Raw genomic sequence first — 72,089 nt, 5'->3', positions numbered from 1 at the left:
TTATAAAATGAATTTTGGACCTTGCAATGCTACTACTTTGCGTTGTTTAGGCTGTCAGTTTGATGGTTTTGGGAGGCTGTTGATGCAGGCAGAATTGGATTCTGCATTTGTAGAAGAACCCAGGTTCGGCCGTCAAACCACCCTATCCTGCTTTCAAAAGTTAGGACTTTCCAATCTGTAAGGGACTTTAGGCCACTGAACCTACCGCCGAAAGTCCTCTGTACATCTATTTCTAGTCTGTTTTCTACGTATTTTCTTATTTGCTTTTAGGAGTTTCTTAGAGTAGTTTTGAGAGTTATAAAGTATATTTTGTCCTTTATTTAAGTTTGTCTGTGTAGGATCGAACTTGAAAAACCGTAGAGGCCAGCAGTGAGGTAACTGCTTCAGAAAGAGGCTGATGTCCACCAAAGGTGAGTAGAACTAAACTAACCTATTATTTTAATCAAACTAAATGCTTTTAAGAATACTCATGCATCACAATGCTATGTATATATGAATAGGTTGTTTTGCATAAAAATACACGAATATGATGCATTGTATAGTTAATTATCATTGTGAATTGATGTTGGATGATCCACTAGCCCTTAAGCATGATATGATGTGTATGTATGACGCATATGAAACTCCAGGTCGAGACCGATTTTATGCCCTTGGCATTATATAAGAGAAAGACTAGGGTACTCATTCTATGCCTCTGACACTATAGATATGTTACGTTATATTATGTTTAAGTGAAAGTCTTAAGGAGCACCTGTTGTGGGTCAAGAACTATTGGAATTATAGAGGGTTACTAATGACAAATCCATCTTAATGTAAATTGTTTGTGTTATGACAAATTCATATAACCATATATTCTATTAAACTGTTTTATGTTATGTTTCTACTCACTAGGCTTTAGTAGCTTATCTCTGATCCCTAACCCCAGGTTTGCAGGTCTAGAGTTAGATCGGGAGATCAACAATGTTCTTTGGTATAACCCTTTATGTAATAGTTTAATTATGGACATGTAATGTTTTATGGTTTGGAATTGTGTTTTGCCCGGATTTTCTTTTATGATCCCCTTATTGATGATCTTATTATATAAAAGTTTTAAGTTTAAGCTATATTTGAACCAAGCTGTAGTATATTTGATGACCATACTGGAGCATTTGTTGAATCTCTAGTATGGATTTATGTTTTCAGTTATGTATGTATGCACATGTCGAGTCTTGATTCATATTATAAAAAAAATTTATGTATGTTTTTAATATCATGTGGGGGTTATATCAAATGTAACAGGATGTATAGTAGGCTTGGTACAAGTTTCGGCGACCTTAAGTTGATCTAAATCCTATTGCTGGTAGTGGTATAGTTTTTAGGTCGTTACATATTGATTCTGTTGAAAATTTAGTATTTTGATACCAAAATTTAGTCAGGTATTACATATTATCGCAAAAAAATTTCATCAATAAAATTTAAACCTTGAAAATTGATAGGAAAAAATTGCTACTAAGACAATTAGTAATAAAATTTACAATTCATCATAAAAAGAATATGTATAATGACGAATGAAATTTTTTGTCACTAATAATGTTTATTTTATCACATTTTATATTGTCACACAATAAAAATAAATTTTCACTTAAACATTTTAACCATCAAAAGTAGGTAAAAAATTTTATCTTCAAATTATTTGATGATTATTGTAACTCATCATTTAAATTTTTTTTGGTAATAATATCACAAAAGTTAATAAATTTTCATTTTTTATAATTTTTTTTGTAATAAAATAAATACTCATAAAAAGTATTTAGCAATAAAATTTTGTGAAAAATCTATTCTCAAATATATTTTATGACAAATGTTTATAATTTGTCATTAAATATATGTATTAGGTGATAAATTAAATATGTTACGATGGTGTCACTAAAAATTTTTTCTTATGACAATTTATTATTTTCATTATAATATATGATTTTTTTAATGATGAAGTTTGTATCGTTATACGATAATACATTACAAAATATCAAAAATTTTTAGTAGTATTTCTAGAGCACTTATGGACTACAAAATGCACATGGTCTATTAGTGCAAAATAGCATTGACAACAAGAATTGAGGTGTAATAAAATTAATAGGATTCAATATATAAAGTTTTTAGTTCATGATACGAGTACAGAAATGACACGATTCTTCAATAACAAGTTGTGAATTGAAGTATTTACACTATTTAAAGATTTAATATAGAAAGTTTCAAATCATGACAAATGAACTTACCATCACTTAATTTAAAACATACAAGATGAGAATTATATCTGAAAAGCATGAGAATAAGGAAATAAGCAACACATTCTTCAATACATCGCGCATCACAATTTCAGACTGCATAATGCATGTATGGCCGAATTGCACTTAGACCGATTTTGTAATTTCGGTATTTTAATATTCTGTAGAATTTATTTTAAATTAATTTGGTCTAAATTAGAAGTCAAATTCATGCAGTCCATTTAGGGAGGAGATTTCTCTAAGACAATTTAGGAAAATGATATTTAATATAATTTAGATTTGATTAGATATACCTTCCCACACTAGAATTAGGGTTTGAAAACTATAAAAACATCCTTAAGGTGGCAGCCACACGGACAAAAAAAAAAAGATAATGTTATCAATAATAATTTAGTTCTTCTTCATTATTTAGTAACTTATTAATGTTCAACCTTATGGCTTTATAATATGGATCTCTTCCATGCTTAGTTAACTTATCAAGAATTTCTTGTAGTGTTCTCTAGCTGGAATCTCTTGATTATCTATGTTTCTAATTATATTGGTTGGTTAGGAGTTTAGTACAGCAATATTCACTCCATAATCTTCGTTTCTAATCATATTGATTGGTTAGGGGTATAGTAGAGTAATCTTTTGAAAGATATCTTTAGCCTCGTTCTTTATTGAGTTGTGTGATGGGGTTCTTGATTACAAGTTGATCCTGAATTCCATATATGGTATCAGAGTCAAAGTGAGGTAAATTGTAATTTATCTTAAGTTCTAGGGTTTTTGAGTTTTCCATTCTTCTTCCTTGTTGATTTCGGTAAAGTTTTTTGTTTCTGTGGCTGCATCTTCTTGATTGTTGAATCGTTACCTAATCTCTTTTGGAAGACAAATTCAAAATCTATAATAAAAAAAAAGGAAATTTCAAGTATTACTCTTGTTGGCTGAAATCTCCATTGCCTTATTTGTCTTGGTGTTTGGCCAAAATTGGTGAGATCTTCTTCCTAAATTTCTCTTGGTCGAACACTTGAGATTTGCTTCTTGATTTGTGTTTTGTTTCTTGATTTGGTTGGAAATTGTGATATGCTTACTATTTCATCTATATTGTCTTATCTTTCTCAATTGATGGCTGAAATTTATGGGAATCAATTTGAATTTTGAATTGTCTTGAATTCAGATCGGGAGACAAAAGGAATTCTGCATATTTTCTAAAGTGCACATTTAAGACAATTGCATCTAAATTGATATGGTATCAAATTCTTCTTTTAAAACTAGAAATTTGGCCATAATATTGTTATTGAGTGAAATTTTAATTTTCTGATTCTATTAGTGAGATTTTGATACTTGCCTTTTTTTAGTAGATTTTAAATAGATCTATATTTAATTGGCTTTGTAGTGAATTAAATTCTTGTTTTGATCATATTCTTTTCCATTGATTTGTAAGTTTTCGTTTTTTGGCTTAAGCTTGTTTTTGCTTCCTTATCATTGCTAAAGTATTGTTTGTTTGTTTTATACTCTAGGTGATAATTTTCAAGTAGCACAAAACCTTATTTGTGTGATACTTTTCAAATTGTCAGTGTTTTCTTTCTAGTTTTTGCGTGCTTTTTTCTTTCTTTTGGTTTCTTTATTTTTTTTAAACGCACCTTGTGGGTGGTTAGTTGATCTTAGATTCTGAAGTGCAATTGAAGAATGAGCAAAAGAGTGGTAAGAGTGCAAACACTTGAGTGCTTTTATTTCTAACGCCATATTTGCGAGTTCTCTTTATCTTTTGTTGATTTAAGGCAGGAAGAGTAAAGATAAGAATGTGGTAGATAGTGATGATGAAAGTGAACTGGATATGGCTAGCGACTATAAGCTCTTCAAAAAGTCAGTTGGTGGTGAGTTTAGAAGGCTCTATAGGACTCTTGAGAGGATGACCGAAGTTATGGAGAGTTTGAAAGTCTCACAAGCTTTCACTTTTACAAGAATGCCTTAAATAATTCTTAATTCCAATAGGCCTCAAGTCCGAGACGAAGAGTTGATGTACTAGAGATTCATTCTTTTACACTATTTTAGGGATTTAATGTAATACCCGGCTAGACTTCGGTATCGGAATTTCTACCGTCCGGTGGAATCTCGGATGTCGGAAGCCTCTAGTAGGGTAGAAATATGTTTTCATAAAATGTTTTAAAGCATTTCATGGTTTTAAGTATGAAAATTAAATGAGTTTTTGCATGAAAAGTCTTTGGAGGAAAACCCAGGTTCGGCCGCCGAAAGTCAAGTTCGGCCGCCGAACATACATGCGTTTTGGAGGCACGTTAGGCCCCCGAAAGCATGAGCAAGGGAAGCCCAGGTTCGGCCGCCGAAAGTCAAGTTCGGCCGCCGAACATGGCATGTATGCGGAGGCAAGTTCGGCCCCCGAACGTGGTCTGGCCAGCCACTATAAAAGGGTCACTTGGCCGAAATGGGCGAGCTTTCTCCCATTTTCGGCCACAGCTAGCTTCCGACCTCCCTCTTCCCAATCTAGTGTTTTTCCTTCAAATCCCCACTATTTTCTTGAGTTTTAAGCTTGCATTGGAGGTTTTGAACTTTTGAAACAAGTTTTGGAGCTTTGGGAACTCAGGAGCTCATTTTCGTGGATCTCCAAGTTTAGGTCGTCTCCCTCTCGATCTTCAAGAGGTAAGAGCCGATCTTAAGTTCCTTATGTGTTTTAAGTAAGTTTTAAGTTGTTTTATGGGGTAGAATGGCATGTATAGGGTTGTATGAGTTTTTAAGCAAATGTTAGGTTTTATGTGATTTGTGAACAATGTGGCTTGCTTGTGTGTTGTAGTTGGGGTTTAAGTTAGTTTGAGGCCCCTAGGAGCTTGTATGCTTGAGTATGCATGTTGTAGAATAGGGTTATGCATGATTGGTTGTGTAGGGGGTTGTCATGGGCATGAAGAACCAAGTTTCTGCCCTTTGGCAGAAACCAGGTTCGGCAGCCGAAGGCACTTTCGGCCGCCGAACCAGCTTGGGAGGCAGCTTTAGGCTGCCGAAGCCTGCCCCCGAAAGTGGGAGTTTCGGCTCTGTCCGAGACTTTCGGCCGCCGAAGGTGCCGCCGAACATGCATGAGTTTCGTCTCTGTCTGGGAGTTTCGGTCGCCGAAGGTGCCGCCGAACCTGCCTGACTTTCGGCTCTGGAGGGACTTTCGGCCGCCGAAGGTGCCGCCGAAAGTGCCCTTCCCAGCCTTTTCTTGCATGTTTTCTAGGGATGTTTTGAGGTGTTTTAGGAGGTTTTTGGGGGTATGTTTAGAGTTATGTTCTTGTTGTTTGGTGCCTCATTTGAGTCCACCTGTGTAGGTTCGGACCCGAGGAACCGAGACCCCCGGTTGTGAGATAGTCGTTCAGAGTCCGTTGTTAAAGCTTCAGTCACCAGGTGAGTGGGATAATTCCCTAAGTTTCTAAGTAAAGTAATTGAATAAATGAACAAATGAATGAATCTGAAAGCATACTTATGCATCATTAATGCCATGAAATATTCCAGGATGTTTGCATTAGAAATTCACGAATATGTTGCATTGCATAATTTGATGTTGATGTGGATGGTTGTTGGGTGATCCATAGTCCTCTGATGTTATGTTATGATGATATGTTATGAAAGACCAGCGAGGCCCATTCTACGCCCCTGGCACTATGTAAGAGAAAGACCAGCGAGGCCCATTCTACGCCTCTGGCACTTTAGGATGTTATGTTATGTTATGTTATGTAAGAGAAAGACCAGCGAGGCCCATTCTACGCCCCTGGCATTTGGAGATGTTGAGGACTAATGGTGACAATACCATCCTTTATGTGATTAGCTGTGATGTGTTGCATTTCATGAAAGCATGAAAAGAAAAAGAAAAAGTTAAATAATATGATGAAATAAAACAATGAAATAATAATAATGATAATAAGAAAAAGAATAATAAAATAAATAATAATAAACCTAAAAATGGAGGAATTAAATCAAATGTTTTTACTTTCTGCTCACTGGGCTTTTTAGCTCACCCCCTCTCCCCTAACCCCAGTCTTGCAGGTGCTGAGTAGATAGAGAAGTCAAGAAGAGTAAGAGAAGTCTATGTAATAGCCTAGTGGTGGACATGGTTTATTTGTAATGTAAAAGTATGTTATGTAATGTAATGAAAGTTTAGAATGTGCTTGACTGGAGGTTGTTTTAATCCCTTGTGTATATGATCCAAAAATGCTTTTATGATGTTTATGTTATCTAAGCCTATCATGTTATGATATGTTACCCATTGGGGTATTTGATGAGGACTCCAATGAGGGGTTTATGATATGATATGTATGCACAGATTAGGCTTGGAAAGAAAAGTTTTAATTTTTATGTATGTTGTTGATCATGTATGGGATTAAACAGGTTCACAGGATGTATGTTTGGCTTGCTACGGGTTCTGGCGGCCTTATGCCGACCTGAATCCTAGCGCCGGTAGCGGTCCGATTTTCGGGTCGTTACATTTAAACAACAAGTTGACAAGACTAGTGCAAGAAAGGAAGATGGAGAAAAAAGAGGAGAAAGAAGAGGCTAAAGTTTTAATCTCAACTTCCATAGAGATTGAAATTGAAGAGAAAGTTATAATGTATGAAGTTAATGTAGTTGTTGCTGAAAATTCCATCAATGAACTTATAGAAGAGGTTGTGAATGATGTGGACATGGGGAGAACATGATTGATGAGGTGGAGGAGGCGAATGGGGCTGTTTTGAAAGTTGTAGAGGAGAATGGGTTACATCCACAGGATCTTTCTATGACTAACATTGTTATGCCTAGTTTATTTGTTCTTGATGTATAGGTTGTTGATGAAAATATCTATGATAAAAGTTTTATACTATTTCCACCTATTCAAGAGGAGGTCTTTGAAGATGCATTGGTTCCTAAAACTTCCATTTCTGACGTGAAGATGAGCAAGATTTGAGGATGAATCTTTTCTAAAGAAGATGGAAATGATATGGATTTAATAGCGCAAATTTCCAACAATGCTATGGAGCAACCTTATATCATTCAAATGAGAGTTCAAAATCATATTCATATGATTCAAATACACTTGTAGTGTACTTCAATTCATATGGGGCAGATTACAACATTTGCAATTATGGGTTTAAGGAGTCTAATTAAGCCTATGGGCCAAAGCTACACAAAGGGAAGTCTAAAGTGAAGATCCAGAAAGGCTTTTATGAAGATTTAGCTTTATTATGATGGGCTTGCTATGTATTATTATTTAAACACTTACTTTATCTTTGTAATACCCGGCTAAATTCCGGCATCGGAATCCCTACCTTCCGGCGGAATCCCCGTTGGAATATGGAATTTTGATGATGCCAGAGTCTTCTAGAGGGGTAAAATGTGATTTCTAAAATGATTTTTACTGATTTCATGGTTTTAAATGAAAAAGAAGTGAGTTTTGAAAAGAAAAGACTAAGGAGGTTTTTGCCAGGTTCGGCCGCCGAAAGTGAAGTTCGGCCGCCGAACATGAGTTGGTTTTGGGAGTGCTTTTGGCCTCCGAAAGCCTTGTTTGAACAAACCAGGTTCGGCCGCCGAACCTCAAGTTCGGCCGCCGAACATGGGGGTGTTTTGCTTGCACGTTAGGCCGCCGAAGGAGGTTTGGCTGGCCACCTATAAAAGCCCCTCAGATCGAAAATGGGCGAGTTTTCTCCCCATTCTCGAGCTCAGGTGTGTTCATGTCCTCCTCTAGTCGTTTTCTTGCTTTCTCTTCAAATCCTTCACGTTTTATAAGCTATATGGTTGTTTTTGAAGAGTTTAAAAGCTTGGATCAAGATTTGGAGAGCTTGGAGACTTTAAGAGTTTGGGTTCTCCACATCTCAAGCTTTGGGTCGCACCAACCCTCGATCTTCAAGAGGTAAGTGTGGATCTATGCTTTCTTTTACGTTTCATGAAGTTTTAAGTGAGTTTTAAGAGGTTTTGATGGTTGAGTATGGGTAGATATGCATGTTAGGGTTTATGTGGGTTTTATGCCCAATGTATGTTCATGTGATGTTTGTGTTGGGGTTTAGGTCAGTTTTCAAGCCCCTTGAGCATTTGGGAGAGAGTATGTGAAGTTTGGTTTGTTTTGATGGTTTTGGCCTATGTGGGTCATAAACTATCTATGTATGTCTTGATGTTGTTTTTGGAGTTTAATCAAGCTATTAAGCTCCTTTGTGCATGGTTGAGGATGTATGCATGTGTTTGAGAAGTTGGACGTTTGTTTTGGGGTGTTTGGAAGGTTTGGGAGGCTTGAAATGCACAAAGGCTGAGTTCTGGATGAACTCAGGTTCGGCCGCCGAAGGTGGTTTCGGCCGCCGAACCTGCCTGAGGATGCATGGTTTGGCCGCCTAACCTTGCCCCCGAAAGTTGGGTTTTGGCTTGAGAGCAGACTTTCGGCCGCCGAAGGAAATGTTCGGCCGCCGAAAGTGCCTGACTTCCGTCTCTGGAAAGAGAGTTCGGCCGCCGAAGGTGCCGCCGAACTTGCCTGACTTTCGTCTCTGGAAGGGACCTTCGGCCGCCGAAAGTGCCGCCGAAAGTGCCCTGTCCAGCCTTTTCATGAGTGTTTTCTATGCATGTTTAAGTGATGTTTTAGGGGGTTTTTGGGGAGTTGTTTATGTATTGTTTAGAGTATGTTTGGCACCTCACTGGAGTCCACCTGTGTAGGATCGGACCCGAGGAACCGAGGTGTCTAGCAGTGTTAGCTGCTTCAGAGTTTGTCCAGAGCTAGCCAGAGGTGAGTGGAACTAACCCTTATGTTTTAAATCAAATGTTTTCAGCATATTCAAGCATGTTCATGCATCATGAATACCATGTTATGCAATAGGTTGTTTGCATTAGAATTCACGAATATGATGCATTGCATAATACGATGATAATGATGTGGATGGATACTGGATGATCCTCTAGCCCTCAGTATGTTATGACATGATATGGAATGATATGATATGGCATGTACGATATGATATGAGATGAGAAGTCCAGGTGTGGCCGTATCGCCCCTGGCATAGAGCATGAGAAGTCCAGGTGTGGCCGTATCGCCCCTGGCATAGAGTATGTGAAGTCCAGGCGTGGCCGTATCGCCCCTGGCATAGAGTATTGTTGACTTGTTATGGTACGAGATTGATATGTAGAGGGCTATTGGTGACAGATTCATCCTTGAGGTGATATATTTGTGATGTGACGCATTCCATGATAGCATACTTTAAAATGAACTGTTTTCTTTTATGGTTTCTGCTCACTGGGCTTTTTAGCTCACCCCTCTCCCCTAACCCCAGGTTTGCAGGGTCAGAGGTAGTTCAGGAAGACGACAAGATATGGTTATGGTCATGTTATGTAATAGAATAGCAGTGGACATGATGTAACGTAAAGTTGTGTAAGGATGTAAAAGAGTTATGTTGTAATATGACATTATGTTATATGTTCAGAGTTATAGTATTGTGTTTGGCCCGAGTTGGATAATCCCTTTGTACATGAGTTTTATTTTATGTTGTTTCATGTGATGGACCGAGTTTGACATAGGGTATGCTGACCCTAGGGGTTCTATGAGTTCAGTCATAGTGCATACACAGGTCAAACGGGTTAAAGAAAAAGTTTACAGTTTTATGTTTTAAAGTTTATGCTTATGTTTGATCATGTATGGGATTATACCAGATGTACAGGATGTATGTTAGGCTTGCTACGGGTCCCGACGACCTTAAGTCGATCTGGATCCTAGCGCCGGTAGCGGTCCGATTTTCGGGTCGTTACAGAATGGTATCAGAGCCGTAGGTTCACATGGTCGGACCTATAGTGTGTCGGGCTCATAAAGGTTTTAGTAGGGCAAGCACAATAGGAAGATCATGTCCACTAGGATAGGATATGGAGTCCTGTCTTGTATGATGATGTGAAATGCCATGACGATGAGCATGTGCATTAATGCTATGATATGTATGTTATGTATGTGAAGCAGGTTCATGTGTTTCCACATGAACCATAAGATGCTAATGTTTATGTGCTATGTTATGCTTTCAGAAGTCAAGATGAGAGGAACTCGTCGATCTGCGAGATTGACTGGAGCTCCGCCAGAGAATGAGGGCATGGATGCCCATTCCCCTGCTCTGCAGAGGGCAAGATCTTGTAGGACGATCAGGGAGAGTACATCAAGGGACCCTAGAAGGTCTTTTGATGCAGGTCGGAGGAGATCAGTTCATGAAGGTATGTCAGCGGATGTGATGGAAACAGAGGAGGATAACCAGAGGAGAGGTAGTAGTTTGGGCATGAGTATGTCAGTAGAGGATATGGGAGAGTCCCAAGGAGGCACTCAGGCCTCGGGCTTTGTTCCACCACAGTGTCCACCCTACCCGCAAGGGCCAGGGTATCCGATGGGAGGTACATCGGATTTCTTTAGCCATGACCCATATCCCACCTTTATGCCCTATCCTCCCTTTTACCCACCGTACCCACAGTACCCCATGTTTCCATCCTCACCCTTTTTCCCAGGTCCAGCAAACCCTAACCCAAGGGATGCTGCACCTCCTCCTCCACCGGCAGAACCAATAGTCCCTGATGTCCGGATACTCAAACCTGGTTCATCAATTGGGGGTAAGGTAAAGATGACAGATTACCTCAAGTTGGATGCCCCCAAGTTCGAAGCAGGCGATGACCCTTTTGAGTATCTCAGAACGGTAAAGATGATAACAGATGAGCTAGGAGCAAGTGACAGTAGAGCCATTCAGATGGCGGGGTTCACATTGAAATGCAAGAAGGCAAGGGAGTGGTTCAAAAACTATGTGGACCCAAGGTTGGAGAGCTTATCCTGGGAGCAGTTTGCCAATGAGTTTGCAGGATGGGCTTTTCCAGATAGTTCCAGAGAACTGAAGATGATTGAGTTTGAGCAGCTAAGGCAGACAGAAGAGATGAGTGTAGATGAGTTTACAGACAGGTTCCTGGAGCTGTTGCCGTTTGCAGGACAAGGTCTTGATACAGACCTAAAGAAGTCTAGGAGATATGTTATGAAGCTTCACTCCAGGTATTCCTCGTTGGTTAAATCAGCAGAAAGGGAGAGCTTCCATGCTATAGTGGATATGGCACGGAGAGTGGAGGCTAGTGCCATTGTCCAAGGGACAGTTAAACAGTACGTGGCACAGTCTTCGGGTTCCAAACTCCCGAGGACAAGTGATGTTAATCTCTCCCCTCTGAGCGAAGCTGTCACAAAAAGTAAGAAGGGAGACAGAGGTCTCAGAAGATCAAAGAAGAATAAGTTCTGGAATCGGATAAAGTCTGGTCTGGGATTAGGAGGTGGCTCGAGCTCAGGCACAGAGGTTGCAGAGTGTACGAGGTGCGGTAGGCCGCACAAGGGAGTCTGTCGGTTTGGGACTACAGCATGTTACAGATGCGGCCAGGAGGGGCACATAGCTCGAGAGTGCCCTAAGGCAGCTTTTATGACACCGTCCCATCAGACAACTCCAGGCAGTATGGTACAGCCATCAGCTCCAGTCATGCTTCAGGGCAGTGGTAGAGGCGGAGACAGGGGGACAGCCCCTTCTTCAGCAGGTTCCCGTGGGGAAGGTCCATCAGCCCCAGCGCGGATCTTCGCCATGACCCAACAGGAGGCTAACACATCGAACCCGATGGGATCAGGTAATCTCACTCTGGTATGTTCTGGTGTGTCTGTTTCATGAACCCTGATGTTTCCCTTTTCTTTGTTTGCTTGTGAGCCCTTGTGAGGTTGGGTTGATAGCTTATGGGTTAGAGTATTCCCCTTGGGGTCAGTGCACCCAAGTGTGATCCATCTGTGGCAGAGTCAGTCTGCCGGTATAGTCAGAGTATGTGTTGTGAGTAGATGCCTTCCAGCTGGCCTAGCGGTTCTAGATTTGACTGTTTGACGTCATTCTAGGGTTGGATTGGTTCTTCTACTAGTGGTACTACCTAGTCTGCAGAGACAAGGTAGTCAGGTTCAGAGGTAAGGATGGATCAGAGGTAGTCCTTAGAGGGGATAGAATAGGGATACCTAGGGTTCAGTATCAACCCTATAGGCTCGTAGGTGGTACAGGAAAAAGTTGTCAGGGGTTCTAGCTCTTCAGAGAGAGTATAGCAGTCAGGTCAGGGAGCCCGCCTCAGTGCCCATTGTTAGAGAGTTTTAGATGTTTCCCCAGACGAGTTCCCAGGACTATCACCTGTCAGGGAGATAGAGTTCAAAATAGAAGTAATGCATGGAATTGGACCAATCTCTATTCCTCCCCACAGGATGGTATCAACAAAGTTTAAAGAGATGTAAGAGCAATGGTATAAGTTGGTAGTTAAGGGTTCCCATCTGACTGAGCACTTCGCCTTGGGGTGTTCCAGTATCGTTATGAGGATGAAGGATGGATCCCTAGGACTTTGTATCGACTACAAGTCGTTGAACAAAGTCACTACCCAGAACAAGTATTTGTTACCTCGGATCGACGGTCTATTTTAAGCCAGCTAGCAGGAGCTAGTTGCCTTTCCAAGATAGATCTGAAGTCTAGGTACCATCAGTTAAGATCAAGGAAGGAGATGTACAGAGAGCAGTGTTTAAAACCAGATATGGGCACTATGAGTTCCTAGGAATGTCGTTCGGGTTAATGAACGCCCCTACATCATTCATGGACCTCATAAGCAGAGTTTTAGTCGGTTTCTGGATCACTCCGTTATTGTCTTCATTGACGGTACCTCGGTGAGTCCCAGAAATGCGGAAGAGTATGCCCAATATCTGAAATCAGGATTGCAAATCCTGAGAGAACATGGCTTGGATGCCTAGTTCTCCAATGTGAGTTCTGGTCGAGGAGCATATCCCTCTTGGGTCATGTGTGACGGAGAAAGGAAAGTGAAGTAGACCTGAGAAAGTTGAAGTTGTAGCCGACTAGCCCAGGCCCATGGTAATGACAAAGATTAAGAACTTTTGGGTTGGGCAGGTTACCTAATGGAGGTTCATCTAGAACTTCTCTAGAGTTGCCGCTCCTATGGCCAGATGAATCAAGAAGAACCAGAGGGTTGTGTGGTCTACTCAGATTGAAGAGGGCTTTGAAAAGCCAAAGGAAATGTTGATGTCAGCACCAGTGGTAGCTCTGTCCGCCAGTGATGGAGATTTCACAGTGTCCTGTGATGCGTCCCGTGAGGGACTAGGTTGTGTGTTAATGTAAAGTGGTAGAATGATTGCTTATGCTTCTAGGTAGCTGAAGAAGCATGAGTTGAATCATCTTACACACGATCCAGAGATGGCAATGGGAATACTTGCACTCAAGATGTGGAGGCGATACCTGTATAAGGTATGAGGACAGATCCTTACAGATCGAAAGAGTTCGCAATACATCTTGAGTCAAGAGAGGAGAATCAGAGGCAGAGAAAAGGAGTAAGAGCTGCATAGTCAGAAGATGAGAAGAATCAGAACTGCTATGAGTCAGCAGAAGAGTTATGAAGTCGTCCGCAAGAGGCATGTGGAGTTTCAGAAGAGAAGAAGAGTTTTGTCAGAGTGCACGGCGGAAGCGTGTTGAGGTTCTCGAGGAAGTCGAGGTTTGCTGGAGGTGTCTCCTAAAGAGAGGGTGATTCGCTATGGGCGGAAAGGTAAATTAGCTCTAAGATACATTAGACCCTTTGAAATCCTGCAAAGGATTTGGGAATGCATCCCACGAGTTAGATTTACCCACTTCAATGGAAGAGATCCATTCGTTTTTCCATGTTTCCACGATATATGAGTTCGTGTCGGGTCCGAGTGAGGTTCTTAAAGGAACCAGAGGTGGAGACCGTAGAGGATCTCACCTATGTTGAGCAGCTAGTACGGACCGCCGACACACAAGTCAGAAAGTGTGGAAACAAGGAAATCCCGATGGTGAAAGTCCCTTAGAATCACCTTAAGATGAAAAGTACACCGGGGAGACCGAGAGTTTATACTCCAGCAATGACCGTGTCTCTCTTTTAGAAGAGAGGTTTTTAGGTTTTGCTTGCTTGTTGCTTGCTTGCTTATGTATGTTAGATGCTATGTTTGACTTGCCTGTTTGTTTGTTTGAACATTCGAGGACGAATGTTCTTGAAGGGGGGAAGAATGTAATACCCGGCTAGATTTCGGCATCGGAATCCCTACCTTCCGGCGGAATCCCCGTTGGAATATGGAATTTTGATGATGCCAGAGTCTTCTAGAGGGGTAAAATGTGATTTCTAAAATGATTTTTACTGATTTCATGGTTTTAAATGAAAAAGAAGTGAGTTTTGAAAAGAAAAGACTAAGGAGGTTTTTGCCAGGTTCGGCCGCCGAAAGTGAAGTTCGGCCGCCGAAAGTGAAGTTCGGCCGCCGAACATGAGTTGGTTTTGGGAGTGCTTTTTGGCCTCCGAAAGCCTTGTTTGAACAAACCAGGTTCGGCCGCCGAACCTCAAGTTCGGCCGCCGAACATGGGGGTGTTTTGCTTGCACGTTAGGCCGCCGAAGGAGGTTTGGCTGGCCACCTATAAAAGCCCCTCAGACCGAAAATGGGCGAGTTTTCTCCCCATTCTCGAGCTCAGGTGTGTTCATGTCCTCCTCTAGTCGTTTTCTTGCTTTCTCTTCAAATCCTTCACGTTTTATAAGCTATATGGTTGTTTTTGAAGAGTTTTAAAGCTTGGATCAAGATTTGGAGAGCTTGGAGACTTTAAGAGTTTGGGTTCTCCACATCTCAAGCTTTGGGTCGCACCAACCCTCGATCTTCAAGAGGTAAGTGTGGATCTATGCTTTCTTTTACGTTTCATGAAGTTTTAAGTGAGTTTTAAGAGGTTTTGATGGTTGAGTATGGGTAGATATGCATGTTAGGGTTTATGTGGGTTTTATGCCCAATGTATGTTCATGTGATGTTTGTGTTGGGGTTTAGGTCAGTTTTCAAGCCCCTTGAGCATTTGGGAGAGAGTATGTGAAGTTTGGTTTGTTTTGATGGTTTTGGCCTATGTGGGTCATAAACTATCTATGTATGTCTTGATGTTGTTTTTGGAGTTTAATCAAGCTATTAAGCTCCTTTGTGCATGGTTGAGGATGTATGCATGTGTTTGAGAAGTTGGACGCTTGTTTTGGGGTGTTTGGAAGGTTTGGGAGGCTTGAAATGCACAAAGGCTGAGTTCTGGATGAACTCAGGTTCGGCCGCCGAAGGTGGTTTCGGCCGCCGAACCTGCCTGAGGATGCATGGTTTGGCCGCCTAACCTTGCCCCCGAAAGTTGGGTTTTGGCTTGAGAGCAGACTTTCGGCCGCCGAAGGAAATGTTCGGCCGCCGAAAGTGCCTGACTTCCGTCTCTGGAAAGAGAGTTCGGCCGCCGAAGGTGCCGCCGAACTTGCCTGACTTTCGTCTCTGGAAGGGACCTTCGGCCGCCGAAAGTGCCGCCGAAAGTGCCCTGTCCAGCCTTTTCATGAGTGTTTTCTATGCATGTTTAAGTGATGTTTTAGGGGGTTTTTGGGGAGTTGTTTATGTATTGTTTAGAGTATGTTTGGCACCTCACTGGAGTCCACCTGTGTAGGATCGGACCCGAGGAACCGAGGTGTCTAGCAGTGTTAGCTGCTTCAGAGTTTGTCCAGAGCTAGCCAGAGGTGAGTGGAACTAACCCTTATGTTTTAAATCAAATGTTTTCAGCATATTCAAGCATGTTCATGCATCATGAATACCATGTTATGCAATAGGTTGTTTGCATTAGAATTCACGAATATGATGCATTGCATAATACGATGATAATGATGTGGATGGATACTGGATGATCCTCTAGCCCTCAGTATGTTATGACATGATATGGAATGATATGATATGGCATGTACGATATGATATGAGATGAGAAGTCCAGGTGTGGCCGTATCGCCCCTGGCATAGAGCATGAGAAGTCCAGGTGTGGCCGTATCGCCCCTGGCATAGAGTATGTGAAGTCCAGGCGTGGCCGTATCGCCCCTGGCATAGAGTATTGTTGACTTGTTATGGTACGAGATTGATATGTAGAGGGCTATTGGTGACAGATTCATCCTTGAGGTGATATATTTGTGATGTGACGCATTCCATGATAGCATACTTTAAAATGAACTGTTTTCTTTTATGGTTTCTGCTCACTGGGCTTTTTAGCTCACCCCTCTCCCCTAACCCCAGGTTTGCAGGGTCAGAGGTAGTTCAGGAAGACGACAAGATATGGTTATGGTCATGTTATGTAATAGAATAGCAGTGGACATGATGTAACGTAAAGTTGTGTAAGGATGTAAAAGAGTTATGTTGTAATATGACATTATGTTATATGTTCAGAGTTATAGTATTGTGTTTGGCCCGAGTTGGATAATCCCTTTGTACATGAGTTTTATTTTATGTTGTTTCATGTGATGGACCGAGTTTGACATAGGGTATGCTGACCCTAGGGGTTCTATGAGTTCAGTCATAGTGCATACACAGGTCAAACGGGTTAAAGAAAAAGTTTACAGTTTTATGTTTTAAAGTTTATGCTTATGTTTGATCATGTATGGGATTATACCAGATGTACAGGATGTATGTTAGGCTTGCTACGGGTCCCGACGACCTTAAGTCGATCTGGATCCTAGCGCCGGTAGCGGTCCGATTTTCGGGTCGTTACAGAATGGTATCAGAGCCGTAGGTTCACATGGTCGGACCTATAGTGTGTCGGGCTCATAAAGGTTTTAGTAGGGCAAGCACAATAGGAAGATCATGTCCACTAGGATAGGATATGGAGTCCTGTCTTGTATGATGATGTGAAATGCCATGACGATGAGCATGTGCATTAATGCTATGATATGTATGTTATGTATGTGAAGCAGGTTCATGTGTTTCCACATGAACCATAAGATGCTAATGTTTATGTGCTATGTTATGCTTTCAGAAGTCAAGATGAGAGGAACTCGTCGATCTGCGAGATTGACTGGAGCTCCGCCAGAGAATGAGGGCATGGATGCCCATTCCCCTGCTCTGCAGAGGGCAAGATCTTGTAGGACGATCAGGGAGAGTACATCAAGGGACCCTAGAAGGTCTTTTGATGCAGGTCGGAGGAGATCAGTTCATGAAGGTATGTCAGCGGATGTGATGGAAACAGAGGAGGATAACCAGAGGAGAGGTAGTAGTTTGGGCATGAGTATGTCAGTAGAGGATATGGGAGAGTCCCAAGGAGGCACTCAGGCCTCGGGCTTTGTTCCACCACAGTGTCCACCCTACCCGCAAGGGCCAGGGTATCCGATGGGAGGTACATCAGATTTCTTTAGCCATGACCCATATCCCACCTTTATGCCCTATCCTCCCTTTTACCCACCGTACCCACAGTACCCCATGTTTCCATCCTCACCCTTTTTCCCAGGTCCAGCAAACCCTAACCCAAGGGATGCTGCACCTCCTCCTCCACCGGCAGAACCAATAGTCCCTGATGTCCGGATACTCAAACCTGGTTCATCAATTGGGGGTAAGGTAAAGATGACAGATTACCTCAAGTTGGATGCCCCCAAGTTCGAAGCAGGCGATGACCCTTTTGAGTATCTCAGAACGGTAAAGATGATAACAGATGAGCTAGGAGCAAGTGACAGTAGAGCCATTCAGATGGCGGGGTTCACATTGAAATGCAAGAAGGCAAGGGAGTGGTTCAAAAACTATGTGGACCCAAGGTTGGAGAGCTTATCCTGGGAGCAGTTTGCCAATGAGTTTGCAGGATGGGCTTTTCCAGATAGTTCCAGAGAACTGAAGATGATTGAGTTTGAGCAGCTAAGGCAGACAGAAGAGATGAGTGTAGATGAGTTTACAGACAGGTTCCTGGAGCTGTTGCCGTTTGCAGGACAAGGTCTTGATACAGACCTAAAGAAGTCTAGGAGATATGTTATGAAGCTTCACTCCAGGTATTCCTCGTTGGTTAAATCAGCAGAAAGGGAGAGCTTCCATGCTATAGTGGATATGGCACGGAGAGTGGAGGCTAGTGCCATTGTCCAAGGGACAGTTAAACAGTACGTGGCACAGTCTTCGGGTTCCAAACTCCCGAGGACAAGTGATGTTAATCTCTCCCCTCTGAGCGAAGCTGTCACAAAAAGTAAGAAGGGAGACAGAGGTCTCAGAAGATCAAAGAAGAATAAGTTCTGGAATCGGATAAAGTCTGGTCTGGGATTAGGAGGTGGCTCGAGCTCAGGCACAGAGGTTGCAGAGTGTACGAGGTGCGGTAGGCCGCACAAGGGAGTCTGTCGGTTTGGGACTACAGCATGTTACAGATGCGGCCAGGAGGGGCACATAGCTCGAGAGTGCCCTAAGGCAGCTTTTATGACACCGTCCCATCAGACAACTCCAGGCAGTATGGTACAGCCATCAGCTCCAGTCATGCTTCAGGGCAGTGGTAGAGGCGGAGACAGGGGGACAGCCCCTTCTTCAGCAGGTTCCCGTGGGGAAGGTCCATCAGCCCCAGCGCGGATCTTCGCCATGACCCAACAGGAGGCTAACACATCGAACCCGATGGGATCAGGTAATCTCACTCTGGTATGTTCTGGTGTGTCTGTTTCATGAACCCTGATGTTTCCCTTTTCTTTGTTTGCTTGTGAGCCCTTGTGAGGTTGGGTTGATAGCTTATGGGTTAGAGTATTCCCCTTGGGGTCAGTGCACCCAAGTGTGATCCATCTGTGGCAGAGTCAATCTGCCGGTATAGTCAGAGTATGTGTTGTGAGTAGATGCCTTCCAGCTGGCCTAGCGGTTCTAGATTTGACTGTTTGACGTCATTCTAGGGTTGGATTGGTTCTTCTACTAGTGGTACTACCTAGTCTGCAGAGACAAGGTAGTCAGGTTCAGAGGTAAGGATGGATCAGAGGTAGTCCTTAGAGGGGATAGAATAGGGATACCTAGGGTTCAGTATCAACCCTATAGGCTCGTAGGTGGTACAGGAAAAAGTTGTCAGGGGTTCTAGCTCTTCAGAGAGAGTATAGCAGTCAGGTCAGGGAGCCCGCCTCAGTGCCCATTGTTAGAGAGTTTTAGATGTTTCCCCAGACGAGTTCCCAGGACTATCACCTGTCAGGGAGATAGAGTTCAAAATAGAAGTAATGCATGGAATTGGACCAATCTCTATTCCTCCCCACAGGATGGTATCAACAAAGTTTAAAGAGATGTAAGAGCAATGGTATAAGTTGGTAGTTAAGGGTTCCCATCTGACTGAGCACTTCGCCTTGGGGTGTTCCAGTATCGTTATGAGGATGAAGGATGGATCCCTAGGACTTTGTATCGACTACAAGTCGTTGAACAAAGTCACTACCCAGAACAAGTATTTGTTACCTCGGATCGACGGTCTATTTTAAGCCAGCTAGCAGGAGCTAGTTGCCTTTCCAAGATAGATCTGAAGTCTAGGTACCATCAGTTAAGATCAAGGAAGGAGATGTACAGAGAGCAGTGTTTAAAACCAGATATGGGCACTATGAGTTCCTAGGAATGTCGTTCGGGTTAATGAACGCCCCTACATCATTCATGGACCTCATAAGCAGAGTTTTAGTCGGTTTCTGGATCACTCCGTTATTGTCTTCATTGACGGTACCTCGGTGAGTCCCAGAAATGCGGAAGAGTATGCCCAATATCTGAAATCAGGATTGCAAATCCTGAGAGAACATGGCTTGGATGCCTAGTTCTCCAATGTGAGTTCTGGTCGAGGAGCATATCCCTCTTGGGTCATGTGTGACGGAGAAAGGAAAGTGAAGTAGACCTGAGAAAGTTGAAGTTGTAGCCGACTAGCCCAGGCCCATGGTAATGACAAAGATTAAGAACTTTTGGGTTGGGCAGGTTACCTAATGGAGGTTCATCTAGAACTTCTCTAGAGTTGCCGCTCCTATGGCCAGATGAATCAAGAAGAACCAGAGGGTTGTGTGGTCTACTCAGATTGAAGAGGGCTTTGAAAAGCCAAAGGAAATGTTGATGTCAGCACCAGTGGTAGCTCTGTCCGCCAGTGATGGAGATTTCACAGTGTCCTGTGATGCGTCCCGTGAGGGACTAGGTTGTGTGTTAATGTAAAGTGGTAGAATGATTGCTTATGCTTCTAGGTAGCTGAAGAAGCATGAGTTGAATCATCTTACACACGATCCAGAGATGGCAATGGGAATACTTGCACTCAAGATGTGGAGGCGATACCTGTATAAGGTATGAGGACAGATCCTTACAGATCGAAAGAGTTCGCAATACATCTTGAGTCAAGAGAGGAGAATCAGAGGCAGAGAAAAGGAGTAAGAGCTGCATAGTCAGAAGATGAGAAGAATCAGAACTGCTATGAGTCAGCAGAAGAGTTATGAAGTCGTCCGCAAGAGGCATGTGGAGTTTCAGAAGAGAAGAAGAGTTTTGTCAGAGTGCACGGCGGAAGCGTGTTGAGGTTCTCGAGGAAGTCGAGGTTTGCTGGAGGTGTCTCCTAAAGAGAGGGTGATTCGCTATGGGCGGAAAGGTAAATTAGCTCTAAGATACATTAGACCCTTTGAAATCCTGCAAAGGATTTGGGAATGCATCCCACGAGTTAGATTTACCCACTTCAATGGAAGAGATCCATTCGTTTTTCCATGTTTCCACGATATATGAGTTCGTGTCGGGTCCGAGTGAGGTTCTTAAAGGAACCAGAGGTGGAGACCGTAGAGGATCTCACCTATGTTGAGCAGCTAGTACGGACCGCCGACACACAAGTCAGAAAGTGTGGAAACAAGGAAATCCCGATGGTGAAAGTCCCTTAGAATCACCTTAAGATGAAAAGTACACCGGGGAGACCGAGAGTTTATACTCCAGCAATGACCGTGTCTCTCTTTTAGAAGAGAGGTTTTTAGGTTTTGCTTGCTTGTTGCTTGCTTGCTTATGTATGTTAGATGCTATGTTTGACTTGCCTGTTTGTTTGTTTGAACATTCGAGGACGAATGTTCTTGAAGGGGGGAAGAATGTAATACCCGGCTAGATTTCGGCATCGGAATCCCTACCTTCCGGCGGAATCCCCGTTGGAATATGGAATTTTGATGATGCCAGAGTCTTCTAGAGGGGTAAAATGTGATTTCTAAAATGATTTTTACTGATTTCATGGTTTTAAATGAAAAAGAAGTGAGTTTTGAAAAGAAAAGACTAAGGAGGTTTTTGCCAGGTTCGGCCGCCGAAAGTGAAGTTCGGCCGCCGAAAGTGAAGTTCGGCCGCCGAACATGAGTTGGTTTTGGGAGTGCTTTTTGGCCTCCGAAAGCCTTGTTTGAACAAACCAGGTTCGGCCGCCGAACCTCAAGTTCGGCCGCCGAACATGGGGGTGTTTTGCTTGCACGTTAGGCCGCCGAAGGAGGTTTGGCTGGCCACCTATAAAAGCCCCTCAGACCGAAAATGGGCGAGTTTTCTCCCCATTCTCGAGCTCAGGTGTGTTCATGTCCTCCTCTAGTCGTTTTCTTGCTTTCTCTTCAAATCCTTCACGTTTTATAAGCTATATGGTTGTTTTTGAAGAGTTTTAAAGCTTGGATCAAGATTTGGAGAGCTTGGAGACTTTAAGAGTTTGGGTTCTCCACATCTCAAGCTTTGGGTCGCACCAACCCTCGATCTTCAAGAGGTAAGTGTGGATCTATGCTTTCTTTTACGTTTCATGAAGTTTTAAGTGAGTTTTAAGAGGTTTTGATGGTTGAGTATGGGTAGATATGCATGTTAGGGTTTATGTGGGTTTTATGCCCAATGTATGTTCATGTGATGTTTGTGTTGGGGTTTAGGTCAGTTTTCAAGCCCCTTGAGCATTTGGGAGAGAGTATGTGAAGTTTGGTTTGTTTTGATGGTTTTGGCCTATGTGGGTCATAAACTATCTATGTATGTCTTGATGTTGTTTTTGGAGTTTAATCAAGCTATTAAGCTCCTTTGTGCATGGTTGAGGATGTATGCATGTGTTTGAGAAGTTGGACGCTTGTTTTGGGGTGTTTGGAAGGTTTGGGAGGCTTGAAATGCACAAAGGCTGAGTTCTGGATGAACTCAGGTTCGGCCGCCGAAGGTGGTTTCGGCCGCCGAACCTGCCTGAGGATGCATGGTTTGGCCGCCTAACCTTGCCCCCGAAAGTTGGGTTTTGGCTTGAGAGCAGACTTTCGGCCGCCGAAGGAAATGTTCGGCCGCCGAAAGTGCCTGACTTCCGTCTCTGGAAAGAGAGTTCGGCCGCCGAAGGTGCCGCCGAACTTGCCTGACTTTCGTCTCTGGAAGGGACCTTCGGCCGCCGAAAGTGCCGCCGAAAGTGCCCTGTCCAGCCTTTTCATGAGTGTTTTCTATGCATGTTTAAGTGATGTTTTAGGGGGTTTTTGGGGAGTTGTTTATGTATTGTTTAGAGTATGTTTGGCACCTCACTGGAGTCCACCTGTGTAGGATCGGACCCGAGGAACCGAGGTGTCTAGCAGTGTTAGCTGCTTCAGAGTTTGTCCAGAGCTAGCCAGAGGTGAGTGGAACTAACCCTTATGTTTTAAATCAAATGTTTTCAGCATATTCAAGCATGTTCATGCATCATGAATACCATGTTATGCAATAGGTTGTTTGCATTAGAATTCACGAATATGATGCATTGCATAATACGATGATAATGATGTGGATGGATACTGGATGATCCTCTAGCCCTCAGTATGTTATGACATGATATGGAATGATATGATATGGCATGTACGATATGATATGAGATGAGAAGTCCAGGTGTGGCCGTATCGCCCCTGGCATAGAGCATGAGAAGTCCAGGTGTGGCCGTATCGCCCCTGGCATAGAGTATGTGAAGTCCAGGCGTGGCCGTATCGCCCCTGGCATAGAGTATTGTTGACTTGTTATGGTACGAGATTGATATGTAGAGGGCTATTGGTGACAGATTCATCCTTGAGGTGATATATTTGTGATGTGACGCATTCCATGATAGCATACTTTAAAATGAACTGTTTTCTTTTATGGTTTCTGCTCACTGGGCTTTTTAGCTCACCCCTCTCCCCTAACCCCAGGTTTGCAGGGTCAGAGGTAGTTCAGGAAGACGACAAGATATGGTTATGGTCATGTTATGTAATAGAATAGCAGTGGACATGATGTAACGTAAAGTTGTGTAAGGATGTAAAAGAGTTATGTTGTAATATGACATTATGTTATATGTTCAGAGTTATAGTATTGTGTTTGGCCCGAGTTGGATAATCCCTTTGTACATGAGTTTTATTTTATGTTGTTTCATGTGATGGACCGAGTTTGACATAGGGTATGCTGACCCTAGGGGTTCTATGAGTTCAGTCATAGTGCATACACAGGTCAAACGGGTTAAAGAAAAAGTTTACAGTTTTATGTTTTAAAGTTTATGCTTATGTTTGATCATGTATGGGATTATACCAGATGTACAGGATGTATGTTAGGCTTGCTACGGGTCCCGACTGTAACGACCCGGAAATCCGACCCGTTACCGGCGCTAGGATCCAGATCGGCTTAAGACCGCCGGGACCCGTAGCAAGCCAAACATACCTCCTGTAACCTGTAATATCCCATACATGATCAACAATATACATGAAACTGTAAACTTTTTCTTTCTTTTTCCAAGCTTAACCTGAACATGTGCACATCTAATATCATAACCACCACTGGAGTCCTCATCAAATGCTCCAATGGGGTATTTCATCATTCGATAAGCTTGGACTATCAAATACATCATAAGAACATTTCTATAGATCATGTGTCAAGGGGATAACCATAACATAGGGTCAAGCACATACTAGTCCTCAGTCATCCTCATCATTACATAACTATACATTACTCTTTCATTACATTAACATAGTCATAAATACTCATTACATCATATTCATGTCCACTACTATCTATTACATCATACATGACTTTACTTCACTCTAGCCGACTTCCCGATCTATCCTGTACCTGCAACTCTGGGGATAAAGGGAGTGGGGTGAGCTACTAGAGCCCAGTGAGCAGAATAATAAAACATCAATTTAAATCATGCTTTCATGTATGCGCCATAACACAAACATTTCACATCAAGGATGAACTTGTCACCATTTAGCCCCTATCTTTCTTACTTATACATGCCGGGGGCGTAGAGCCGTAGCAGGCACACCCGGACTACCATAATCAGTCATAGTGCCAGGGGCGTAGAGCCGTAGCAGGCACACCTGGACTCACATAGGCTATCATAACATAAAAGGGCTAATGGATCATTCAACATTCATCCACATCAACAACAAGGTATGCAATGCAACATATTCGTGAATTCTAATGCAATCATCCTGATATATCTCATGGCATTCATGATGCGTGAATCATGCTAAAATATTTCATTAATTTGCTTTAAAACTTAAAGTTCATTCCACTCACCTCTGGCTAGCTCTGAAGAGACTCTGAAGCAGCTGGCTCACTGCTGGGGGTCTCGGTTCCTCAGGTCCGAACCTACACAGGTGGACTCAAATGAGGGACCAAACATACATGAACATGACTCTAAAATACTCCCCAAAAACCCCCTAAAACATCCTGAAAACATCACATGAAAACATGCAAGAAATGGCTGAACAGGGCACTTTCGGCGGCAGGTTCGGCGGCCGAAAGTCCCTGTGCAGCCGAAAGTCATGCAGGTTCGGCGGCACTTTCGGCGGCCGAACCTCCCAGACAGAGACGAACCTTGAGTTTCGGGGGCAGGCTTCGGCAGCCGAAACTGCCTCCACAAGGGGGTTCGGCGGCCGAAAGTCACTTCGGCGGCCGAACCTGAGTTTCTGCCGAAGGGCAGAAACTCGGCTCCCTTGTGTCCACAGCCTCCAAAACGCCTCAAAACATGCATAAACTTGTTTCTAAACATGCATACACATCATACAACACACCTAGGGGTCTCAAACTATGATATACCCCAACTACAACACTTCAAACACACAAACATCAACATACATTGTTCATCAAAGCATCAAAACCCATAAACCTAACAACAAGCCTAAACATGCATTCTACCCCATCAACTTGCATAAAACTTTCATAAAGCATAAGAGAAGCATAGATCGAAGCTTACCTCTTGAAGAAACGAGAGGAAAGGCGATCCTAGCTTGGAGATGGAGAGATTGAGCTCTTTGAACCTCCAAGCACCCAAAACTTGCTCTTAGCTCACAAATCTTCAAAATGGAAGTTAAAACTCGTGAAAACCATGAAAGATCTAGGGAAAACATTCAAGATTGAGGGAGGAGCGGCGGAGACTCACCTTGGCCGACAATGGGAGAGAAAAAACTCACCCGTGCGGACCAAAGGGACCCTTTTATATGTGGCTGGCCAGGCCACGTTCGGGGGCCGAATGTGCCTCCGTATCCATGCGATGTTCGGCGGCCGAACATAAGGTTCGGCGGCCGAACCTGCACTTCCCTCACTCATGCTTTCGGGGGCCTAACGTGCCTCCTAATCACATGCATGTTCGGCGGCCGAATGTCAAGTTCGGCGGCCGAACCTGGGTTTTTCCTTCAAGCTACATTCATGTAAAAACTCATTCAAAATCATACTTAAAAACATGAAATACATGAAAACATTTCATAAAATCATAGTTTTACCCTTCTAGAGGTTTCCGACATCCATGGTCCCACCGGACGGTAGGGATTCCGATACCGGAGTCTAGCCGGGTATTACATTCTCCCCCCCTTAAGAACATTCGTCCCCGAATGTTCCTCAACTAACATACAAAGCATGGCATCAATCATAACATAGAATATATCATACATGCAACACATAGCACAACTGACACTCACCTCAAAACAGATGGGGGTATTGCTGGAGCATAGACTCCCGTGTCTCCCAGGTGCATTCTTCAATATTGTGGTGGTTCCAAAGGACTTTCACCATCGGGATTTCCTTGTTCCTCAGCTTTCTGATCTGAGTGTCGAGGATCCGTACTGGCTGCTCTACATAGGTGAGATCCTCTTGGATCTCTACATCAGGCTCACTAAGAACCCTTCCAGGATCCGACACGTACTTCCGTAACAGAGAAACATGGAAAACCGGATGGATTCTCTCCATCGAAGCAGGCAAGTCTAGCTTGTACGACACATTACCGACCCTCTGAAGCACCTCAAAAGGACCGATGTACCGTGGAGCTAACTTACCCTTCTTCCCGAACCGAACCACTCCTTTCATAGGAGACACCTTGAGCAAAACCAAATCCCCCTCCTGAAACTCTAGCTGTCTTCTACGGATATCTGCATAACTCTTCTGCCGACTAGCAGCAGTCTTGATCCTCTCTCTGATTATGGGTACTACCCTGCTGGTAAGCTCTACTAACTCCGGACCCGCAAGAGTCCTCTCTCCTACTTCCTCCCAGCAGATAGGTGATCTGCACTTCCTCCCATACAAAGCTTCATATGGAGCCATCCCTATGCTAGCATGATAGCTGTTATTGTAGGCAAACTCCACCAAAGGTAGATGCTGCCTCCAAGAACCGCCAAAATCTAGCACACACATTCTGAGCATATCCTCTATTGTCTGGATGGTCCTCTCTGACTGTCCGTCTGTCTGTGGGTGGAAGGCAGTACTGAAGTCTAATCTGGTACCCATAGCGTTCTGCAGACTCCGCCAAAACCTGGAGGTGAACTGGGGCCCTCTATCTGACACTATAGATACCGGGACCCCATGCAGTCTGACAATCTCATCTACATATACCTGCGCCAACTTGTCCACAGAGTAACCACTCCTGACAGGGATGAAGTGAGCAGATTTGGTGAGTCTGTCCACAATCACCCATATGGAGTCTAATCTGTTGGACGTCGCCGGTAACCCCACTACAAAGTCCATAGCTATGTTCTCCCATTTCCATTCTGGAATCGGTAGTGGATTCAACATTCCAGCCGGCTTCTGATGCTCTAGTTTCACCCTCTGACACACATCGCAGGCTGACACGAACAGTGCCACGTCCTTCTTCATAGCTGGCCACCAATACACTCTCTTCAGATCCTGATACATCTTGGTGGCTCCAGGGTGAACACTATACCTGGTATTATGGGCCTCCCCCATAATATCTCCCTTCAGACCAATGTCATCTGGCACACATAATCTGTTCCCGTAGCGGAGGATCCCCTTATCATCGAATCTGAACTCATTACTCTGGCCTGACTGAACCGTTCTGGCTATCCTGACCAACTCTGGGTCCTCATGCTGTTTCTGAGCTACCTGCTCCAGAAACACGGGTGTCACTCTCATCTGAGCCACTAAGGCACCTGTGCCAGACAACTCCAACTGTAATCCCTCACTCATAAGTCTGTGAAACTCCTTCACCACCGGCCTCCTCTCTGCTGAAATGTGGGATAGACTGCCGAGTGATTTCCGGCTTAAGGCGTCTGCCACAACATTCGCCTTACCCGGATGGTACTGAATCTTGCAATCATAGTCACTCAACAGCTCTACCCATCTCCTCTGCCTCATGTTCAGTTCTCTCTGACTCAGGATGTACTGCAGGCTCTTATGATCTGTGAAGATCTCACATTTTACCCCATAGAGGTAGTGCCTCCACATCTTGAGTGCAAAGATTACTGCTGCCATCTCTAGGTCATGTGTGGGGTAATTCAGCTCATGCTTCTTTAGTTGCCTAGAAGCATAGGCGATCACCCTCTCATTTTGCATTAGCACACAACCCAGTCCCACACGGGACGCATCACAATATACTGAGAAGTCATCATCACTTTTTGGCAGAGCTAACACCGGTGCTGAAGTCAACCTCCTCTTAAGCTCCTCAAAGCTTTCCTCACACTGATCGGTCCATATGAACTTCTGATTCTTCTTTGTCAATTTGGTCATAGGAGCCGCAATCTTTGAGAAGTCCTGAACGAACCTCCTGTAGTAACCTGCTAAACCCAGAAAACTCTTGATCTCGGTCACTGAGGTGGGTCTAGGCCAGTTAGCTACAGCCTCTACCTTCTTGGGGTCTACTTCAATACCCTGTTCTGACACAATGTGCCCCAAGAATGATATGCTCCTAAGCCAAAACTCACACTTGGAGAACTTGGCATACAAGCCATGCTCTCTCAAGGTCTGCAAAACTGTCCTCAGGTGATGGGCATGCTCCTCTGCATTTCTGGAATACACTAAGATATCATCTATGAAGACAATAACGAAGTGATCCAGATACTGACTGAATACTCTGTTCATGAGGTCCATGAATGCTGCAGGGGCGTTGGTCAACCCAAACGGCATCACAAGGAACTCATAGTGCCCATACCTGGTCCTGAAAGCTGTCTTCGATACATCTTCATTCCTTATCCTCAACTGATGGTACCCTGATCTCAGATCTATTTTGGAGAAACAACCTGCTCCTGATAGCTGGTCGAATAGATCGTCGATCCTCGGCAAAGGGTACTTGTTCTTGGTAGTGACCTTGTTCAACTGTCTGTAGTCGATACAAAGTCTGAGGGATCCATCCTTCTTCCTCACAAACAAAACCGGAGCACCCCAAGGTGAAGTACTCGGTCGGATGAAACCCTTATCTACCAGTTCTTGCAACTGTTCCTTCAGTTCCTTCAATTCAGCTGGTGCCATCCTGTAGGGAGGGATAGAGATCGGTCTGGTACCAGGCATTAACTCAATCTCGAACTCTATCTCCCTAGCAGGTGGTAACCCTGGCAGCTCGTCTGGGAAAACATCTAAGAACTCACTCACCACAGGCACTGAGGCGGGCTCTCTGACATGACTATCTAACTCTCTCACATGAGCTAGAAACCCCTGACATCCCCTCCTAAGCAACCTACGAGCCTGAAGAGCTGAGATCAGACCTCTAGGTGTACCCCTCTTGTCTCCTCTGAAGACGACCTCTGACCCATCCTGATCTCTGAATCTGACTACCTTGTCTCTACAGTCCAAGGTAGCACCATGGGTCGATAACCAATCCATCCCTAGAATGACGTCAAAATCTGTCAAATCTAGAACCACAAGGTCGGCGGAAAGGCATCTTCCCTCTATGAAAACTGGACTACATTGGCAGACTGCCTCTGCCACTGACGGGTCACACTTGGGTCCACTGACCCATAGGGGACACTCTAACCCAGAGACCATCAATCCTACCCTCTCCACGACTCTCGGAGCAACAAAAGAATGAGATGCACCCGGGTCCATTAAGGCATACACATCAGAACAACCAATGATGAGATTACCTGCCACCACGGTGTTGGATGTGTTGGCCTCCTGCTGAGTCATAGTGAAGATCCGTGCCGGAGCTGATGGACCTTCACCTCTGTATCCTGCTGATGAAGAGGCTGACCCTCTCCCTCTGCCTCTGCCACTGGCCTGTGTTGCGGCTGGAGCTACTGGCTGCACCACACTGCCGGAGGCTGTCTGCTGAGACGGCGCTGCAAAAGCTGCTCTAGGACAGTCTCGAGCCAAATGACCCGCCTGTCCACATCTGAAACATGTGTTTGTCCCTGCCAGACATACTCCTTTGTGTGGTCTCCCACATCTCATACATGCTGTAACCTCTGCGCCAGAGCTTGAGCCACTGCCTAAACCCAGACCTGACTTGATCTTGTTCCAGAACTTATTCTTCTTAGATTTTCTGTGGCCTCTGTCCCACTTCTTACTGCTTGCAACTGCTGCACTCAGAGAAGAAGAGTCTAATCTTTCCCCACCTGGGGTCTTGGAACCAGAAGACTGTGCCACTGACTGTTTTACCTTCCCCTGAACGATGGCACAAGCCTCCATTCTCCTAGCCATATCCACTATGGCATGGAAACTCTCCCTCTCTGCTGACTGTATCAAAGAGGAATACCTGGAGTGCAGCCTCATGATATATCTACTTGACTTCTTTTGATCCGTGTCCAAATTCTGCCCAGCATATGGCAACAACTCCAGGAACCTGTCTGTGTACTCCTCCACACTCATCTGATCAGTCTGCCTCAACTGCTCGAATTCTATTATCTTCTGCTCTCTGGAGCTCTCAGGGAAAGCCCATCCTGCAAACTCATTTGCGAACTCCTCCCAGGACATACTGTCCGCTCTCGGGTTCACATAGTTCTTAAACCAACCACGTGCCTTCTTGCACTCCAGTGTGAACCCAGCCATCTGAATGGCTCTACTGTCATCAGCCCCTATCTCATCTGTAATAGTCTTGACCCTGCTCAGATACTCGAATGGGTCATCGCCTGTTCTGTACTGAGGAGCACCCAGCTTCATGTAATCGGTCATCTTGACCTTGCTCCCTCCAGATGAGGTAGGTTTGGGTACTTGTGTTTCCGGGACAGTAGGTACTGGTGGTGGTGGAGGTGCAACATCCCCTGGGGTAGGGTTTGCTGTACCGGTATAGGGAGGTGGAGGTGGGTACATGGGGTACTGAGAGTATGGTGGGTAGTAAGGTGGGTATGGCATATGTGGAGGATAAGGGCTAAAACTGGGGTTATCCGATGTACCTCCCATCGAATACCCTGGATGGTGTGAATAGGGTGGGTAGTGATGTGGCTGGACATAACTCGAGGCCTGAGCGCCTCCTTCTGATTCTCCCATGCCCTCTTCCGGCATGCTCACACCAAGGTTGCCATCCCTCCTCTGATCTACCTCCATATCCTCAGACATTCCTCCTTGCACTGTTCCCCTTACTGATCTGCTTCTACCCAGATCCAAAGACCTTCTAGGGTCTCTAGCGACTCTGTCTCTGTTGGACCTACTGGACATTGCCCTAGGCAAAGCTGAAGGACGGGCATCAGCGCCCTCGTCCTGAGGTGGCACTCCAGTCAATCGTGCAGATCGACGAGTTCCTCTCATTCTATTTTCTGAAAAAACAGCACATAGCATAACAATCATTAGCATCATATGGTTCATGTGGAAACACATGAACCCTCATCATATACATAGCATCACATCATAGCATTTATGCACATGCATATCATCATGGCATATCATATCATCATATAGACAGGACTCTACATCCTATCCTAGTGGACATGATCTTTCCTATTGTGCTTGACCTTCTATAACATCTATGAGCCCGACACTCTAGGTCCGACCATATGAACCTAGGGCTCTGATACCACTCTGTAACGACCCGGAAATCCGACCCGTTACCGGCGCTAGGATCCAGATCGGCTTAAGACCGCCGGGACCCGTAGCAAGCCAAACATACCTCCTGTAACCTGTAATATCCCATACATGATCAACAATATACATGAAACTGTAAACTTTTTCTTTCTTTTTCCAAGCTTAACCTGAACATGTGCACATCTAATATCATAACCACCACTGGAGTCCTCATCAAATGCTCCAATGGGGTATTTCATCATTCGATAAGCTTGGACTATCAAATACATCATAAGAACATTTCTATAGATCATGTGTCAAGGGGATAACCATAACATAGGGTCAAGCACATACTAGTCCTCAGTCATCCTCATCATTACATAACTATACATTACTCTTTCATTACATTAACATAGTCATAAATACTCATTACATCATATTCATGTCCACTACTATCTATTACATCATACATGACTTTACTTCACTCTAGCCGACTTCCCGATCTATCCTGTACCTGCAACTCTGGGGATAAAGGGAGTGGGGTGAGCTACTAGAGCCCAGTGAGCAGAATAATAAAACATCAATTTAAATCATGCTTTCATGTATGCGCCATAACACAAACATTTCACATCAAGGATGAACTTGTCACCATTTAGCCCCTATCTTTCTTACTTATACATGCCGGGGGCGTAGAGCCGTAGCAGGCACACCCGGACTACCATAATCAGTCATAGTGCCAGGGGCGTAGAGCCGTAGCAGGCACACCTGGACTCACATAGGCTATCATAACATAAAAGGGCTAATGGATCATTCAACATTCATCCACATCAACAACAAGGTATGCAATGCAACATATTCGTGAATTCTAATGCAATCATCCTGATATATCTCATGGCATTCATGATGCGTGAATCATGCTAAAATATTTCATTAATTTGCTTTAAAACTTAAAGTTCATTCCACTCACCTCTGGCTAGCTCTGAAGAGACTCTGAAGCAGCTGGCTCACTGCTGGGGGTCTCGGTTCCTCAGGTCCGAACCTACACAGGTGGACTCAAATGAGGGACCAAACATACATGAACATGACTCTAAAATACTCCCCAAAAACCCCCTAAAACATCCTGAAAACATCACATGAAAACATGCAAGAAATGGCTGAACAGGGCACTTTCGGCGGCAGGTTCGGCGGCCGAAAGTCCCTGTGCAGCCGAAAGTCATGCAGGTTCGGCGGCACTTTCGGCGGCCGAACCTCCCAGACAGAGACGAACCTTGAGTTTCGGGGGCAGGCTTCGGCAGCCGAAACTGCCTCCACAAGGGGGTTCGGCGGCCGAAAGTCACTTCGGCGGCCGAACCTGAGTTTCTGCCGAAGGGCAGAAACTCGGCTCCCTTGTGTCCACAGCCTCCAAAACGCCTCAAAACATGCATAAACTTGTTTCTAAACATGCATACACATCATACAACACACCTAGGGGTCTCAAACTATGATATACCCCAACTACAACACTTCAAACACACAAACATCAACATACATTGTTCATCAAAGCATCAAAACCCATAAACCTAACAACAAGCCTAAACATGCATTCTACCCCATCAACTTGCATAAAACTTTCATAAAGCATAAGAGAAGCATAGATCGAAGCTTACCTCTTGAAGAAACGAGAGGAAAGGCGATCCTAGCTTGGAGATGGAGAGATTGAGCTCTTTGAACCTCCAAGCACCCAAAACTTGCTCTTAGCTCACAAATCTTCAAAATGGAAGTTAAAACTCGTGAAAACCATGAAAGATCTAGGGAAAACATTCAAGATTGAGGGAGGAGCGGCGGAGACTCACCTTGGCCGACAATGGGAGAGAAAAAACTCACCCGTGCGGACCAAAGGGACCCTTTTATATGTGGCTGGCCAGGCCACGTTCGGGGGCCGAATGTGCCTCCGTATCCATGCGATGTTCGGCGGCCGAACATAAGGTTCGGCGGCCGAACCTGCACTTCCCTCACTCATGCTTTCGGGGGCCTAACGTGCCTCCTAATCACATGCATGTTCGGCGGCCGAATGTCAAGTTCGGCGGCCGAACCTGGGTTTTTCCTTCAAGCTACATTCATGTAAAAACTCATTCAAAATCATACTTAAAAACATGAAATACATGAAAACATTTCATAAAATCATAGTTTTACCCTTCTAGAGGTTTCCGACATCCGTGGTCCCACCGGACGGTAGGGATTCCGATACCGGAGTCTAGCCGGGTATTACACCGACGACCTTAAGTCGATCTGGATCCTAGCGCCGGTAGCGGTCCGATTTTCGGGTCGTTACAATCTTGGCTTTGTTTGGACTTGTATAATGTCCATAATTTTATCTTCTAAGTTTTAGAGTATTAGGTCGTGTTTTTAGCTTATGTTTTATTACTTATGAGTTGAGGTATTATTTTAGTGTGTGAATGGGCTTGGGCCTTGTGTATGGTTCTATCAAGCCTAAATAAGAGTATCCTAAAGTTTTATTTTTCTCCTTATTATATATGGATAAGGAACACTTGTAGGCAGCAACTTTTAATCAAAATTTTCAGGATTCTTCTTCATGTCTTTGGCGTGTATTGCTTTGAGTGAGAGTGAGGCTTTTCTTTCATCAATTGCATCAAAAATCTTGGCTAACTTATCAATTATTCATTGTGGCATTTGTTAGGTTCTCATCTAAATCTTTTTATCATTGGTGTTTCAATTTCTCTAAGTGTGGGATGCCATAGAATGTAAGTTTATCAAATCTTTGGATTCTATATCTACTTATACGTGTGGTTTTAAGGCTTGTGCCATAGAGTTACATGTCAGTTATAGAAGCAAAAGCTTCGTTAATTATTTTGTACATTAAATCTTATCAGTCTAAGTCAGTTTTATAATCCAAAAGGCACTATATTCAAAGCATATACACTCAAATATTAAATTCAACAATGAAAAATTTTTTAGAATATATGGAGATTGTTGTAAAAATAATTTTATATCTCAAAAGATTTTTTCTTATCTGTAAATATTTATTTTTGGCCCATTCAAATATTTTTTAATCTCAAATATAATTATTTGATCTTGAGAGATTTATGATTGTTGCATATTTTATTTATGATAATTTTTTTTGTTGCAGATTTGATATTCAAATATGATTTTTGTAAGAATTATAAAATCTTAGAACTGATTTTTATGAGATTATGCAGATTTGATTAGATTATCTAAAAATTTTCCTAACAGGTCATAAAGGTTACTTTTTTTTTTTACTGTAAATAGCTTGCACCTCTACAAAGTAAACATCACTTCCATTTCTATTTTATTTACTCCCTTCTCTATGCTCTTTGCTGAATTACAAATTAAAAATAAATTCTTACTGTTCTGATCTTAAAAATTAAAATTCTAGAAGAATATATTTTTATCTTTGAAGATTACAAAATAAATCCTTAAGGACAATATTTAACATGACTCTGGTTTTAAAAACAGTGTCTAACACAACTCAGGTTTTATCCTTCTATTTCTCTAACAAAATGGCATGGAAAGCTACATGATGAAAAAGTAGCAAAATCCCATACTGTCTAGGCTCTAATGTTAAGAGTAATGTGAGACGAAATAGCTAAAGGATATAAAGGGACAAATTTGAATACTCCTTAGTATTATGCCTTTCATATATTACATATAATAAGAGAAATAACCTACATGATAGCACTGCATGAAATTAATTCCTGGAGGTCTTCCACCACATAGGAAAAATTCAAAATTTGACACATTAGGTTTATAAATGCAAGGGGCTTAAAAACCATATGGCTCTAGCATAGAGTAAAGAAAAAGAGTATGTCCTGGCATTCCTACTCATATAGAATAGAGTGGACACACATGAGAACTTTGTATAGCATGTAGAACTAAATTATGCATTACAAAAATTGTATATTGGAGTAAATGTCAGAGAAAAATCTTATGTTTAAGCTGCACTTGAAGAGTCCAAATCTTCTGATTTTTCTAACAAAATGGCATTAAAAACTACATGATGAAAAAGTAGCAAAATTTCATACTGTCTAAGCTCCAATGCTAAGAGTAATGTGAGACGAAATAGCTAAAGAATTTAGAAGGACAAATTTGAATACTCCTTAGTTTTGTGTTTTCCATATATTATAGTAAGAGAAATAAACTACATGATAGTATCATAGTCACTACATGAAAATAATTCCTGGAGTTCTTCCATCACATAGGAAAAATTTTAAAAATGAGAAAATTACTTTTTAGTCCCTGAGGTTTAACGTAATTAACACTTCTATCTCTCTATTTTGGCGACCCAACACTTAAGTCCCTCACTTTCTCTTCCGTCCGAATTCGTAGTCCTTCCGTCTAAAATGGTCGTTTGGTCAAAGAGTCTAAGGTGAGAGGTGAAATTTTTTACCAAAAATACCCTTAATGAACTTGATAAAACCCCTCTCAACGTAAAATCCCTCCATCCTTCTTCTCCCTCATATCTTCTCTCTTCTTTTCGGTCATTGTTGGTTCTCCATTTTTTTCTCTTTTCCATCTTTATTTTCACTCATATCTTTCTACTCTCTCATATATTTCTTCTCCCTCGTATCTTCTCTATTTCCTTTCAGCCATTGTTGATTTTCTTTTTTTTTTCTCATTTTCATCTTTCTTCTCCCTCACATCTTCTCTTTTCTTTCGGCGATTGTTGTGAATCATCACCGGGGAAGAATAATGTCTGTATCAAGTGGGTCTGCCAGGTACTTGAATGGAAGATTGAAGAATGTGAACTGGAGATGTGGCAAAAGGGCTGGGATAAGGATTTCTTAGTCAGCCGAAAACCCTAATAAGCCATATTATTTTTGCAGAGATAATGTGTGTGGAAGTTTTCGTGGGTGGAGTGAACCTGTGAATCAAAGTTCAACTCCATCAAGTGGCAGCATTAACGTGGATGAGGGATGGAAAATCGAAAAAAGAACATCTATAGAAAAAATGCTAGAGAAGGTAATAGAAGATATTGCAAAGATGAAGAATGATATGAAGAAGATGAAGGAAGAACAAAGAGCTACTAGAGATGAGATTGCAAATATTGGGGGAATTATATGCCAATTGAGAATAATTTATATTGTTTTGATTTTTATTGTAGTTGGAGTAATAATGAAAGTGATTTGAAATAATATGTACCAGGAATTTAGATAATAGAAACTACCTTTTTTTTGCTGTGAATATATATTTTGAATTTACAGTAGTACGATGGACTAAAATGTTTGAATATTTAATTTTATGAGGACGTAAGTGTTTGAAAAACTGAATATATGAGGACTAAAGTGTTTGAAAATTTAAAAATATGAGGATTATAGTGTTTGAATATTTAAATGTATGTGGACTACAGTGTTGTGAACTTTTAGTTAATTAAGTGACAGTATCATTCACAGATGTATTATTTTGTTATAAAGTACTTTATCTCTATTCACATATAAAAATGTTATAAAAAAGTAGCCAACAAGAAATGTAAACGCATACACAGGATGTGAAAAAAATTGAATATTCATTCATATAAAAGCTTGATCATTTAAATGATAACATGATCAAGTCCATTATATTGCAAATGAAATTTTTTCCATTACATTACAAAATATATGCAAAAAACCTATTTAATTTCTTCAAAGTTGTCCAAAATAGTTTTACAATATCTGCATATTTGAAATGACCAGTACATATCCAAAATAACTGCACATCAAAAGATCTCAAAACCTGCAAATGAAATCTGTAAAAAAAAATAAACATCAAAAGCTGCACACTAATTATATCCAAAAAAATCACAATTTTATCCAATTTAGACTAAATTAAAACTTATCAAATCTGTCCAAAAAAATATGTTGCATATCTAATATATCCAACAGAAAACTCACAATCTGCACACCTGTCCACAAATTGTTCATTCTCTCCTCATGCCCTTCATATTTGATTAACAAATTGTACCTTTCATATTTATCTATTGCTATCTACAAAAATAAAAAGGAAATTACAAAATTAATTCTCAAATCATTAAATCCCCTAATCTTAACTGTAAACCCTAGAAAAATCAATAAATAAAAAATTAATTATTGTAACTCAAAAAATCTAAATAGTAAAGCAACAAATTTTTCTTCACTGTAAAATAAAAGGGATTTTCGTACCTTCGAAGCGGACAATGGGACCACTGAGAGAGAAGTTTTGATAGAGAGAGAGACAAAGAGAGCACGAGAGAGAGAGACAATGGGACCACAGAGAGAGAAGTTTCGATAGAGAGAGAGACAGAGAGAGCATGAGAGAGAGGGACAAGGCTTCGACAGAGAGAGCGCGAGAGAGAGAGACAAGTTTCGATTGAGATAGAGGGATTTAGTTTTGACAGAGACAGAGAGAAAGATAGAGAGAGCGCAAGAGAAAGGGACAAAGCTGAGAGAGAGAGAAGTTTAGACAAAGACAAAGAGAGCGCGAGAGAGAGGGAGAAGAAAGAGGGAGAAGAAAGAGAATAGGGTTTCGTGATTTTGAAATAGATGAACTTTTTATGAGGGTTAATTTTATCAATTCATGTATTTCAAACGGCCATTTTGGATGAAAAGACTACGAATTCGGACGGAAGAGAAAGTGAAGGACTTAAGTGTTGGGTCGCCAAAATAGAGGGACAGAAGTATTAATTACGTTAAACCTCAGGGACTAAAAAGTAATTTTCTCTAAAAAAATCAATAAAATTGGATTTATAATGCAAGGGGTTTAAAAACTACATGGCTCTATGCTAGAGTAGAGAAAAATAGTATGTTCTGGCATTTCTAATAGCAAGAAATTATGAAGAAGTGAATAATATAATATTGAATGTAGCTCCAATAATCCAATGAGCTATAATACATTGCTTTAAATAAAAAAAATAATAACAACTGCTGTAGCAACTAAATAGGAGAAAGCGGAGAAAGTGGAGAAAATGACTGAGCTATTTCAAGTAATCAAACCCATTACCCGTGGGATCCTAACCACTAAGACTTATTCAAACTAAACATATTTACAATAATACACCTTATCTCTCCATAGTTCTAGCACATGGTATCCAGCCTTATAACTCCAGAGGGATATTTGCATCCTTATAACCCCTTAAGTCATTACTAATCATATAGAATAGAGTGGACACACATGAGAAATTTGTATAGCATGCAAAATTAAGTTATGCATTACAAGATCTGTATTATGGAGTAAATGTTAGAAAAAATCTTAAGTTTAAGTTGCAACTAAAGAGTCCAAATTTTTTGTCAAATTGACTTTGGGAGATTAATTGAAGAGGAAGAGAGTGATATGGGAGTTTAGACAAAAGATTGATGAGTAAGATATTGATAACTAGATTTAACGCTATATTATTCAATCTAATAATTAAATATGCAATTAAATTAATATGAAGAGGATAATAAGAACTAATCACTCGAAAATCATCCACACTAACAACCATAAAATAGGTTAATCAAATTTATAAGTACTCCACGGAAGCTGAATTGCTGGGATCACTGGGCTCATCCCGGCAACCCTATCGCGTTAATAATGGGGTTTCAAAGGCTCGGTTATGCTGTTAAGTAATGATTAGAGACACTTGAGTTTTTCCCATTTCACCTACCCAACGATCCCACTTGCAATCAAACCCTCTTTAAAAGCACTTCTTGCCTATTAATTAGCCGTTTTCTTTTTGTCATGAAATAAGGCCGTTATTTCTCTAACCCAACCATCATTTCAACTCCGTACCTTAATCCGCACGCTTTCTACGCTCTCAGTTCCTCCGCTGCACATCACCTCTCCAGGTGTCTATATTGTTACTGGATCGTGGGATTCACTTCCGTATGTTGGCATTGTTTCTAACAACGCTTAATTCTGCTAGATTATGTTGCGATGTAATGGACCCAAAAGTCTTGTTAGGTTGGGTTGTTTTAGCCAACCAAATCATGATAAAACTTGTTTACCAAATTCCTAGAATGCCCCGCTCTGTGTTCTTTTTATTATTATTATTATTATTTTATTATCTAATAATCTAATTAATAATTTTTCAACATGTTGCTTACACGATAACCTTTTCTCATATTAATCTTTAAACATTTAATTTTTATAATAAAAAAAATTAAAATATAAAGTTTTAGTAAAAAAATTATTTTTTTAATAATAATGATAATAATCATCAATATTATGATATTTTAATATTTAAAAAATAAAATTTTAATATCACCTCCCTTATCCTTTTTTCTTTTCTATTTTAGTGATATATAACCGTCTCTCTGATACAGTGTTATTTATTTCTATTATTCAGACCGTACGTACGGACGAATCATAGCATTTTCTGTGCGTATACTGATAGGACTGCAAAGTGATTAAGTCAGCTATTTTCCCTCACGTCATATCACCGGACTAAACTATCTTCTGTTGAATGAGCACTCTTGGCTGATCCGGTCTGCCCCATGTATCCGAATTAGAATTTCCGATATTGAATCGATCTGCTTGAGAATACCTTAATGGATTTTTGGCCTGTATTTTTTTTTAGGGTCTGGTCTCACCTCCAAATATAAGAAATTCGACAGTCATTAATATCCATATTATATCTTACTTGAATATTAATTTACCACTTTAAATATAAATTTAAGTGTTAATTGAGATTATTAATTAAACACTTATATTGTTTTTCCTTTTGAAACAAGACATATATTGTTAATTAAATATCTGAATAAAATTACTTTGACACAAGTTAAATTTAAAGATTAGAAGTATCTTATGAAATTGGATTAATCATTAAAACTAAATTTTATTAAAAATCATATCATTTTTGGAATTTCAAGCTGAGTTCATGAGTTAAAATAATACAATATAACTACTCAACTCAATTTATTATTAAAAATTTTTATTTCATAACCAAAAAAAGCTTCCTTTCTTAAAAAAAAAAAACATTAAATAAAAAAATATAGAAAAAGGATTATCAAGTCATTTAGTAGAGGATTTTGTCTTTTTGATATATGAAGAAATAAAATGTAGAGCAGAGACAGAGACGGTGCATGCAATGGCATTTGTGGATCCTGCCAAATCCCAAAAAGTAAAGAATGGAAAAGAAAAAAAGACAGTCAGGTCCCTTGTTCTCAAGTCTCTTTCAATTGGAGTGCTATTCTTAAAACTTTCTTTTTTTTTCCTATGAAATTTATAGAATTTTGTAACACTAGAAAAACAAAAGAAAGAACTTCTAAATTTCATAAATTATATATGATATTTTGAGATTCAGAAAATAGAGTTTACAGTATTTATATAAGTTTAGTTATGAAAAATCTCCTCTCTTCCCTTTTATCCCTTTTCCTTTTATCGGCTAGTGATGTCTAACCGTCTCTCTTCTATTGTGCCACATGTTTTTGTCACTCAAATTCGTATGTACGAACGTGTCATATCATTCCTCCATGCCAGACGGTCATTTAATTCTCTTGGTACGAGTGCTGTTAAGACTGCAAAGTGATTGAATCAGCTATTTTTATTCACATCATATTGTCGGGCTGGATTATCTTTTGTTGGGTCCGCGTCCATGAGCCATCCAGTCTACTCCATGTATTCGAGTTAAAATTTGCGGTATTGAATTAGTCTGCTTAAAAATGGTCTGATGAGTTTTGGATATGTATTCTTTTTTAGAATCCAACCACACTCCAAATGTAGAAGTCCGATAGTCATTAATATCGTTTTTACAATTATGTGTATATAATTTTATTATTATATATCAAAGATCAAATTTCTTTTATTCAATTAAGATAAAGAAAATCCTAAATTATTAAATATTTTCTAGCGAAACCTACACATGAGCAAAGGTTATTGTGGGAGAGAGGTTTCCAACATTGAGACTTCGATAATTAAATAAGAAATTTTCAATTTGAAAAAGTAGAATTGAATGTAATTTTTTAAGGTTAGCTCCACCGTATCTCTCTTTGATACATTGAGGAGTATTCTTAGGATAATATTTTGCTTTTTCCTCATCTAGTTTGAATTTTTACAATATTTATATTAGAACATCACTCATGTGATTGGTTTAACCGTTACATTTTTAAAAAATAACATATTTTATCTATAAATATATATTAATATTTTTTATTATTCGAGTGTATAAATAACTCTAATTACAAATTTATATGATCAATTAATTCAAAAATATTATAACAGATTCCACCTAAAATAAATCTAAATTGAATAATTTAGTTAAATAAAGAGATATAAATTTTTAATCATGAATTAATCTTAATAAGAGATCATCGATGTTGAAAATTTTTTGCATATACCTAACTTATGGTGAATATTTTAGTTCATATATAAAGGAAAGAATATTAAATATGTATTTGAATTATGATTAAGGTAATTGATATTGGATTAATTTTTATAATTATAGTATTTCATATTTAATTAAATAAAATAAATAAAAATAAAAGATACTAACGGCTGTTGTTGTAGAGGGTGATCAGAATGAGATGTGCATTTGTGCACGTTGGTTAGGACGCCCACTTGGTTACTTCATATATATATTTGCTTGGGGATTAATTTAACCTTCTAGTTAGGTCACCTAACAATTTCATTTCTGTTAGCTACCCTCAAGGCCTCAACCTTTATTTTATTTTTCCCAACTAAATTAAACTCCAAGTATTTAAATTATTTTTTATTATAAGTAAAATTTGTAGTTTTTAGATGGAAATAGACATATTTTTAATATTCAGTGCAATTTAATTAAAGTCAATTTTTGATTAAAATTTTAATTTATACTCTAATTTTATTATTAATCGATGTTTCTGTACTTAAATTGTCAAAAAAAATTATTAAAAATTTAAATTTAATTTATGATGGCTGGATTTTTGTTATTCGAACTGCAGTCAAGTCCACATAGGAGAGACATGCTGCAACCTACCAAAGTCCACTATACAAGTCTATTTACTAGCCCGCAATTCAGATCATGTTCGAACAGATCGAACAGATCGAACAGAATAAGGTTTGGGTCCAATGAAGAGGGATCAAACTCATTTTACTTGATGAGTCAACGGAAAATAGATTTATCTACATTCAAAACTATGTCAATATGAGTATCAAAGACAATTAGATAGCCGCCTAATAAATGGGATTATTCGTCTGCCACGTATAATAACTGATATGTAGCAATGTAGTACAACAAAAAAAATAAAGAAAGAAAACATAAACCATTTAGACTAAACCTATACTCACATATTAAAATCCTACCTATTCTGGATCTCGAATCATTATAATCCATTAAAATTTCAATTACAATAATAAAATATTTTAATTTTAAATTTTATTATTATATAAAAGTCTTCATATTTATGTTAATTTATATTTATTAACTTAAAATTTTAAATAATAAAATTAAATATTTTCAATTTATTAAAAGAGTAAATTTGAATATAAAAATTAATATTAAATATAATAATTTTACAATAAAATTTTTTATTTCAGCATATTTTTGGTTCCACTCCCCCAACTTCTATTTTAAAAAAAAAAAAAATCATGTTAATATATGTATATATTAATTATAATAAAAAACGACACAAAATTTTAGGGCTAATATCGACCTTTTGTCTTTCTCCATTAAAAGCACATTGAATAAATTTTGTTTGAGGAGGGAAGAGCCAAGAGGGGAGAATACGGGTAAAACAAAAGTAGGGGCAATTTCGTAAATGAAGGTCCCAGCGAGTGAGCAGTGACTGAAAGAACCAAAAGGGGTGGGACCTATAATAAGAAGAAAGTGGGGCCAGCGCATGAAAAGAGATGGCTTTTTCTTTTTTCACTATTTGACCAGACACTGTTCTTTTAACAGAATTACAATCATGGATATGGAAGGAGTGGGAACCGTAACCATAACAATAACCATAACCATAGAGCCATAACCAATAACTCGAAAAGCATTCAACTTGTTGAGAGAGAGGAGACACCTTCACACCCCACACATAATAGAAAAAGAAGTTGGTACTTGGTACCAGCAAAGGCTTTTTATTCTTTCTTCTTCTTCTTCTTCTTCTCTCTCTGTCTTGACGCTTCCTTTTTTAAAGCAAAACCTCAAATTCTATCCCTTAGATTCTTCTTCTCAATTCACATTCTCTCTTTCTCTTTCTGTGTCTCTGTCATCGTTGCTTGGAGAATCTTTTTTTACTTGTGCTGGTGCTAATTCTTTTTATTCTCTGTGTTTGCTTTGGTTGCGCATTCAGCGGTAATAACTAATATGTAAGTGTTTGTTTCTACTTCCTTTTGGTTTTTCTAGCTGCATTTTGTTGTTTCTTCATCTGAGTTTTTATTGCATTTCAATTTAATTTTTTCTCCTTTATCGTCATTGTAAGATGTGGCTCTTTTGCCCTGCAAATAATAATGCTTAAAGTGTTTTTGCTTTTTTAGTTTCTACAAACTCCTGGTCGATGGCAGCTTAAATTGGTTGGATGTGGAATTTCAATTTTTATTGTTTCATTTTTGAAGGAAGTTCTGATGTTTGAGATTGGCTTTTTATTTGGCTTATGGTGAACAGTGAATCAATGACCAAGATAAGTCTTGAAATTGGAGAAAAGATGCAGCCAGAAGTAATTCTTCCAGTTTCAGCTGATGTAAGCTTTGCTTGTAATGGGTTTCCAAAATATAAATTAGGACCAGATAATCAGATTTTGGACGAGCCAAAAGAGGACAATAAAGGCCCATCCTTGAAAGAGGTTGTTGAACAAGAAACTGTGCAGCTAACAGATCAGCACAAGCGCCTGTCAGTTCGTGACCTGGCTACTAAATTTGACAAGAACTTGACTGCCGCTGCTAAGTTGGCTGAGGAGGTTTTTTCATTTTTTTTTTCTTTTAATATATTGTATTTATTTATTTATTTTATTTCTTTTATGCATCAAAAAACATGTCGTCCCAATGTTCAACGTTATTTCCTTTTGCCATTCAATTTTATTCCTTAGCATTTTCTTTTCTTGTTTAGGATGTTATTTCCTTGTCATTAAAAGTGTCTGATCTTCTAACATGGGTAGATAAGTAAATAAATGGCACTAATGGATTCAGGCAAAGCTTAGAGAGGTGGCTTCTTTGGAAGGACATGTTCTTCTAAAAAAGCTTAGAGATGCATTGGAATCTTTAAGAGGACGCATGGCAGGGAGAAACAAGGAGGATGTAGAAAAAGCTATCTCCATGGTTAGTGGTTCCCATAATTATGTTTTCAAACTTATTTCTGTGATTTATGCAAATCATAAATATCAGCTAGTGAATTGCTTTGTGGAATATGGATAATCATAATAAACGTTGTACATTTTGACTGTGCTCCATGTGCCTCTAGTGCTTTTGTTACAATGGCACCGAATTATTGCAATATAATGTTGCTTTAAAATTCTGGGAAGGAAGTTTTTTTCCTTGGCCATTATTGACCCAACTGTTATAGAGATAAACTTTTCCTTGGAACGTCATCTATAATTTTGAAATTTTAGGTTCACTTATGCTTGGACACATTATTAGAGACTTAACAGAAGGTTTACACTCTAGAGTTTAAATCTTGGTCATCCCCATATTGTTAATGAAATTTCAACGCAATAAAAATGGGCCTTTTAAAAATGTAGAATCTATTATTGGATTGGAACCTATAAGCTTGAGCTTTTAGGTTAAGCAGTTATTTAACACCTATGTACTGTGTTTGCATTCATATCATTTCAAGCATAGAAATCCTTTCTCCATGATAAATTGCCCTTTGCAATGTAAACTTTTGGTGGTTATATAATGAGCAAATGGTGAATCTGGTTGGTTTGGTAAACCTAGTTTTTGGTCATCTATAACTGGCTCTAAAACAGTAGAATGCAGCTGCAGAACCCTAGCCTTGAGCAAAGTGTCCATGTAAAATAGTGTGTTTTATTGTGTTTCAGTGATTTTCAAGTTCGATGCTACATTTTTGAGGATTAAAGAAGAATCTCAGGAAAATACAAATGAGTTGCTGGATTTGCTTCATAAACATTTGGCATCTGCAGTGCTCATATTCACTTCTCAAGTTTGCATTTATGTGGGGGCACAAGGCTAGGTTGATGTTTTTATGTTGTCACCCCATAATTTGAAGCAATAGGAGCTGGAGAACTCATGCTTTGAGTTGGCACAATGAAGGAGACATTTTTGTGATCTCTGTAGATACTCTGCTTGTACAATTTTCTTGGTATGCCAATCTAGAATTTGGAGTTTATTGATAGTATTCTCCTAGAATCAATTTTAGACCCTTTGTGCATCATATGTAGGAGGCTAGGAGCCTCCCCCTTTCTTTGGTGTGGTTGATGGATATGGAATAAGATATCTCGTAAGAAGCAAATAAAAGTAGTTGAACATGGGGATGGTTTTCATGGTTGCCGATAGTATTATGGTAATACAATTTATTTTTTCAATGAGCATTTGGCACTTGTATATTAGTAGGTGCAGCCTTTGGCAACTTGAAATTCTTTATATTTTTGTGCTATTAATCATCTGCATTTAGTTATTGTGTGTGCATATATGCATGTAGGCATGCTCATTGAAGCACGTACTTGATGGAAGGAAATATTCTTTTGAGTGTGTGTAGGATTTGAGTGTATTTATGATTACTTTTGCATATTTGAACCATGATAATGGTTGCCAACTATAATATTTTACACAGGTGGAGGCACTAGCAGTTAAATTAACTCAGAAAGAAGGAGAATTGATTCAAGAGAAGTTTGAAGTGAAAAAGCTTGCTAACTTTCTTAAACAGGTCGGTTAATGGTGCTGTAAATTTTCTTTATCAGCAGAACATGAAAGGAAGACAGAAATATTTATGCCAATTAGATTCTTCAATTAAATGCTCTTAGAAGTGTTATTTAATTAGTTCCTTTGTAAGTGTAGTTTAATTTCTTATATTGTCATTGGTTATATCTGGACTTGCTATCAGTTTCTATAACATTCAGGTTCTCATTATACTACGTTGACCAATATAAAAGGTTTCTAATTAGAAGAATTCAGATTTTTGGAATCTTAATTAGGCTTGGTTATAGGGCTTGATTATAGGATTTTATTCTTATTGTAAATATTCCTAATTGAGGTTGATTCTTTATGTATAAATACTCAAACCTTGTAAAGATCAATCCAATTGGAATAGAATTAAAAATTCCTCTCAAAATTCTTCATGGTATTAGAGCCATACCACTTTAATTGGCATAGATTTCAAATCTATCACAAAATGTTAGGGTGAACTAATAGGTCAAGTTTGTAGGCAACTATATCAAGGGAGTTGTTCAACACCACCTGTACCGAAGGAAAGCCCATCTGATTTTTGGCCGATCCCCAGCAACACGACCCCGCTCTGAGCATGCCCGTGTCCTCACGCGTTGCCACAACTTCTACGTCTCCTTCCACTCGCCGACGCATGAGCCTTTCTCCGGCGTCCTTTTCCATTAGCACTCCTTTCTAGCGCTCTTTCCGACATGTCACGCCTCTGACCGGCCCTGTTCCCTGACCGGATTCTCCTTTGGGTTTTTTAAGGTGTTTTAACAGTAATTTGGTCATTTCTGCCTCTTTGTATTGTTGGCCTCCTTTTTACCTTTAAAATGTCAAATAAGAAAGACACTAATAGAGGTGATGTATGTATTTTCAATACTGTTTCATGGATTATTGATTGTAGTACAAATAGACACATGATGGGTTCCTCTAAAAGCTTCCTTAATTACCTTCCGTGTCTACAAAAGGACACAGTCAGAGTAGTCGATGGTTCTTTTATTCCTGTCTCTGGAACCAGATCGATTGTTTGTACTTCCAATATTAAGCTATCCTCCGTTCCTCATTTTTTCATTTTTCAATTTAATCTTTTATCTGTCAGTACTCTTACCAAAATCTTTAACTATAAAATTGAGTTTTTTTTCTTATCATTATATTATTCAAGACCTTCAAACTGGAAAGAGGATTAGTTATGATAGACTGCCCGATGGATTATATATATTAAAAGAAAATCTGGGTTTGAATTCACTTTGAACTCTTTTTGGAAGAAATCAGGATGTCAACTAGGAAATCATATAGTGACATCGACGGTTAGGACACCTATCTTTCTTTGTTTTAGAGAAATTTTATCTTGATTTATTTTCCAAGGCTCAATGTGGTTCTTTAGTTTGTGATGCTTGTGAGTATGCTAAGCATACAAGAACCTCTTATCTCTCCAGTAACAATAGGAGTCCGATCCCTTTTGTGACCATCCGTTCTGACATTTGGGGACCTACTCAAATGGTCTCACTATCTGGTAATTGTTGGTTTGTTACTTTTATTGATTGCTGCACTCATATGACTTGGGTTTATTTGATAAAGGCCAAGAGTGATGTATTTTTTTGCTTTCAATCTTTTTACAAGATGGTTTGTACTTAATTTGATATTAAGATAAAAGTTTTGAGAACTGATAATAGCACGGAGCACATGGATGGACGTTTTTATGCTTATCTGGAGTATAATGTGATACTGCATCAAACTAGTTGTCCTTACATTACTGTTCAAAATAGTGTTGCTAAAAGGAAAAGTAGACACCTGTTGGAAGTAGTCCAATCTATCCTTTTTACCATGAACCTTCCAAAAACCTATTAGGGAGATGCAGTCTTAGCCGCAGTTTATCTTATTAATATAATGCCTCTCAAAACTCTTGCCTTTAAAAGCCCTTTAGAGGTGCTATAAGGGAAAAAGGCTTATACTATTCCACCAAAGGTGTTTGGATCCATGTGTTTTGTTCATATTAGGACAAGTGAAAAGCTCGATCCAAGGGCTTTTAAATGTGTGTTTGTTGGGCACAGAAGGATTACAAGTGTTACCACCCTCCATCTAGAAAATACTTTGTCAGTATGAATGTTACGTTTAGAGAGGTTGAACCTTATTTTAGTACTACTCCATCACCTCTTCAGAAGGAGAATAATGAGAAAGAAGAGGTAATTCCTAGTCCTATAACTCTAGAGCGTTTTACTTTAGAAGAGACTACTATACAGGGGAGACTAATAGTGATCAGGAAAAGATAATAATTGGGCGTTTAGATAAATCAGATTTAAGGAGATACTCAAGATGAGGCACAACAGAAGCAGTAAAAGTCATTGTGCAGCCTACTCAGTGTCATGAATCTTCTTCTTCTCCATCTGGTGAGTTATCCCTGAACCTTGAGCCCATTGATGATCTAGATAAACTAATTGCTCAAAGAAAAAAAGTTAGGTCTTGCACAAAGCATTCTATTTTTAACTTTCTCTCTTATGATTCTTTGTCTCCATCTTATAGAGTATTTGCCTTGTCTATTTCCTCTGTATCTATCCAACAAGATTGAAAAGAAGTTGTCAAAGATTTTAATTGGAAGGGAGCAATGGTCGAAGAAATGAAAGTCTTAGCTAAAAATAAGACCTGAGAGTTGATGTCTCTTCTACCTGAAAAAAAATCAATTGGCTGTCAACGGGTGTTCACTGTGAAACACAAAGTAGGTTGATCAATTGAAAGATTCAAGGCCAGACTAGTTGCTAAGGGATACCAGGAGACATTTGCCCCTATTGCCAAAATGAACTCGATCATATAATTGCTATCTTGTGCTGCCAATCTAGACTGGGACCTACAATAATTTGATGTGAAAAATGCATTTCTCCATAGAGACTTAGAGGAGGAAGTATATATAGAAATCTCACCTGAATTTGCTGATAAAAAAAATACAAGGAAAGGTGTGTAGACTAAAGAAGACTTTGATGGGTCGAAGTAGTCACCCAGAGCCTGATTTGATTGATTCAGCAGAGCTGTGATTTCCTTTGACTATCAACAGAGTTATGCTGGCCATACCCTATTTATTAGATATCATAAGGGCAAAATTACTCTTCTCATAGTCTATGTTGATTTTTTTTCAATATAAATCTCAAATCTTGTAAAGATCAATTCAATTGGAATAGAATTAAAAATTTCTCCCAAAATTCTTCATAATAAACAAATCTTTTTTGTTAATATTTTAACAAAAAAGCAAGTACTATGTCACTACTGTGGTTCATTTGTATAGTTCAAATTACTTTTCCTTATTTTCACAAGTAATTATTGCTTTTTGTCACTGTTGAATAGTGCTTGTGCAATTGCTTTCCTAATTATTGCCATTTGATTGGTTAAATGCTATAATTTGTACTCATGAAAAAGGTCTTCATGTTTGCTTCTCATAGGAACTTTTTGGCCCATCTGTTATTTCTTTTGCAAATTGAGTTTTTTAATTGTTACCTACAGGCTTCTGAAGATGCTAAAAAGTTGGTCAATCAAGAAAAATCATTTGCTTGTGCTGAAATTGAAAGTGCCAGAGCAGTTGTGCAGAGGTTTGGAGAGGCTTTGGAAGAAGAAGAAAGGAATGCTCAGAATTCCAAAAACCAGGCTCCTGTGAGTTCTTTCAACATTGACTTCCAACAAGTCTTTCCATTACATTTATTAGATTTATATACTATCCATTTTCTCATCTTATTGCTAAAAGAGAATAGTGTTCAAATATCTATCAACACATGTATTTTTCTATATGATTTACCCTTACTCCCTAACCCCATTCACCATAATACTTATGAATACAACAACGCTTTACTTTCAATCTTTTTCAGAGTTCAGCTATATTTACGGAAAATTGAAGTTATCAGGTTAAGAATCTTTAAATACAGAGTCAAAACTTGTAGTGACACAAAACAGTTTATTACTTTTATTTTTTGCAAGAAAAAAAATACTTGTGAATTTTGGACAGAAATTGTTTTGTTTTCAATTCATTAATTTTAATAACATAATTTCTTTGCACTTATACTTGTAAAGCTGCATCACATAGGCAAACACTACAATAAAGATGCATAAATGGAACACATGCACCAAATGACGGATTCCAATTAGATGGATTTTGTTGTGTACTTATTAGAAATATTTTAATCTTTTACCAACAAAGCTTCAACCTCTGGTTCTTTTTGTTACAAGGTTCCACCATGGAATGTCCTACCAATAGCTATGGGATTCCTATTAACTATGTTTCTAGTTTATCTTTCAGTAAACTTGATGCTATTGCAGGATGTGGAGGAACTAATTGAAGAAGTTCAAGAAGCTAGAAGAATTAAATTGTTGCATCAGCCAAGCAAGGTACATTAACATTGGCTTCTCAGATTTGTTGTTAGGTGGGCTATTTGTGTTTCTGGTAAATTATCCTGTAGAGCAGACAACTGCCATCCATATGAGCAAGACTTGCAGTTTTACTGTACTAAGTCGGACACCTTGCATGATTTCACTCATTTAGGTGATAAGTCGGAGAAAGTCATTAAGGTTTCATATGATCGTCTCATGTGAAATTTAATCTATTTTAAATTTAACTAGTGGACTTCTTTTCTCCTTTTTTATGTCTCTTGCTTCTGTTCTTAGAGAAAAAAAAGTTGCTATTCCAGGCTAATTGTCAAATATGTCCACAGGCTTATTGATTTTTTTCATATTGCTGTGGTCATTTTGTTTTCCATTTTATTTGAAGTGGGGCATTAATGGATGTTGCTCTTTTTTACTTTGCAAACAAAGTACATACTTCAAAGTATCGAATTGGCATGATATGATTTTTTTAATAATATTTTAAAGTTTCTTTGTTTAACTGAGACTTGCAACGTTTGTAGGTGATGGAAATGGAGCTTGAGCTTCATGCGCTGAGAATTCAGATTAGGGAGAAATCTATATTTTCAGTTAAACTTCAGAATGAGGTTAGCTAAGCATTTTGTCTGTACTTATTCCTTAACTTACATTTAATCAGGTTTGTTGCTTTGGCAAACAATTTTTATTTGACCATTTCACCAATTTGATAGGCATGACATATCTTTTTGTGCAACATATTTCTTTTTAGTCGGCTAGAATGAAGCTAATATTGTGCAATTGTTGTATGGTGTATTTTTATTTTTAATTATCTTGGAACTAAATTTTGTGAATTTTCTTTATTCCTATATTTTCCTCAGTTAGCGGTAAATATTTATTTTGCATTATATTCTAGGATATGCGCTAGCTGAAAATCAACTATGGGTTTTGGGATCCTGATGGGTTTGCATATTCAAGGCAAAAGAGAGCAGAAGATGATGATAAACATAAGATAAAACTTATACAATTACAGTGGCGTCTTTGCTTGGTGTCATGAAGTATCCACATGGTGAATAATTAGAAACCAAAAGCGTCTCTACATCTCCTTTTTTGTCAGTTTAGGACATGTTTTTGGCTGATAAATTTAATTTCCCTGAGAATTGCATTAAGTCGAATGACTTGAGACAAAAATGTACACAGTGGAGAATTTTTTCTTATGCAACAATTTAATTGTGGATAAAGAACTTGTGTCATTTGTGGAAATAAACTGAATTTCACGACATTGTAGATGAGATAGCGTACTAGCACATGAAAGAGTTTTTGATTTGTTATGAGGAGGGATATAGAGAGTTATTATAGTAACCATTCTCTGAGTATGGCGCCTCAGGCACTACCATATAGTCAAAGTCTCTATAGAGAAAAATATACTGTATATCTGCAATTAATGCTTGGCCATTGAGCCGGAAAACCTTCCTAAAGTTGAGAGAACTTTTGAAGTGTATGTGTGTGCTTAGTTCTTCACAGTTCCATTTCCTTTTGCTTTGTATATTTCTCGGATGGTTACTTATGAATATTGCTTGTGATTCGATGAGGCTTCCATTAGTCAAACAATTAAATACTAGATTATGATAGTTATCTTGCACTACTGATACCTTTATCCTTCCAGCTGGCAATGAGCAAGAGAGCTGAGGAGAATAAATCCTCTCCATATGTCATAGATGGTTCTGAAACTTTAGGTTCATGTCTGCAACTCCAGCCTAGATCAAATGCTTCACCACCGCCACTTTCAAAGTGTTCAATTCAGTGGTGCCGTGTATCATCTGATGGCAGCCAAAAAGAAGTTATTTCAGGTATTCTCACATTCAGAGCTTTTAAACATGTTGTGTGCTCTAAGTGGAGAAATTTGCATGCATTTTATCACGTGAATGCTGCTGTTGCCTATAATATGTTGCAATATCCTGTAAAATGGCTTAATGACAAAAGATTTCCAAATCTCTGGTCCACTTTGCAGTTAGTCAATTCTTCAAATTGACAATTCTTTCTTTTACATTGGTGTCATTTATATCCAAACTAGGGAATATGCTAAAAATCCCAAATTGCTCATTTAGTATATTTTATAAAAAATAATCTTCTTTGAAGAATTTTGGAGAATTTTAGAGAATTTCTAGATTATTCTTGTATTCCACTCTTAATCTTTACATGTGAGATTTACATGACTATTTATACACAAAGAATTACAACTAAACAGGCAGCAAATAATTAAAATAATTATAGAAATAATTAAAGATTATAATTTATATCTAGAATTAAATCAAATCATATCACTAGAAATCAGCAAATAAGTCAACACTCCCTCTTAAGTTGGTGTATAGACGTCGCACATGCCCAACTTGCAAATTGGTAAGTTCTATTGTTGAGCCCGTTAGTAAAAACATCTGCAAGTTGCGCAGTAGAAGTCACATGAATTAAGGTCAAGGCACTATCTATTAATTTGTCTTCAATGAAGTGCTGATCAATCTCAATATGCTTTGTTCGGTCCTGTTGAATTAGATTGGTCTTATAAGAAGATCCTGAATAGCATAATGATAAGAAAAGAATTCAATTTTAGAATTAAGAGCATTGGTGATAGCACTGACAGATAAAAAATTAACAGGAAAACGGAGAACATAAAGGACATATGATAATTTAATATTGGGTGCATAAATAACAGAATATGTTCAGGATATGGGAATAAAAGAGTCATAAGCCATTTTGATGCTATCTTTGATTAGAGAAGGAAAATAATTTAGAAAGCTTTTAGAAGAGCTTGTCATGTGTCTATTCGCACCAGAATCAATAATCTATAAATAATATTAAGAGAGGAAGCATCACCTGACTTTACAAAGTTAGATGTATCAGAGGAGGAATAGGTGTCAATATGAGACAGGAGGCGTTTGAGACTCTGAATTTTGTTAGGGGAAAGGAACTCAGTAGCTATTGTCTCCATAAAGGGCTCCTCCACAATTTCTACTAAATTAGCTTGAGCTCTAGAGGTACCTCATTTCCCCTACGGCCTCTAGTGGGGCGACCATGTAACTTTCAGCAAGTCTCCTTGGTATGTCTCGATTTTCCATAACAGTCACAATGCAGGTGATCTTTCTCAGAATTAGGAGGTTGTGGTGTGCTCAGACTAGTAGACAACCCAACCTTCTCAACTTGTGCAGTATAGAGCATGGCATGTCGGTGACTTTCCTCTTGTTGAACATGAGCATGAGCCTCTTCCAGTGAAGGAAAAGGGTTTTTCCCCAATATTTAGACCCAAATTGGATCATATTTGTTATTCACCCTGCAAAAAAATCATAGACCCATTTATTTTCAATCATTCTTCAAAATTTAACTGCCTCTTCAATACAGTCTGCCTAGAAGTCCTGATAGTAATCAAGCTCCTGTGATAAACCACATAGCTCAGAATAAAATTAAGAGATAGTTATTTTTCCTTGCTTAGTACTATGAATTTTATTTCGAATATCATAAATTTTGGCACCATTCCCAATCTTGAAATAAGTTAAAGACAAAGCCTTCCATATCTTTGCAGCAGTATCAAGTAACAAATAGGACTTAGAGATATGAGGTTGCATAAAGTTAAGTAATCATATCATAACAAGAAAATTGTCCGAGTCCCATTGAGAAAAATCTTGATCACTCTCATTCGGTTGCTTCTTATTACTAATGATATAGCCCTGCAGTCTTTTAGCCTTGATAAATAACAAACAAAATCTTAACCAAACAAGATAATTGGTTTCATAAAATTTAACGGGACTAATTTGCAAGGAATAATTATTAGAGTTAAGAATCAAGACTTTTTTACCTTCTGCTATAATAAAAACAAATGAACCGTGACCTTGACCAAACAAGATAATTGGTTCGATCAAGTTTTATGGGACTAATTTGCAAGGAATGATTATTAGAGTTAGAAATCGAGACCTTTTTATCCTTTGCCATAATAAAAACAAATGAACCGTGAAAGAATAGGAGGTACCTAAGGTTATACACACAAGAGACCCCAACCAAATCACCAAGAGACCTTGTAGCGGCACAGGATGGCCGAAAAGAGGTCAGAAACGACACTAGAGTGGATTGAGCAGTGAAGCAACATAGAGTTTCACGCACCGGGAAGGAAGGGAGCATGAGCCTCACGTGCATAGCTTTCCAGTGTTGAAGTTGGACGGCTAGTTGGCAACAGTCCGACAATCTTGTTGGCGGCAGCGGTGAGAGATATCAAAAAGTTAGATCTAGGGTTTTAGAAACTCTAAAGAGAAAAAATTGAATTTAAATCTAAAATTAGGAAAAAAAAACTTTAATACAATAAAGAATTTTGGAGAATTTTAGAGTATTATTGTATTTCACTCTTAATCTTTATAAGTGATTTACATGACTATTTATATACAAAGAATTACAACTAAACAGAAAGTAAATAATCAAAATAATTATAGAAATAATTAAGAATTCCAATTTATGTCAAGAATCAAATCAAGTCCTATCACCAGAAATCAGCAAATAAGTCAACATTCTTATTAGCCTTAATTTAAATATTGAAGCATAGATCCTGTAAAAGAATTATTAATTATATATTAAAGTTATTAATCTCATTTAAAGCTTAAAAAGTAAGAAAGGACGTTTGGATCTTTTCACTGCATCTTCTTTTCTGCATATATGAAACTTCTGTAAATAAAATGTGCCATGCCAGCAATTTGGGAGTTTTACTCCTAGTTTGGTTATGACTAACATCACTATGGAAATTTTACCATTTTAGTAATAGCTGCCCCACCAACATGAAAACATGCGCGCACACACACGCAAAAGGAGGAAACACTTGCTTTAAAAAAGATTTAGAGATTATTGTAGTTTTAGGAAGTACTTTTATTACTTCCCATTTTTCACTACGTTGTTTATGTTGGGGGCAAAAAAACCCATTTTCATTTTTTAGGCCAATTTTGCACAGAACATTTATTAAAGGGCAAGTATGGTCTGCACCTGTTAGAGCTGAGATGCATGAGCTCCACTCTATTTTAAAATGAAAAAAGGAATATTACTTGTTGAACAAAATATTATAGAAATTGTACCAGCGCCACTCTCCTTCCACTGGTTCCCTTTTTATCGAATTGGTAGGGTTTGGCTTTCCTTCTATTTAAAATAAAGAAACAAAATGCCGAAAAACCTTGGAATCTGCGACAAGTGATAAACTTAGGAGAGATATCATTATAGATCGAGAATTCGATTTGGCATTTTTGCTAAATAATTTTCTTATTCTAATTGAATCCAAAAACTAACATTTCATGAATCACAAAAAAAATGTGCATCAGTCTATTATATAGATTATTCTATTGTGTGTATATATATAAAAATATATTATCTATATATATAATTTAATATAATTTATATAAGTCGGCTTTGTTTATATGGCATCAACAATCATGGACATAAATTCATAAGCAGTTTGAAAAACAAAGTAAAGAAAATTCCTCAGCTTTCTTCATAAAGTTTATGTAGTTACTTTATGGTCATCCAATAGGTTGTTAGATATAGTCTGAATATTCCTCCAGACAAAATTGAGTACAATTAGAGTTTAGTAACAAATTAAGAATAATGCATTCTACTTGTGGAAGAGAGAAAAATATTAAAGAGGGAACATTTTGAATTGAAATGAAAAAGTCCAGACTTTTAGAGACGCAAAAGGAGAAGAAAGGATGTCACAGCATGAAGGAGCCATTTTTCCAAACAAAAACTCATCATTCCGTTGACGGCAACCTCTTCAAGCTTAAAAATCGGTGTGACTTGAGCTCCAGTGTCATCGTCCTCTTCGGTAGGAGCTTCATCGTCTTCTATGTGAGCTTACCACGAAGGTGGAGGATCCAGCAGGGGTGCCCACCCTAACGAGTTTTTTAATTTTATTGAGCGGAAAGATGAGGAGCAACAAAAGAGAAAAATTGGTTTTCAGGCGGAGAGAAAGCATGAGAAAGTGAGAGAAAACCTAGAGAGAGAAAAAGAGTGAAGATATTTTTTTCTCTCACTCTCGTATTACTTATTATAAAAAAATATCTAGAGTCTCCATATAGAGCTGTGTATCTCACACTTTGAAGTTCGGACAATTTTTTTTCATATTTGGCCATTTAATGAAAAATCAATAAGCCTAAAAGATAAAATTAGGTATATTTCGCTCCGAGATATAATTCAGAGGTGAATTTAGCCCTTTTTTTTTTTCATTACTTTTATAGGCATAGATACTCAGGTAGGCTTATGAACTAGTTCTAATAAATGCACATCCAAATCCTAATTCACATTCCAATAATTAAATATATGCAACTATGCATAAATTACCTAGTAGACAACTGCAACCTATTATTCTATTATGAATTTCTTTAATTTTCACCTGATTGGCTATATTTCTTATCTTGTGCCTGCCCTATCTTATGTGGTTCAATTTTTTGATTTAACAGGTGCTAACAAATCAATTTATTCCCCTGAACCATTAGATGTTGGGCGAATTTTACAAGCAGACATCATGTCAAATAGCCAAAGAATAATGACGGTGACAACTATTGGTCCCATTGAAATTGGTTGGTGTTGATAATGGAATAGGATTTTTGATTGACCATTTCTTTTATTTTAATTTTTTTTTTTTATCAAGTAACTATCATTGTTTGATCGTTTGGATGAGATTACAAAGTTTGGGCTTCTCATTACTTATGTGTTTGTATATTGGATAAATACATAAAGAACTTGAGAAGGGTGCTTAATGAAATTGTTTTCAACAGCTGCAGGATTAGGAAGCTACGTAGAGGCACTTTTGCGAAAATCTAGCTCTGAATTTAATGTATGTAACCTCATCTATCCTATTACTTGTACTGTTAGAATTTGTTGTCCTTGTTGTGCTTCAATAAGAGGTGGTGCACATAAATGTGCACACAAACACAAAATATAATAGCTTAATCAAGATTGCCATAATCAATTGATTTACATTTAAAGTTTTCTCTTCTCATGCTTAGACTATAGTAGATGATTGAGTGGCAATATTTCTATAATCGTTATAGTCACATAGTTTATATTTATTTTGGTAAAAGAAGAAAGCATGATGACTATATTAATTAAAATATTATAAGTATACTAAGGATATTATAAATATTAATATATAAGTATGTTTAAATTAATATACAAGTATATTATACTAAGTTTAGAGCATGGTTTTAAATAAAAGGTAACGACCGTTATTTATAGGTTTTTGGCCCTTCCGTTGCTATTACACCCGTTATTTAAGGGGCAAGAAAAAATTTATTTCTGTAATGGCCATTACCGCCGTTATATAACTATAACAACCATTACTTACCATTAAGTAATGGCAATAGTCTATTACCTATTTTTTTAAAGCCATATGAAGACAATTATTTTTTCTTTTTTTAGATTGGGAAGTTTATATTGTTGTATCTCATTTTTCTTAAATTTATATAAAAAGTTAACTATCTATTTACAATTGTATCACTTCTTTTCTCTTAAGCTAAAATCATCAACTATCTTTCTAATTCTACACATTTATACCTTATAAATTTTTGAGTTATTTATATATATTTTTGTCATTTTTTACTTATTTGTTAATGAAAATAATATTGGATACCAAGGTTTTTTTTTTTGTCTAATTTAGAGTATGAAGAATTATTCTTTGCTATCTATGTTATCTATATTGTTATTTTAGCTATAAATTAATTATTGTTAAAGATATCTAATAATGATGGAGTGAATATCTATTTTATATATTAATGATTATTATTTGATAAGGTATCTTAGTTTTACTCATAACTTTAAATATCTTTCCATTTCATAAGGTATGCAATTTTTTTAAAAAAATTTGCATAGCTACAGGCCGTTACTATTATGTTATGGCCGTTACTATTATGTTATGGCCGTTACAGTCTTGTTTTCATTACTTGCGATCATAACTGTGATCGTGATTTGAATCCATGGTATAGAGTATAGAGGGCAGCTCATAATAGTTCATTCAATTCATAAGTAAGAGATTTTAGTTAATTTGATGAGTTAGTAAAGGTTAAACAGGCGAATAGGTAAAAAGTGATTTATTGATATTAAATTTGAGAAAGATCATTATAATGAATTTTTCAAGCCGAATTAAAATCTAAATGAATTGAGCATCAAAACAAAATAAATTTTATTGATACATTTAGCAATTCAACATACATCCAAAATATTTCATTGAACCATTCATTAAAAGACTTTTTTGTTCCGGAACTAAATTTTAAAGAAAACAAAAATTCTAAAAAATTTAATATAACTCATTTTACAATGGATATATTAATTTCAAATGAATTATATTAATTATATTGGATGATGGCAATTAGAATGAATCTTTCATGAATATGAGAATAAAACATTCTATGGAATCATGAAAAACAAAAATTAGAATCTTAACCTTCATTTATTTTAAACTATCCGTTACTTTCAATTTGGCAGGGCTTAGGTGGTTGTTGATCTCTATCCATTACATGGGATTTATACCTGCTTAGACTTGAGTTGTTCATGTCTTCTTCTTCCTCCCCCCCTCCCCCCTCCACACACACTTATCTTATTTGCCTTCCTTTCTTTCAATTTTTTTTTTTTTGCTTCCTTTTCTTTCTTTAATGATTGAGTCTGATTTTCTTTTTTTGATGGTTCTTTTGTCTCCTTGAAGAAGTTGCATCTATCACAAAGAATATCCCCTCCATATCCCATATCCCATATCCCATTTCACTTTTCTCTTTATTTTTCATCAAGATGTCAATGGAATTAGTAGCATATGATGATAATTTTATCTTTATTATGATAGAGATCCTCAACCTTGGCAAAGTGGGAAGGAGAATTGTCCACTAGGGAGCAGGGTATCGGTATCAATCATTATGTATCATATTGGTCCATATGTACCCAATAAACAACTATCACATTGGATTTAGCCATTGCAATCTCTTTTAATGAAGGTGAAATAGCTAAAATGTTTGGCCACGAGAGTAGAAGAGAGGGTAGGGTGCTAGGTACCTAGACAGAGGGGAGTGCTGATGCTTAATATTATATTATGTACAACTGTGATTGATTACCTACCATGTATAAGGAACATAATTATAGGACTAATTTCTAGGAGGCAGATTTGTAGGAGATTTATATTTTTACCATGTACAAGCTAAATTATTTGACCGTGACTCGTCCAAACATTACATATTTAGTATTGTGAGTCAATTTATATCTTCTACTATTACTCATTAGGAAGCTTTGGGATAAATTTTTTGTTACATGAAAAGAGGTCTAGAGCATGGGCTTTTCTACGATAATTATGGACATTCAAACATTAAATGTTTTTCTGACATAGACTAGACAGGATCAAAGATTGATAGAAGGTCAGGTACTGTATTTTTGTAGGAGATACCCTGGTAGTATGGAGAAGTAAGAAACAAACAGTGGTCTTTCAGTCTAGTGCTTGTAGGAATAAAAAATTAAGTTCTAATTATAAAATACCACATGTATTTTGGGTCCACAAATTTTATTTAGTGATTTTTAATTAAATTAGTTTCACTAAATAAACCATTTAAATATATGTGATATAAATTGGCTAATTAAAAAGAATGCTATGTCACCCAATTGAAAATGACAAGTCAATCAATAAAATGATGGCACTTGTCAACGACCAATTGGGACCTTCTTCCCAAATCCAGAGAGACCCTCCTCCTCAAAAGAAAACGAAGAAGAAGATCAAGTATCAAGCCGCAGAAGTTCTCTTAAGACTACAAACTACCGAATCCGCCTAAGTTTCAAGACTATCAAATCTACAAGTCCTTCCTCAAATTGAAGAAGTCTTCTCTATTAATTTTAGAATAAGCTTTTTAATCCCTTGAATCATAAGTGTCAAAGGACTAGCTCTACAGAAATTCCCTCCAAGCTTTAAGACTACCAAACCTACAAGTTCGTTTTCTCTATCGATTCAAGAAAAAACTTTTCAAGACCTTGTATCACACAAGTTAAAGGAAAGAATCAAAGGATTGAGTTTTTTCGTCTTAAGAAATTCATTGTTGAAGATGGAACTCCACTTTTTTTATTAAATTGATATTGTTCAAATTGATATTGTTCAAATTGATATTTGTCCAAATTTTCCTTGTTTTTAATTTTAGACGCGAAATTTGTATATACAGTGCTGAATCAGAGTAATGAGCTATGACACAAGCTGTATGTAAAGTTTTGATAATACATCAATTACTAGAAGAGGTTGGTTTCAAGAACTCGTTGCTTACTAAATTATGGTGTGATAATCAATCAACTGTCCACATTGCTTCTAATTCAGTGCTTTATGAGTGAACAAAGTACATAGAACAAAGTACATAGAAATCGACTGTCACTTTGTTCATGAAAAAATCTAAAGGAATATTATCTCAGTCAGACATATCAAAATTGGAAAACAATTAAGGAATATCTTTACTTAAACTCTAAATGAAACCCGAATTGATTATATATGTAACAAGTTGGAAATAATTAACATCCATGCCTTCAACTTGAGGTGGAGGGTTATCGAAACTAAATATGTACAAATATGTGTATGGTCGTCAGTATGATTGTAAGCTTAATCTTAGACTTAATAGCTTGATCTTAGGCTTATTTTTAGGAATTTGTTTTCCTTTTTCAGCTAGGTCTTTTGATATAAATATATGCTATTCTTTTGTACAATAGACAACAGAAATACAATTCCTCTACATTGACCAAAAGATTGTGACTGAATTTTTTTTTTTTTTTAATTTTGTTTTAATTCACTTGTTAATTATCATGGTTTTGGATGTAACACCTGTAGGTAGTTATTTCCAAGATGAATGGACAAGATCATCCGTCACATTCAGTTCACACATTCAATGTGGGAAAAATGAGGATAAAGCTCTGCAGAGGGTGGATTACAAAGGCTAGAGAAATTTATTCTTCATCAATGCAGGTAACCTTTCTGTCTAGGCTGTACTGGTATAAAATGAGGGGATCAAGCAAAAACTATATAGGTTCACTAAGCATTTAATTTAATGAAGTTATGTCTTCTTCAATCCTAGTAAGTTTCACATCTTTTTTTTTTTCGTCTCTCTTGAAGAAGGCTCATTCCTTTCCTTTCTTTTTCACTTTTTTCTCCCTCCATTTTTTATTTGAACTTTTAGTTAAACATTCTGCACAAAACAGTTTAGTGGTTTATAATCCAACCTGGAGGTCTGAAGTTCAAATCCAACGGTTTAGGAGGTTTTTGGGATGCGGGTTACTTCCATTATTTAGTTAAAGACCCAATGGTGTACTATTGAACAAAAAGGAGAAAAAAATGTGGGAAATAACTTTCTTTCCTGTGGTTATTCTCTCGTAATAGTGTAAGTTGTCTAATAGGCATTGCTCGCGTTTGCCCTTTCTTGACCTCTAGTTATGTGGAGCTCGAGATGATGCTAATGCTGCAGCAAAAGCATTGTTTTGGCAACCGAGGAAGGGCCTTTCATTTGTATTGAGATTTGAATCGGAACGAGAAAGGAATGCGGCCATAATGCTTGCCAGGAAATATGCTCTTGATTGCAACGTGAGTATCTTTTTGTGCCATTTATATGTTCCTTAAATTTATCATGCATCATGAGTTTTACCTGGTTTTCAATTGATCATCAGTAAGATCTCACATAAGCCCCCCCAGGTTTCACGTAAAGATTCATAGTTGTCAACAAATTCTGCTCATGCCATCTCTTCTATCTATCTATCTATCTATCTATCTACCTATATGTATACAATTTGCTCATGAGCCTGATGTGTACCATTTAGCTTCACCACCATAATGTCCTCACTTTCGCTTCCTGCTTTTACGCTTTCAAACCATAGGAAATAAGCAAAAATTGTCACAGCTCTTGGTATGGATTTTCTTTTTGAGCACAAAAGGATTATAGCTAACTTCTGTGAAATAAATTGTAGCTGCACTAGAAGTAGTAACATGAAAAGGAGTTTAGTTGGCTGTTCTTTGATGGAAAAGATGTTTTTATCAGTAATCTGCCTCTTCTTCTTCTTCTTCTTCTTCTTCTTCTTCATACAATGTTGGAAAAGATGTTTTTATCAGGAGTTGACCTGTTTTGCAATGTTGGAATGACAGGTAACACTTGCAGTACCAGATGATTTAGTATAGAACAAGCAACTAAGTATTATTCCCTAACAAAGGTGAGCGAGTATGGTCAGGTTTTTTACAGTGCGAATATCGTCATGTTTTTTTTGATGTGTGTATTTGCCACGGTGATGAAGAATACAGCTTATTTTTATTGGTCTTATGGTAATCTGGTTGTCTGTCTTAGGCATCGTTTTTTATTTGCCTAATCTGTTGTAACAGAATCTTTATTTTTTAATTGATTGGTTCATTTGTTGCTGATTTGCATACCCAAGTTTGTGATGATGTTTCTTAATGTTTGTTGCACTGATTCATTCATTATACTGTAATTATGAGTCAATCTAGTTGCACATAATCACTATGTTCAATTTGCAAAAGCTTTTGTACTTTCAAGAATTTGAGACTTGCAATTTTAATATCAGGTTAAACAATAAAATATGCTTTTTTTTCTTTTTAACACATGGAGTAAGGCTTAAACTAAAAGTGTCTATTTATTACTGAGTTACAATTGAGAAAAGCATTTTCTCAAATGTTAGAAGGTATATTAATTAAATTTGATATTCTTTGATCATAAGAATTATAAAATAATTAAACAATTTTTTAATAATATTTAAAATGATTTTTCTTTTATCATGCCATAAGTATTGCATTAAAAAGCCAAAAGAAAAGAGGGAATACAGCAGAAGATTATTTGATTTAACATGTAAGCGGGTTAAATTTATTTTTAAGTATTCATTAATAAATAGAATAAAGTTTTATTTGATTTATAAGTTAAAATTTATTTGAAATAAATAAGTTGTAAATAAAATATTCCTTACCTTTACCTTTTATGTTTTGTCAAGTGAAAGACTCCATTACCTTAATATTTTCTTAAAATATAAAAACTATACTCATTTAACGAGCGCTCATCGAAACTACAAGTAGTTTTTATTAATAATGAATAGGACAATTTATTATAAGTAGTTTTATTAACAACCACAAAGGGGAAAAATGACCGATTAATTCAAGTATTTTAATTTCCCATTTATTATCTTAACTTTTTAATTGGATGATTGAATTTTATGTGCATAGAAATTAAATTTTTAAATATTATTTTTAAAACTAAATTAAAACAGCAGCGAATTGAAAAGTTAAAAGCTATAAATTTAAAATTAAAACATTTGAATTAAAATGCAAAACCACATAAAACGTTAGTTATTTTGGTTTACTTTATTGATCTAAAGCAAATTATAGCAAATTATGTGTTGGCACTCGAAAATAGCGTTATGTAGCAAGAGTCTAATGAAATGATATTCGGTCCCATCAAGAGAAAAGAAGACTAAGATGTTTCAGGTCTCAGCTTTTTGTCAAGACTCACCCTATTAATTATAGGGTGAGACTCCACGAAATTACCGTTAAAAAACGCAATTCAACAGATCTCATTACACCTATAATTACGAGATTACCTACCAATTAGCTGATACCAACCGGATTTTCAAGAGATGCGGTAATTAATTTTATCTTCTTACAATATAAACGCTAATAACCACATAGATCAGGGTACGCATTTTTGGTCAACTACTTTTGAGTTCTAACCAATTCTTCACATTTGTCTTTTCCTTCAGTTTACTGACTTGAGCATCGAAGTGGCTACTATAGACGCTTATCACCTCACGTTCTCTTTCTTGCAGAGTGACTAGACGTAGTCCAGCTTCGTTTCAGCCACATCATTTAATTTCGTTTTCAGGAAATCAATTGAATTATTTTCATTTGGATTAAAATCGATCTATTATCCCTTTTCTCTTTTTTTTTTTAAAAAAAAATCTTTCTTTTCTTTCTTTCTCAAAATGGCTAACAATTCACGAACTGCTAAGGCTGTTGCCGATAAGGGCGTAATCATTTTCTCTACTCCTAGTAGTGGACAAAATATGATGGTCAATGAGATTGATTTGAGTAACCAAAATAATGAGTAGATGCTTCAATACATAAAAGGGCTATAGGCTGCTCTCGAGTAGTATAAAGCTTGTGAGGAGGTCTCCTTCATGTCTCCCAAAGTAAGGGAGGAAGCGTCCACCGACACTCCAAGGACTCAGATAGAGGCAATCCGAACGCAGTCCAAGAGGAAGGCAAAACGGGAGGAAGAGGAGTCGTCGGATGAAGTTCCAAAGGATGTCGACTGGAAGCTAATACGGGTCATACAAAGATGCCAGAAAGAGCAGAAAGAGGATTATGGCCTGGACAATACCTCGCCCCTGTCAGAAGAGATCCTGACCGAGACTTTCCCTTCCAAGTTCAAATTCCCAAGTTTGGACAGTATGACGGAACAACAAATCCCAAAAGTCACATGGCGATCTTTAAGACAACCATGCAGTTTCAGGATGTCAACGATTTCATGTTGTGATGATTGTTTCCGTCAACACTCACAAGTTTGGCTCAAAAATGGTACCAACATTTGAGCCTATATTCAATTTAGAACTTTATACAATTTGCTATGTTATTTAAATTCAGGTTTATTACTTGTATAACCCCTAAAAAGCTCTCATCTGATTTGCAGAAGATCCACCAAGAAGAGGGCGAGTCTTTAAGGAGCGTTATCTCACAGTTCAATGCAAAAGCAATATAGGTGGAAGAATTAAATCATGAGATAGCCTGTGAAACATTGAAAACAGGAATGCGCAGCATCAACTTCATGGGTTCTCTAATCAAGAACCCAACCACTATGTACCAGCAGCTAATGGGCAAAGCCCAAAAGTACATAAGGCTAGATGATGAAGTCCACGCTTGAGAGAGGGAAAAAGGATGAGTTAAAAGCAAAACCAAAAGCTAGAGAGGCGAGGATAGGAAGGATATAAGAAAAGGCCACAAGGTGGGTTCCGTCAAGCCATAATTTAGGTGTTAGTCACGCTAAATAAGGCATTTAATGTCAAGGCCACAAGGCAGGTATTAGGCAGGCCATAATCCGGTGTTAGTCATGCTACATAAGGCATTTGATGCTAGGCCATAAGGCGGGTATCCGTTAGGCTATAATCCGGGTATTAGTCCCGCTAAATAAGGCATTTGACGCTAAGGCCACAAAACGAGTATCTGCCAGGCCATAATCTGGGTGTTAGTCCCGCTAAACAAGACATTTGATGCCAAGGCCACAAGGCGGGTATCTGTCAGGCTATAATCCGGGTAAATAAGATGTTTGATGCCAAGACCACAAGGCGAATATCTGCCATACCATAGTCTGGGTGTTAGTCTCATTAAATAAGGCATTTGATGCCAGGCCACTAGGCAGGTACCCGCAGGGCATAGGATTGGGTGTTAGTTCCGCTTCACAAAAGGTTTCTTAAGGCATTTTATACTAAGGTCACAAGGTAGGTATCCGCCAGGCCACATGACTGGGTGTTAGTCCCGCTTCATAAAAAGTTTTTAAAGCATTTTATGCTAAGGCATTTTATGCTAAGGCCACAAGGCGGGTATTAGCCAAGCCACAAGACTTGGTGTTAGTCTCGCTTCACAAAAAGTTTCTAAGGTATTTTATGCCAAGGCCACAAGGTGGGTATCTGCCAAGCGACATAACCGGGTGTTAGTCTCGCTTCACAAAAGATTTCTAAGGCATTTTATGCCAAGGCCACAAGGTGGATATTAGCCAGGCCATATGATCGGGTGTTAGTCTCGCTTTATAAAAAGTTTCTAAGACATTTTATACCAAGGCCACATGTGTAATACCCGGCTAGACTCCGGTATCGGAATTCCTACCGTCCGGTGGAATCTCGGATGTCGGAGACCTCTAGATGGGTAAACCATGTTTTCATGAAATGTTTTAATGTTTTTGATGATTTTAAGTAAAGAGGAAATGAGTTTTTGAATAAAAACAACCTTGGAGGAAAGCTCAGGTTCGGCCGCCGAAACTCAAAGTTCGGCCGCCGAACATGCATGCATTTCGGGTGAGCCTTAGGCCCCCGAAGGCATAAGTGAGGGAAGTCCAGGTTCGGCCGCCGAACCTCAAGTTCGGCCGCCGAACCTCAAGTTCGGCCGCCGAAAATGGCATGCATGCGGAGGCACATTCGGCCCCCGAACGTGGCCTGGACAGCCACTATAAAAGGGTCCCTTAGCCGAAAACGGGCGAGCTTTTCTCCATTTTCGGCCAAGGTGAGCTCTCCGCCGTCCCTCACCGATCTTTGATGTTTTTCCTCTAGATCTTTCAAGTTTTTCATTTGTTTTAACTTTGTTTTGAAGATTTGAGCTTTTGAGCAAAGTTTTGGAGCTTTGAGGTTCAAGAACTCAAATCTCTCCCAACTCCAAGTTTGGTCGCCTCTACTCTCGATCTTCAAGAGGTAAGAGTCGATCTCTAGCCTATATTATGTTTTAAGTAAGTTTTATGAAGTTCATGGGGGTAGAATGCATGTTTAGGTTATAGTCATGTTTATGGGTATAAATGTATGTTCATGAACAATGTGGCTTGTAATGTGTGTTTGATGTGTTGTAGTTGGGGTTTAAGGTAGTTTGAGACCCCTAGGAGCTTGTATGCATGTTTTGGTTGAGCTAAATGCATGATGGTTTGAGTTTGGAGGCGTTTGTGCATGTTTGAACCAAGTTTCTGCCCTTTGGGAGAAACCAGGTTCGGCAGCCGAAGGGACTTTCGGCCGCCGAACCCCCTTGTGGAGGCAGCCTTCGGCTGCCGAAGCTTGCCCCCGAAAGGAGACTTTCGTCTCTGTCTGGGAGTTTCGGCCGCCGAAAGTGCCGCCGAACATGCATGAGTTTCACCTCTGTCTGGGAGTTTCGGCCGCCGAAGGTGCCGCTGAACCTGCCTGACTTTCGGCTCTGGAGGGACTTTCGGCCGCCGAACCTGCCGCCGAAAGTGCCCTGTCCAGCCTTTCTTTGCATGTTTTGCATGGATGTTTTGAGATGTTTTAGGGGGTTTTTGGGGGATGTTTTTAGAGTTATGTTCTAGTATGTTGGTCCCTCATTTGAGTCCACCTGTGTAGGTTTGGACCCGAGGAACCGAGGACCTCAACAGTGAGTCAACTGCTTCAGTCAGTGTCAGAGCTAGCCAGAGGTGAGTGGAATGACTCTTATACTTTTAAATAAATAAATCAGTTTTGAGCATGTTCATGCATCACGGATGCCATGTGATATTTTAGGTTGTATGCATTAGAAATCACGAATATGTTGCATTGCATAATATGTTGTTGATGTGGATGAATGTTGAATGATCCGTTAGCCCTCATATGTTATGACATGATGATATGATATGGAAGTCCAGATGTGGCCTGCACTACGCCCCTGGCACTATGTAAGAGAAAGACCGGATGTGGCCTGCACTACGCCCCCGGCACTATGGAATATGTATGTTATGTTATGTTATGTATAAGAGAAAGACCAGGTGTGGCCTGCACTACGCCCCTGGCATGATTGGATTATGTAGAGGGCTAATTGGTGACAAGTTCATCCTTGATATGATTAGTTGTGATGTGATGCATTCCATGATAGCATGTGTTTTAAATGCTTTATGATTCTGCTCACTGGGCTCTAGTAGCTCACCCCTCTCCCAAATTTCTCAGGTTTGCAGGTACGGGTTAGACAGAGAAGTCAAGAAGAGTAATGAAGTCATATGTATGTAATAGTTAGAATGTGGACATGACAGTTTGTATAATGATGTATAGATACGTGATGTAATGATATTGAGGTTAGAAGTGTGCTTGACCATAGTATATTGTAATCCCTTTTGATACATGATCTTAATGTTTATTGATGTCCATGTTTAGCTAACTCAACACTTGTTATGTCACCCCATTGGGGGCATTGATGAGATCCCACAGAGGGATCAAGTTTATGATTATGTATAAGTTCAGTGCATGCACAGGTTGAGTTTGGCGTATGATAGAATGTATGAAAGAAAAGTTTTAAATTTTTATGTATGATTGTTGATCATGTATGGGATTAAACAGGTTTACAGGTTACATGTCAGGCTTGCTACGGGTCCCGGCGGCCTTAAGCCGATCTGGATCCTAGCGCCGGTAGCGATCCGATTCCCGGGTCGTTACAGAATGGTATCAGAGCCTGGTTCATATGGTCGGACCTAGAGTGTCGGGCTCATAGATGTTATAGAAGGTCAAGCACAATAGGAAAGGTCATGTCCACTAGGATAGGATGTGGAGTCCTGTCTTACATGATGATGTGAAATGCTATGATATGAATGATATGCTATGATGTGTGATGCGGGTTCATGTGTGCCCACATGAACCATATGATGCTAATGTTTATGTGATGTGTACTGTTTTTCAGAAAACAGGATGAGAGGAACTCGTCGATCAGCAAGATTGACTGGAGTACCACCTGAGGATGAGGGCACGAGCGCCCGTCCTCCAGCATTGCCTAGGGCAATGTCTAGTAGGTCTAGCCGAGAAAGAGCAGTAAGAGACCCTAGAAGGTCTTTGGATCTGGGTAGAAGCAGATCAGTCAGAGGAACAGTTCAGGGAGGAGCGTCAGAGGATATGGGGGATGATATGGATGTAGAGCAAAGGAGGGATGGCAGTTTGGGAGTTAGCATGTCAGAAGAGGGAGTGGGAGAATCCGAAGGAGGCACTCAGGCCTCGGGATTTGTTCAGCCACCTTACCACCCACCCTTCTCACAAAACCCTGGGTATTCGATGGGAGGCACATCGGACTACCACAGCTTCAGCCCTTATCCCACACAGATGCCATACCCACCTTATTATCCACCTTATTCACAATACCCAATGTATCCACCCCCACCTTACTATCCAAATCCGGCAAACCCTACCCCAGGGGATGCTGCACCTCCTCCTCCTCCAGCAAAACCAGCAGCCCCAGTTACCCAACCTCCTAGACCTAGCTCAGCCAGTGGGAGCAAGGCCAAGATGACTGACTACATGAAGTTGGGTGCTCCCCAGTATGAAAAAGGGGATGACCCGTTTGTATATCTGGAGAGGGTCAAGGTGATCACAGATGAGATTGGGGCTGATGATAGTAGAGCCATCCAGATGGCTGGGTTCACACTTAAGTGCAAGAAAGCACGAGAGTAGTTCAAGAATTATGTGAACCCGAAGGTGGATAGCATGTCTTGGGAGGAGTTTGCAAACGAGTTTGCAGGATGGGCTTTCCCAGATAGTTCAAGGGAGCTGAAGATGATAGAGTTTGAGCAGTTGAGGCAGACTGATGAGATGGGTGTAGAGGAGTTCACCGACAGATTTTTGGAGTTGTTGCCATTTGCAGGGCAAAACCTTGACTCAGACCAGAAAAGGTCAAGAAGGTATATCATGAAACTCCACTCCAGATATTCCTCCTTGATCCAGTCTACAGATAGGGAGAGCTTCCATGCCATAGTGGATATGGCCCGGAAAATGGAGGCCAGTGCCATTGTTCAGGGGTCAGTTAAACAGTCAGTGGCACAACCTTCTAGTTCAAAAACCCCAGGCTCTTCTTCAATGAGTGCAGCAACTTCAGGTAGCAAGAAGTGGGACAGAGGTCCCAGGAAGTTTAAGAAGAACAAGTTTTGGAACAAGGTTAAGTCCAGTCTGGGACTAGGGAGTGGCTCAAGCTCTGGTGCGGATAATGCAGTTTGTGCAAGGTGTGGTAAGCCACACAGAGGAGTATGTCGGTTTGGGACGACAGCCTATTACAGATGTGGTCAGGAGGGGCATATGTCTCGAGAATGTCCAAGAGCAGCCCCGATGGCTCAGTCCCAGCAGACAGCTTCAGGCAGTGTAGCGCAGCCAGCAGCTCCAGCCATGACTCAGGCCAGTGGCAGAGGCAGAGGGAGAGGGGCAGCCTCTTCTTCAGCGGGTTTCAGAGGTGAAGGTCCATCAGCTCCAGCACGGATCTTCACGATGACTCAGCAGGAGGCAGATGCATCTAACACCGTGGTGGCAAGTAACTTAGTCATTGGTTGTTCAGATGTGTATGCCTTGATGGACCCTGGTGCATCTCATTCTTTTGTTACACCGAGAGCCGTCCAGAGGTTAGGGTTGATGATCTCTGAGTTAGAGTGTCCTCTCTGGGTCAGTGGACCCAAGTGTGATCCATCAGTGGCAGAGTCAGTATGCCAGTGTAGTCCCGTGTTTGTTGAGGGAAGATGCTTGTCCGCCGACCTTGTGGTTCTAGACTTGACAGATTTTGACGTCATTCTAGGGATGGACTGGTTATCTACCCATGGTGCTACCTTGGACTGCAGGGGCAAGGTAGTCAGGTTCAGAGGTCAGGATGGGTCAGCGGTTGTCTTCAGAGGAGACAGGAGGGGTACACCTAGAGGTCTGATATCAGCTCTTCAGGCTCATAGGTTGCTTAGGAGGGGATGTCAGGGGTATTTGGCTCATGTGAGAGAGCTTAGCAATCAGGTTAGAGAGCCCGCCTCGGTGCCAGTGGTTAGAGAGTTTCTAGACGTCTTCCCAGATGAGCTGCCAGGTTTACCACCTGCTAGGGAGATAGAGTTCGAGATAGAACTGATGCCTGGAACCCGACCGATCTCTATCCCTCCCTACAGGATGGCTCCAGCGGAGTTGAAGGAATTGAAAGAACAGTTGCAAGAGCTGGTAGACAAGGGCTTCATCCGACCAAGTACCTCACCCTAGGGTGCTCCAGTCTTGTTTGTCAGAAAGAAGGATGGATCCCTTAGACTTTGTATCGACTACAGACAGTTGAACAAAGTCACTACCAAGAACAAGTACCCTTTGCCAAGGATCGACGATCTATTCGACCAGCTAGCAGGAGCGGGATGTTTCTCCAAAATAGATCTGAGATCTGGGTACCATCAGCTGAGGATCAGAGATGAGGATGTGCCAAAGACAGCTTTCAGGACCAGATATGGGCATTTTGAGTTCCTTGTAATGCCGTTCGGGTTAACTAACGCCCCTGCAGCATTCATGGACCTCATGAACAGAGTGTTTAGTTAGTACCTAGATCACTTTGTTATTGTCTTCATAGATGATATCTTGGTGTATTCCAGGAATGCAGAGGAGCATGCCCATCATCTGCGGTTGGTTTTACAGACCTTGAGGGAACATGGCTTGTATGCCAAGTTCTCTAAGTGTGAGTTCTGGCTGAGGAGCATTTCGTTCTTGGGGCATGTAGTGTCAGAGAATGGGATAGAGGTGGACCCCAAGAAGACAGAAACTGTGGCTAACTAGCCTAGACCCACTTCAGCGACGGAGATCAGGAGTTTCTTGGGTTTGGTAGGTTACTACAGGAGGTTCGTTCAGGACTTCTCGAAAATAGCAGCTCCTCTGACCAGACTAACCAGGAAGAATCAGAAGTTTCTGTGGACCGACCAGTGCGAAGAGAGTTTTGAAGAGCTTAAGAAGAGGTTGACTTCAGCACCAGTTTTAGCTCTGCCATCTAGTGATGAGGACTTTACAGTCTTTTGTGATGCGTCCCGTGTGGGACTGGGTTGTGTACTGATGCAGAGTGAGAGGGTGATTGCTTATGCTTCTAGGCAGCTGAAGAAGCATGAGTTGAATTACCCCACACATGACCTTGAGATGGCAGCAGTAATCTTTGCACTCAAGATGTGGAGGCACTACCTTTATGGAGTAAAATGTGAGATCTTCACAGATCATAAAAGCTTGCAGTACATCCTGAGTCAAAGAGATTTGAACTTGAGACAGAGGAGATGGGTAGAGCTGCTGAGTGACTATGATTGCAAGATCCAGTATCATCCGGGTAAGGCGAATGTCGTGGCAGACGCCCTAAGCCGGAAGTCACTAGGCAGTCTATCCCACATCACGGCAGCGAGGAGACCAGTGGTGAA

General features: G+C 39.2%; 1 protein-coding gene across 2 annotated transcripts; it reads left to right on the top strand.

Annotated features, from left to right (window-relative positions):
- The first annotated feature begins 42,956 nt into the window (after positions 1 to 42,956).
- Positions 42,957 to 62,623, top strand: LOC110621943 (stomatal closure-related actin-binding protein 2). 2 transcript variants are annotated; one of them, XM_021766249.2, is made up of 13 exons: positions 42,957 to 43,350; positions 43,646 to 43,937; positions 44,167 to 44,295; positions 45,767 to 45,859; positions 49,351 to 49,497; positions 50,158 to 50,226; positions 50,742 to 50,825; positions 51,860 to 52,043; positions 56,670 to 56,789; positions 56,988 to 57,046; positions 61,046 to 61,180; positions 61,643 to 61,792; positions 62,348 to 62,623. In XM_021766249.2, exons 2-13 carry the CDS (start codon positions 43,653 to 43,655, stop codon positions 62,378 to 62,380), a joined length of 1,488 nt encoding a protein of 495 aa, XP_021621941.1. In that variant the 5' UTR covers positions 42,957 to 43,350; positions 43,646 to 43,652; the 3' UTR covers positions 62,381 to 62,623. The 2 variants fall into 2 exon arrangements, with proteins under 2 accessions (XP_021621941.1, XP_021621942.1); XM_021766250.2 differs by lacking the exon at positions 42,957 to 43,350 and adding an exon at positions 43,392 to 43,554.
- The last annotated feature ends 9,466 nt before the right edge of the window (positions 62,624 to 72,089 follow it).

The sequence above is a fragment of the Manihot esculenta genome, chromosome 9 (genome assembly GCF_001659605.2).
Source record: "Manihot esculenta cultivar AM560-2 chromosome 9, M.esculenta_v8, whole genome shotgun sequence".
Classification (NCBI taxonomy): Eukaryota; Viridiplantae; Streptophyta; class Magnoliopsida; order Malpighiales; family Euphorbiaceae; genus Manihot; species Manihot esculenta.
Note: the sequence above shows the minus strand (reverse complement) of the source record. Positions and strands in the feature narration are given on the sequence as shown.

Excerpts from the sequence above, each read along its gene's own strand:
- LOC110621943 (XM_021766249.2), top strand. The coding sequence starts at position 43,653 with ATGACCAAGATAAGTCTTGAAATTGGAGAAAAGATGCAGCCAGAAGTA. Across the intron at positions 52,044-56,669 it reads CCAAAAAGAAGTTATTTCAG|GTGCTAACAAATCAATTTAT; the intron begins GTATTCTCACAT and ends TTGATTTAACAG. Across the intron at positions 57,047-61,045 it reads AATCTAGCTCTGAATTTAAT|GTAGTTATTTCCAAGATGAA; the intron begins GTATGTAACCTC and ends TAACACCTGTAG.